General features: G+C 37.1%; 4 protein-coding genes across 4 annotated transcripts; 2 read left to right on the top strand and 2 right to left on the bottom strand.

Annotated features, from left to right (window-relative positions):
- Nucleotides 1–3,649: 3,649 nt before the first annotated feature.
- On the bottom strand, nucleotides 3,650–4,597 carry LOC105884126 (olfactory receptor 4A5-like). Its single transcript, XM_012787838.2, has one exon. It carries the CDS (start codon nucleotides 4,595–4,597, stop codon nucleotides 3,650–3,652), a length of 948 nt encoding a protein of 315 aa, XP_012643292.2.
- A 17,796-nt stretch (nucleotides 4,598–22,393) lies between these two features.
- Nucleotides 22,394–23,422, top strand: LOC105884125 (olfactory receptor 4C46). Its single transcript, XM_012787837.2, has one exon. The coding sequence runs from the start codon at nucleotides 22,417–22,419 to the stop codon at nucleotides 23,353–23,355; it is 939 nt and encodes a 312-aa protein (XP_012643291.1). The 5' UTR covers nucleotides 22,394–22,416; the 3' UTR covers nucleotides 23,356–23,422.
- A 5,341-nt stretch (nucleotides 23,423–28,763) lies between these two features.
- On the bottom strand, nucleotides 28,764–29,830 carry OR4C12 (olfactory receptor family 4 subfamily C member 12). Its single transcript, XM_012787836.2, has one exon. It carries the CDS (start codon nucleotides 29,794–29,796, stop codon nucleotides 28,867–28,869), a length of 930 nt encoding a protein of 309 aa, XP_012643290.1. The 5' UTR covers nucleotides 29,797–29,830; the 3' UTR covers nucleotides 28,764–28,866.
- A 14,046-nt stretch (nucleotides 29,831–43,876) lies between these two features.
- LOC105884083 (olfactory receptor 4C5-like) lies at nucleotides 43,877–44,868 on the top strand. The gene has a single exon (XM_012787801.3). It carries the CDS (start codon nucleotides 43,930–43,932, stop codon nucleotides 44,866–44,868), a length of 939 nt encoding a protein of 312 aa, XP_012643255.1. The 5' UTR covers nucleotides 43,877–43,929.
- The last annotated feature ends 9,882 nt before the right edge of the window (nucleotides 44,869–54,750 follow it).

The raw sequence follows: 54,750 nt of genomic DNA on the forward strand, positions 1-54,750 counted from the left end.
AGAACTTAGTTAATAATACCATATTGGGGAGATATATATATATATATATATATATATATATATATATATATATATATATCTGTATATATACATATATATGTGCATATATATACATACATATATATTTTAAAACCATATTAGGAGAGATATATGTATAATATGCCATATTGGACATATATGTTTGTATGTGTGTGTTACATATATATATATATATGTCATATTGCCTTTATCCATTCATTGATGACAGGTTGATAGACATTTAAGATATATCTGTATCTTAGTTATTGTGAATAATGCTGCAGTATACATGGAAGTGCAGATATCTCCTCAAGATACTGATTTCATTGCCTTTGGATGTATACCAACAAATGGGATTGTTGGATCATATGGTACTTCTGTTTTTCACTGTAATTTTTTAAGGAACCTCCATAGTGTTTTTCCAGAATGGCTGTACCAATTTACATTCCCACCAACAGAGTACAAAGGTTCCCTTTTCTCCACACTGAAAGACAATACCACATGATTTCACTCATATGTGGAATCTAAAAATGATGAACTCCAAGCAGTACAGAATAGAATGGTCATTGCCAGGAGCCAGGGGGTGGGGCATAGTTAGGAGATTTTGATCAAAGAATACAAAATTTGAGCTAAATATAAGGAATAAATTCAAGATATCTATTGTCCAACCTGGTGACTATAGTTAATGACCATGTCTTTTATTCTTGAAAATTGCTAAAAGAGTAGATTTGAAGTGTTCTCATCACAAAAACTAAGTATGTGAGGAATACACATATTAAATAGGTCAATTTAGCCATCTCTCAATATGTATGTATTTTTAAAACAAATTGTTGTGCATGATATATCCATAAAATTCTATTTGTAAATTTAAAAAGTTAATGAATTAAAAACATGAAAATTACGTTTTTATTTTTTTTTCTTTCTTTGTTTTTATTTATTTTTTTTTATTTCGGCATATTATGGGGGTACAGATTTTAAGGTTTCAATAAATGCCTATTTCTCCCTCCCCCCCCAAAAGTCTGAGTCTCCATCATGACCATCCCCCAGATGGTGCACATCTCACTCAAAGTTTTTATTTTTTTATTTTCTTTAACTTATTCAAGAATCTTACCAAAACAAACAAAAAAACTCAAAAGCAAAAACCACAACAAAAACTAAATACGGTTTATTACGCTTCATGGATGATCATTTTTACTTGCAAGAGTAAACCTTCCCAAATGCAACCAATACAATTTATTGCATGAGACCATTTTTTTAAATTACATATAAAAATGGCCAGAACAATCAATGTTGGACAATTGGACCTGTATTCCCATGAAGGCTGAAGTAAGCAGTGCACTATCATTAGAACAGTGCATACCCTTCACACACAGATAGACACTCCAAAAGAGAGTACCAATATAAAAAAGGAGATTTTGAAAAAGCAGAATAAAATGAAAACAAACCAAGAGTTTACATCCATCTTTCCTTCAAATTATCTTTGGATTCCACCAGGTCTTGTTCTTCCAAGATGCACCATGTCAGATCACTAAAGAAGGAAGATCTATGCCTACATATAAAACTATCCTTTACTCAGAGGAGGTAGAACCTTGCAAAAGTTTTATTGCAGCGATAACATGTACCTCTTTCCACCTTTCATGGTTCATGATAGAAACAAGTGGTTATAAGAAAATAATATCAGGAGTGTGAGAATAGTTTCAGCATAAACCATGAATAGGATGACTTCTTTCTGGTAGCAGTGAGATGCAACGTGCTATGTAGGAAAAAAGCTCTCTCTGCCCATTCATCAAATGAAATGATACAATTATAAAAATCATAAATCACAAACTGAGAAAATACAATACATATAAAAAAAGATTTAGTACACAGGATTGCTAAATAAATCCAATAAATTAATAATAATGGAAAAGAACCAGCAAAAAAATGGCAAAAGACATAAATACGCATTTCATAGACAATTGGGAAAAATGGAGATCCAATAAACATATAAGGATATGCTCAACTTCAATAGCAATAAAGATTGCAAATGAAAACCACAAGGAACTCAAAGTCTTAAAGCCATTACATTAACAAAAATATCAAACATTTCACAATATCAAGTATTGGTAAGGACATAGAGCAATGGAACTTTTATGTCCCACTGGTAGGAATGTCACTTATAACACAGCATGGGGGAAAACTGCAGCCATATGTAAAAGTGAACATAAAAACATTCCACTAAGTTCAAAAGAATTGCTTTCAGGATGTCCATAGCAGTACTATGTGCAATACACAAAACTGCTAACAATGCAAACAGTCCCTGATTGGTTATATAACCTGTAGTATGTTCACACATGCAATAACACACAGCAGGGGAGACTAAGACAACAGGCAGCAATGTGATCACATTTTAGAAAATTAACATTGTGGATAACAGTAAAATTCAGAAAATTGCGTATCACATAATATAGTTTTAATAAAGGTAAAAATAATAAAATCTCAATAATATATTTTAATGATAAGTTTAGTATTGGGGTTACATCTGGGGAGAGACAGACAAACAGCATCAGGGAGATACAAAGAGGTGGTTTCAATGACATTGATAATATTCTAACTAAGAGGTCATAAAATTTACAAATAAATTACATATATGACTGAGCAGGCATAAAAATTTTAAAATAATGAGTTCTAAAATACTTTTTCTCATTTAGAAAAGTAAACTTGTTGTACACTAGCTCTCTACATTCATTCATCCTCATATCTGCTCCTGCTCCTTTGTATCCTCTAATATTGAAAAATTCTATTTATGCCAGAACAAATCATTTTTAAGTCGATAAGTGAAGTGTTAAAATTTAATATAACATTTAGGAAGCACATTGCTTATGCAAACCAAGACATTTCTCTATCAATATCTTCACCGTCTTGAAGACATAATAAGAAGCTTTGCCTGTTCTTCAAAGAATGGCAAAAGTGCACATGATAACTAGTGAGGAAAATCACAAAATAAACCAAAGTGAAGTATCCATCACATAATCAAGAACTATAATCTGTTTTTGTCACCATCTACATTTCAACCAACAAAATTGTCCACTGGTAGTGTCTTTAACTAAACATAATATCATCTGTCAACCAAATACCCTGAACTAGAAATGCATAGACAATGACCTGAAGAACAGACATAATCTTTAAAAAAAAAAAATGTATAGTAGAGCTAAAGAGAGCTTCTTTGCTGATAAATTAATGAACATTAAAACATAAAAACTAATCTTTGGGCCTCAGAAATTTGTTCTAAGTATTAGCCAAATGGCTTTCTCATGAATGTGAGTGATAGCGTATTTTCAAAAGCAACCTGTTTTTCTCCTTTGAAAACAATAAACCACTTTCTTCTAAGTCCCATTCCCATATAAACTAAGAAAAATAAAGTTACAAGAGCTTAGTTTTATTATTACTTATAATAGGATACCAATGCCTTTTATTCACCCTGCAGAACTTCTCGATTAGATTGATTCTAATCTCAAAAGATAATTTGTTCCACTTTATTGGTGACTTTGAATAAAGAGAAGCATTTGTAGAGAATCCATTGAATGGACTACATAATCCATCGTTAGAATTTACTGTCTGTTTGTTGCCTTAGAACTGGAAATAAACATGTTCAGTGTGTGGAAGACATTCTTATTCTATCTACAGTTAACATTTTACACCAGAGTTTTCCCATAGCATTTTTCATCTCTGAATTTCTCAAGGTATATATTAAAGGATTCAACATGGGAGTCACAACTGTGTAAACCACTGTCACGGATTTATCAATGGGAAAGTTGGAGACAGGTCTAACATACATGAAAATACAGGGAACAAAAAAGAGGACAACCACGGTTATGTGGGAGCTGCAGGTAGACAGGGCTTTCACCCTCCCTTCCTGACTGTAACTTTTAAGGGAGTTTAGAATGACTCCGTAGGAGATGAGTAGAAGGACAAAGACGACCGTGCAGATGGCTCCACCATTGGCAACCACAGTGAGACCTATAAAGTAGGTGTCAGTGCATGCAAGTTCCAATAACGGGTACATATCACAGAAGAAGTGGTCGATGACATAAGGGCCACAGAAGGGGAGACTGTGCACAACGACAATTTGGACCATAGAGTGCATCAAACCACCAACCCAGGACACCACCAACAGAAGGACGCAAACCCATCGATTCATGATGGTCAAATAGTGTAGAGGTTTACAGATGGCCACGTAGCGGTCATAGGCCATCGCCACCAGAAGGAAGACCTCAGCTCCACCAAACAAGTGTTCTATAAAGAGCTGGCCCATGCATGCTAGAAGGGAAATCCTCTTTTTATCACAGAGTAGGTCTACAAGCAATTTGGGTGAAATGGTAGTAGAATAAGCAGCATCTATGAATGACAGGGCGGCGAGGAAAAAGTACATTGGGGAGCCCAAGGAAGGGCTGCTGATAATAGTCACCATGATAAGCAGGTTGCCCACCATTGTCACAATGTATATAAGTAAAAACATCACAAATAAAGCTTTTTGCCCATCAGGATCCTGAGTGAGGCCCAGGAGGACAAATTCTGTCACATTGTTACTCCCTCCCATTTACTCTTCTGTAAGCCTTGTATCAGAGCTAAGAGCTCAGCAGAATAGCACCTGTAATGAAATTGGGAACAAGATATGAACACTCCCACGATGTCATGGAGCATATCTTCATCATCAGACCTTCAACAGTGGTTTACACAAAATGTATATTTAGTAACTATCTATTGAGTTCCTCTTCTAAAGATCAATAGACCTGCCGTTAATAATTTTATTTTTCCTCAGATGATTTTGTTTTGGTCCTACAGATAAAAGGTTCTATCTCTAAGTCTTAGTGGATATTTGATAAAATAGAATAAGGGCCCAACAGTCATTTATACATTTAATAACTCCTTATGTGCAATCACCTATGAACAGAGAAAGGGTTACGGCTCTCAGGAAATTTACTCTCCAATGGTAGCAATAAACTCTAAATAAATAAAGGGCATAGAGTAAGTCCTTTGAATTTATAGCAGTCATGTTATCTTTACAATATGATCTGCATAGCAGCAAACATACTAATAGAAAACTCTTCCAAAATCTCTCACATGGTGCTATATCATACCACTGTGTGGAATGAGGAGAAAACAGGCACCGAAAAGAGAGGTGGAGAGCAGTGGGACATGGGTTTATTTATAATTCTGTTTAGGTACCGAGAGTGCTCAAAAATAGAACTTCAGTGTCAAGATTCCAAAAAGAAGCAGACTCAAAGGAAAATTCCAAGCTCAATATAAGAAGACATGAGATTGAGTAATTTTCTAAAAGTAATTGCAAGTCCATCTCACTTTGCTCATTGGAAAATAGTGGGATTGAACTAGACAATCTCAGAACATTTTTTAGTCAAACTATCTATGATACTATTAGGGCAGCCCTACTTTACTGTATTCTGTGGGGGTTTTTTCATTTTTCAGATTTTTATATTTAAATAACAATATCTCAAATTATCACCATTACTAGAATACAAACCGGTCACAAATGGTATTTGATTATTACAGTGATCAAATAATGACTGTAAGTTTCTCATTCAGAGTGTACATATTTAAGATCCAAGACATCCTTGCAGAGAGGGGGCACAGCACAGCCGTGAATAATGTGGACTCTGGAGCCACACTGCCTCTCCCAATTTCATCACTTACTATCTGACGTAAAGCCCCCTAATAAAACTCTGTGCCTCAGTTTCATCATTTGTATAATGGGGCTACCCATAGTGCTTACCTCTTAGGGTTGTTGTTTATTACAACAGAGAAAGTAACTAGAACAGTGCCTGACACCTGGTAAACCCTCAATAATTGAGAGCTGTTCTTAATGTTCCTAAATGCTTCACTGTGAACATTTGGGTCACAACAAATCATCTGGATGTTAGTCAACTTGAAAAGAATTATGGAAATAGTCCAAGATAAAATGAAATAAAACTTATAATTCATTAACTTCATTTTGGGAACACAATAAAATCGTATATCTTAGGAATTACCAATATAACTATATGTAAGAAGTAATTATACCTGTGCTGGGATGGACTTTGATGAGAAGCATGCAGAATAATAGGGGGGGAATTCGACCCTTCACTGGAAGGAGAGCTATATAGTAGAAAATGAAAGAAAAGAAGGATCAAATCAGGAAAGGGATATTATAGTTAATAAATGAATGTCCACAAGTAATAAGAATATTAATATGATAATTAAGTGAATGTTCTTCAGAAAAATTTCTTTTAGGGAGGAAGCACTGGGAGCCCTGCCTCCTGAGGGTCCCTGGGAATACACAGGAGGATTCATGGGGTGTCCACAATAAATAAACTCAGACCAGATCCTAGTAAAGAAAACTTCCAAAAATTCACAAAGACAAAAGCATTGATTTCTTAAAGTTCCTAGATCTGATGGTTAAGGACAAACTTAAAGAACAGAGAAGAATGGAACAAGTACAATAGATACAAACCTAGACTTTCCGGTTATTCACTGCTGAGGAAAATTAATAAACCTCAAATCATAGACAAGATAATTCCATTTACATAGATTTGGCAGTGGGGGAGGTCATCTTCAGGGAGAATTTGAGCTCTCACTAGAATCCAACTGTGATTGCTACATGTCTCATTCACATAATCCAGGAGTTCTGTGATTGTTGAAGTTATAGACCAATAAAAGCATAACTGTTGAAGAACATAAGACTACAAAGTAGTCTTTACCCAGTTGTCTTTTATTATCCACACCTTACTTTCTATAAAGTAAGCAGAATACAATAAAATAGGGCTGCCCTAATAGTATCATAGATAGTTTGACTGAAAAATGTTCTGAGATTTTCTAGTTCAATCCCATTATTTTCCAATGAGCAAACTGAGATAGACTTGTAATTACATTTAGAATATTACTCAATCTCATGTCTTCTTACATTGAGCGTGGAATTTTCCCTTGAGTCTGCTTCTTTTTGGAATCTGGACACTGAAGTTCTATCTTTGAGGTGAGGACCTCTTCTCTCTTTAACCATCAATGATAGCTCTCACCTGGATAAATCTTCTGTTGAGCAATTTAAATATTTACTTGTCAATCAGGGTGCATTAACTATCCTCTATAGTGTAAGCCATGAAAATTTAATATTCTAAAGTAGTATTACTAGGCTTTCAACATAAAACATTATTTTAACACTTTTCAAGTAGAAAAATTATTTCATGCAGAATCTTAAGAAAATGACGTTTTTAAAAGAAAAATTCCCATAGTAACAAAATTAACCTCTTTGCTATTTGACAATTACACTCTTATAAATCATTCTAAATGACAGTACACAGGTAATTTCCAAGTGTCATTTTTGCTGGGATAAGGCAACTAATATGTTTCCTGAGATGATTTTTAGATTCATACATAAAAGCCCATATCATGTTTCCAGAACAAATATACACATTCGTTCCTTTACACTCTAACATGCTTGGTATGACACATGATTATAAATTCTCTAATTCAATATATCTAAAAGGAAATCTACAAGTTTATTAACATATCATGTAAAATATAATATCCCAAGACTGAGATTATATATCCATCATTTTATTTGTTATATGTGTAATATGCAACATGTTTCTCCTGTTATTTGGCAAAATGAAAAATAAATGCCTACCTAGCAGGACTATAATCAAATGTACTTGGTATATGCCGATTAATTTCTGTGTTTTCCTACATTAATATTTGCAATTTTGATTTCTCCAATGAAAGCATATGATATTCAAGACATTAGCTATATTTCAACATATCACAGGAAATTTCAATGAGTAGCCCTTGTCAATTGTGTCAAGAACTCACATCTTGGGTCTTGTCCTTGGTCCAGAAAAGTCAATGCTTCTTTCACTTAAGATAACTGTAGATACCTCAAGCATCTATGTGTGATCATAAAACACATGTTAATATGTGGATGGTCAGTAAATATAGAAATAGATTCGTGTGGCAACAGTTTCCATATTTCCACACAGGTTTCCCATTATCTCAGTCCTTCAGATAGGTTTAAAGTTACCAAGGCACATTCCTAAAATATAAACACAAGATGCTTAAACATGTCAATATTTACTGTATAAAGGTAGTTGAATATTCTCACCTGCTGGAAAAATTTCTTCCTAGAAAAACAGAAGCACTATCTTTGCATGACTATGTAAAATTGACCTAACTAGTGTAAATTAACAAGGCTAAGCCCATTATTTGGTGGCACAAATAAACAAAACATTTAACAACATTAAATTTACTTACTTGAATTTTTCTCTTCTCAGTCATTTATGATGAAGCAACCAAAAATTATTTTACAATGATTTACAATTTGTAACTTTCATATCTTTAAGCTCTGTACCTAGCAAGGCAAATGCTGAAATTTAACTTCATAGAAAAGCCAATGACAGAGATTTCTCAGAGGTAGAAGAAAAACTCTTCAGTTTTCAGTCATTCAAATAGCATACCCCTATGACCACTGCTTTACTAATTAAAAGCACCTCCCTATATCTTCCAATCTCATCCCAGGAAATTTAGAACTTCTACAAATTTCTCCAAGTAATGATGGATATAATAAAAAAAAAAATCACACCTAGAGGACTAGATACCAGCTGAATACATACTCCAGGATGGGCAGAAAACTGAGTTTTCAAAAATCTCCTGGGTTAATTTTTCAGGAAAATAATTCTTCCATTTATATGTACAGACACATTTTTACGGAATTTTAAATCATCACTATTTTAAATGAAAGAGACTGTAGGTCATTATAGATTAGTTCATTAGAATATTTGGCACAAATTCAGATAAAGTAATCTCTCTGAACAGTTTTCTTCCCTAGAACAATCCCTAGAGGAAAAAGACTTGGGTCTTGCCAAGAAAAAGTAGTTGAATGCCAAGGAATGTGAAAAGCCTGTAACATGAAAAGAAAAATTCTCTAGTAAATTGAATAATAAATTATGAGTTTCATATTATGAAATATTTAGGTAAGGCAAGTAATATTTAAACCAGAATGAAGGAGGATGCATTCCCAGGTTCCCCCACCCAACCATATCCCCAGCAAAGGAGGGTTTTACTCAGGCTGTTAGGAAGTCTCTGCCCCTGAAGCCCTGAAGCTCAAAGACAGAGAGCCCTAGAGCTGAAGTTGGCATTCTTATTCTCTGAGAGATGAGCAATCATAGTTCTGCAGATTTGGTTGGAATCGAGGGTATGTTAATCAAGGCCTGCATCTGTGTCAGATGTAAGCATAAGGATCTTTAGTCTGTCAATTCAATCCCTTAATGTTAGTCCAATATGAATTCAGTGACTGTATGTACAAGAAAAAAAAATTGTTCTTTCCCAACACAGCGACAGCACCTAAAGCCTTCACTGTCATTTCCTTGACTTGGCTTGTCATTGGCTCCATTGAGCATCTTTATCTTTACCTTATGTTTAGTTAAACATTGGATCTTCTATGCCATAAGGGACTTAAAGAGTCACATAAATACCTATCTCAACCAGCCAAAATCTTTATCGTGTAACAGGCTCCACTAAAAGTTAGCAGTTTCAATTTACCCAGTAAATTGATTGAATCCAGGAAACTCAATGTCCTACCAATTATTTCTAAGAGTTAAAGAGAGTTAAAAGAGTTAAAGAGAGTAAAAGAGTTAAAGAGAGTTAAAGAAAGTTAAAACCACTTACCAATAAGTGGTTACCACTTACCACTTATTGGTAAGTGGTAAAAGATGCACAAACGTATTTTAATTCTGAAGAACTATGTAATGTGATCAAAGTTACTGGGGATTAAATTATGACTCTTAGATGAAAAATTACTATACACATAAGCCATAATTCTCTATGTCCCTTTCAGCTGAATTCAAAGAACTACTAATGCTTTCTGCTTATCTGAATAAGGCAAAAGGGTTTGCTAGATCCTGTGATGATGCCTACAACAGCCCAGAATCTGAATTTGCAGGCAGGCTGCGGACAGATTAGCTACTTCTCCCTGTGAAAACCAGGTCCCTTAACAAGCCGTAGCCACAGAGAATAAGAAATTAATAGGAAATAGAGAGAATAAAAGAATATCCAGAGACGAAGGTATAGTTTTATAAGTTTATATTTAAAAATTAGGATAAAGCGAGAGTACTCAGGATTCTACAATGCCCACCCCCCATCAGTAGTGCAGCCTTGAGGTTATATTCACATACATTGTTATGGTCATAGATATCAATTATCAGTTGCCAGAGTAACAGACTTACATAGTAACAGGTAGTGCGGTTGCTATGGGTAACAGCTTTACATACCAACAAGTAGTTTCAGTTTGAGTTAAACGTTTTTCAAAGGCCTTCTAACATATTCTAATCTATTGTATCTAAGTATACAAACAGTTACAAAATCTTTCAAGTACTAACTTTTAAATTCTAACAGATAGGTATCAATTAACAGAGGAGTAAAAAGAGATACAGTGGCTCTATATTTCTTTTATCTAGTTATTGTGGATTTGAGGCAGACAGTCAGGAGAAAGCAGGAAGCCCATCTCTACATTCTAACTTGCTCATAACCACAGGGGTGCGTCTCTGGGTTAAGGATTTCATTGTTCCAGCTTCCATCCTGTGAGCCATGCAAGATCAGGGAGTCGTCACAGACCTGAGATAACTTAGAAGCCTCATGGAACACATCCACATGAGAGCTTTGAGAGCCCTCCAAAAGCGAGGCAGCCCTTGATATGCAAACTAACGAGTTCACATGTTCCCTCAGGGCAAAATCCTGCAAACTCCTGTTTCTGTCTTTAATATAGCAATACTGAGCGATACAATAAAATAATGATCTTATGAACCACATCTCACTAATTTCTCAATCATCTACGCTTAACATGAATTTATGTACTCCAATAAAAAAATACATTGCAAATATTAACTGATAACTATGTTGCCTCAAAATATGCCACAGTAATTCTCTATAACCGACATATATTGCCAAACTAGAAAGTTAAAGATAGATCTAGCAAAAATGGCTTATTTACCCCAAATCTCCATACAAGAACACCCACAGAAGCTAGAAACATGTAATATGCATGGCTTTAAAGCATTTTAAAAACTACCTAGAACAAAGGATCTGTGGGACTCATATTTTGAAGAAAAGCCAGAGACCTAAACTCTGCATTTGGGGTCTCTTTTCTCTAAAGGTATGGATAATCCTAAAAGCCACAGATGAAAGCCTGAAAAGCTGAAAGCATCTCTCTTCAGATGCTTTACTCTGAGGGACAAGTGAAATTCAATGTCTATCAAGGAGAAGAGTCCTTTTTCTTAAACAGCCAGGCTTTCATCTGAGACCATTTGAGGACTTTACTCTTGGAGTAGGGGGGAATAGACAATAGAGTAGTCTTCAAAGGAAATCAAGCCCAGCTTGAGTCATCTAAGTTCTTGATTATATTAGTATTATATCGTATCTTTACCTCTCCAGTTCTATCTGCCACCCAAAACCATAGGAAATCCTCTCTTAAGGCAGAAAACATTGTAAAAAGTCTTGAATTTTTTAATATGTTTTCTGGCCAAAATGCTCAACATCGCTAATCATTAGAGAAATACAAATAAAAACCACAATGAGATGTCATTTAACCCCAGTGAGATTGGCCTGTATCAAGAAATCCCAAAACAACAAATGCTGGCGACAATGTAGAGAGACAGGGACACTCTTACACTGCTGGTGGGACTGCAAATTAGTGCAACCTTTGTGGAAAAGAATTTGGAAATATCTCAAAGAGCTAATAATAGAAATACCATTAGACCCAGCAATAGCATTGTTAGGCATCTACCCAAAAGAGCATAAGACATTCTATTATAAAGACATCTGTACCCAAATGTTTATGGCAGCACAATTCACTATTGCAAGGATGTGGAAACAACCCAAGTGTCTTTCAATTCATAACTCAGTTATTAAAATTTGGTATATGTTTGCAATTGACTATTACTCAATTCTAAGAAATCACAGTGAGCTAGCACCACTTATATTATCCTGGATTGAGCTTAAACCCATTATCCAAAATGAGGTGACACAAGATCAGAATAATGGGCTCCACATACACTTGCCATCAAATTGGTATTGAGTGATTAACACTATGGTGCTCAAAGGGTGGTGATGTTCACCAGGGATTCGGGGGTCGGAGGGGTAGTTCCACATCTGAGGGATGTGGTGAACATTGTGGAGGGGAAGGGCATACTTCTAACCCTTGCTAGGGAGAGGCAAAGATATAAAATATAACCAAAATGTTAAGAAAAAAATAAAAACAAGCATTTGTTGGGTGTGGGGCAGGTCGGAGGGGACAGGAGGGGATGGGTATATACATACACAGTGACTGTGATACACACTGTCTGGGAGATGGACACACTTGAAGCTCTGACTTGAGAGGAGAGGGGAGACAAGGGCAACGTATGTAACCTTAACATTTATATCCCACAATATGTTGAAATACAAAAAAAGAAAAGAAAAAAAATCTTGAACTCTCTGACAACTTCTTATATACAAAATCTAGACTAAGTGAAGTATCTCAAGAATGGAAAAACAAGCACTACATGTACTCACCAGCAAATTGGTATTAATAGATCAACACCTCAGTGGACACATAGGAATAACATTTATTGGGTGTCAGGCAAGTAGGAAGGGGGAGGAGGCGACGCGTATATACAAACATAATGAATGAGATGTGCAACGTTTGGGGGATGTTCATGCTTGAGGCTCTGACTCAAGGGGGGAGGGGAGCATTGGCAATATACGTAACCTTAACACTTGTACCCCCATAATACGCTAAAATAAAAAAATTTTTAAATAGAAAAATAAAGCAAAAAAAAATACTAATGTATAAGAGAAGACAAGGCCTTATTGAAAGACAAGAGGACTAAAAGTCAACATAGATGATTCAAATAATGAAAAGCAACCATTCTAAAGTAAGCTTAGGAAGTACAAATAATTAAAGCATGAGATGGCTGGGTGTGGTGGCTCATGCCTGTAATCCTAGCACTCTGGGAGACCAAGGCAGGTGGATCGTTTGAGCTCAGGAATTCAAGACCAGCCTGAGCAAGAGCAAGACCTCATCTGTACTAAAAATAGAAACAAATTAAAAATTATATAGAAAAAGTTAGCCAGGTATGGTGGCACATGCCTATAGTCCCAGCTACTTGGGAGGCTGAGGCAGTAGGATTGCTTGAGCCTAGGAGTTTGAGGTTGCTGTGACCTACTCTGATGCCATGGCACTCTACCCTGGGCAACAGAGTGAGACTCTGTCTCAAAAAATAAATAAATAAAGCACGAGATGGATAATACATTTGAAAACTAAAATATATAACCTAAATTAAGAAAATTCATTTAAGGAAGTATAATACACCATAGAAAGCCTCAAGAATAGGCTATATTAGGCAGAAGAAAGAATTTCAGAGCTTGAAGATGACAACTTTAAGTTTAAAAAGTCAGTCAAAGAGAAACAACTGAGAAATAAGAGAAACAAACAAAACCTCCAAGAAATATGGGATTATGTAAAGATGCCTAACATTAGATTCATAGGCATCCCTGAAGGCTGAAGAAGAAAATACAGAAGGGTTGGAAAACCTATTTGAGGGAACAATTGAGGACAATTTCCCTGGCCTTGCTAGAAATCAAGATATCCAGGTACAAGAAGGTCAAAGGACCACTGGAAGATTCATTGCAAGGAGGCAATCACCATAACACAGTCATACGACTGGACAAAGAAAACACAATAGGGGCACTCCTATGAGTGACAAGGCAAAAGCATCAAGTAACCTAAAAGGAAAACCTACCAGAATAACTGCAGATTTCTCAACAGAGACCTTACAATTTAAAAGGGAATGGGGCCTCATTATCAGTCTTCTCAAACAGAATAATGGGCAACCTAGAATTTTGTATCCTGCAAAACTAAGTTTCTTATATGAGGGAGAAATAAAGATTTTCCAAGGAAAGGAAACCTGAAGGAAATTGTCAAGATCCAACTTGCTGTCCAGGAAGTACTCACAACTGCATTATACACAAATCAGAACAATAGACAGCCACCAGTATAAAATCACCCAAAAGCTAAAAGTCAGAGCCCAGATACCACAATGGCTCAAAAGGTAAAACAAAGGTATGAAGTTCTGCTCACCAAAATAAACAGAAATACACCCACCTATCAATTTTTTAAATAAATGTGAAGAGCTTGAACTTCCCACTCAAGGGACATTGGCTGAATGAATGGATGAAAAAGAATACAAGCCACATATATGTTGTATCCAGGAAACACATCTAACCCACAAGGACTTATTCAGACTCAAGGTGAAGGGATGGAAAACAGTATTCAGTGCAAATGGAAACCAAAAGAAAGCTGATGTAGCTGACCTCATATCAGATAACATTGACTTCAAATTAACAAAAATAAAGAAAAAGATGGTAATTATATAATGGTGAAGAGAACAATTCAATAATAAGACATAACAATTCTAAATATTTATGTACCTAACACAGATGTACCCAAATTCATGAAGAAAATCCAACTTGATCTAAACAAAGTAATAGACAGCAGCATTGTGATAACTGGGGACTTCAACATCCCACTGACAGAACTGGACAGATCCTCTAAGCAGAATATAAGCAAAGAAATGATAGACTTAATCAGAACTCTAGAACAAATGGCCCTAACAGACATTTACAGAACATTCTACCCCAAAACCATTGAATATACATTCTTCCCATCAGCTCATGGAATATTCTCTAAGATTGATCACATCCAGGGCCATAAAATATGCCCCAGAAAATTTTTAAATATAGAAATTATGCCATGTTTCTTCTCAGACCACAGTGCAATAAAATTAGAAATCATTTCCAATAGAAATACTGAACTCTACACAAAGTCATGGAAATTAAACAACCTACTGCTGAATGATTATTGAGTCAAGGAGGAAATTAAGATGGAAATCAAAAGATTCTTTGAACTAAATGACTAAGGGAACACAAGTTATTAAAATCTGTGGGATTCAGCAAAAGCAGACAGAGGAAAGTGTATAGCCTTATATGCCTACACCCAAGGACAGAAAGATCACAAATCAACAATCTAGAGCTGGACTTGGTGGTTCAAACCTGTAATCCTATTACTCTAGGAGGCTGAGGCAGGAGGATTGCTTGAGGTCAGGAGTTCAAGACCAGCCTGAGCAAGAAAAAGAGCCCGTCCCCACTAAAAATAGAAAAAAATAGCCAGGCACTAAAAAATTACTCAGGCATGGTGGCACGTGCCTGTAGTCCCAGATACTCAGGAGACTGAGGCAAGAATATCACTTGAGACCAGCAGTTGGAGGTTGCTGTGAATGAGGCTAATGCCAAGGCACTCTAGCCCAGCAACAGAGTCTCAAAAAAAAAAAAAAAATCTAATGAATCATCTCTAGGAATTAGAAAAAGAAAAGCAAACTAATCCCAAGCCCAGCAGAATAAATGAAATAACTAAGGTCAGAGCAGAACTAAATGTAATTGATAACAAAAGAATTATACAGAAGATTAATGAAACAAAAAGTTGGTTCTTTGAAAAGGTAAACAAAATTGACTGGCCTCTTGCTAGACTAACCAGAAACAGAAAAGAAAGGATCCTAATAAGCTCAATTAAAAAGGAGACAGTACGACTGATACAATGGAAATACAAAATATCATCTCTGAATATTAGAAAAATCTCTAGGCTCATAAACTTGAAAACATTGAGGAAATGGACAAATTCCTGGAAATACACAACATCCCTAGGCTCAATCAGGAAGAAACAGAATTCCTGAGCAGACCAATATCAAGTAACAAAATTGAAAAAGCAATAAAAATAACTTCCCCCAAAAAAAATCCCAGACAGTTTCACAGCCAAATTTTACTAGACCTACAAAGAAGAACTGGTACCTATACTGCAGAAATTATTTCACAACATAGAGGAGGAAGGAATCCTCCCCAACTTGTCCTTCAAGGTTAATATCACCTTGATACCAAAGCCAGGAGAGGACACAACAAAATAAGAAAACTGCAGACCAATATCCCCTATGAATATAGATGCAAAATTCTCAATAATATCCTACCAAACCAAATTCAGCTGACATCAAAGAAATAATCCACCATGATCAAGTGGACTTCATCCCAGAGATGCAAATTGGTTGACCATATGCAAATCATATAAATGTGATTCAGCACATCAATAGAAGCACAAACAAAGACCACATGATCTTCTTAATAGATGCGGAAAAGCACTTGACAAAATTCAGTACCTTTTTTTGATAAGAATGCTTAACAAAATAGACATACATGGAACATATCTCCATATAATAAAAACCACATATGACAAATCCACAGCCAACATCATACTGGATGGGGAGAAATTGAAAACATTCCTGCTTAGAACTGGAACCACACAGGATAGCCCACTGTCATAACTTCTGCTCAACATAGTGCTGGAAGTCCTAGCCAGAGCTATCAGGCAAGAGAAGGAAATCAAGTGTATCCAAATGAAGAAAGAAGGGGCCAAACTGTCATTCTTTGCTGATGATATGATCTATCTAGAGAACCCCCAAAGATTCTGCCAAGAGACTATAGGAATTGATAAATAAAGCAAAGTCTCAGCTTACAAAATCAATGTACACAAATTATTAGCCTTCTTATATGCCAATAACAGTCAAGGTGAGAGTTAAATAAACATCTCAATATCTCTCACAATGGCAACTAAGAAAATAAAATACCCAGGAATATATTTAACCAAGTAGGTGAAAGACCACTACAGGGAGAACTGCAAACTCTGAAGAAGGAAATCAGAGAGTATATAAACAAATGGAAAAACATATCATGCTCATGGATCAGCATCAATACAGACAAAATGTCTATACTACCCAAGTGATTTATATATTCAATGCAGTCCCCATTAAAATACCAATGTCATTTTTTTAAATCTAGAAAAAATAATTCTATGCTTTGTATGGAACTAAAAAAGACCCCAAATAGCCAAAGCAATCTTAGGTAATAAGAACAAATCAGGAAATATTTTCTAACCAGACTTCAAGCTATACTACAAGACTATAGTAACCAAAACAGCATAGTAATAGCACAAGAACAGAACCATAGACCTTTGTAACAGGACTGAGAACCCAGATATAAAACCATCCTCATATTGCCATCTGATCTTTGATAAAGCAGCCAAAAACATACACTGGGGAAAAGAACGTCTATTCACTAAATGGTGCCAGGACAATTGGATAGCTACATGTAAAAGACTGAAATAGGATCCACACCTCTCACCACTGACAAAAATTAATTGATGAAGGATAAGAGACTTAAACCTATCACATGAAACTGTAAGAATTCTAGCAGAAAATGTTGGGAAAATTCTTATAGATATCAGCATAGGCAAAGAATTTATGAAGAAGATCCCAAAGGCAATCACAGCAACAACAAAATTTAACAAATGGGTTTCGATTAAACTAAAAATTTTCTGTACAGCCAAGGAAACAACAAATAATAGGGAATAGACAACCTACAGAATGGAAGAAAATCTTTGCATGCTATATACCCAGTAAAGGGCTGATAACCAGAATCTATAAAGAACTCAAAAAATCAGCAAGAAAAAACTCAAACAACTTTATAACAAAGTGGGCAAAAAACAGTAACAAAACTTTTTTAAAGAAGATAGACTAATGGCCAACAAACAAAAGAAAAATGTTCAAAGTCTCTAATCATCAGGGAAATGCACAAAAAACCACAATGAGATTATCATCTAACTCCATTGAGAATGGCTTTTATGAAAAAGTTCCAAAACAACCGATGCTGGCATGGAAGTGAAGAGAAGGAAACACTTCTACAACGTTTGTGAGACTGCAAACTAGTACAACCTTTATGGAAAATAGTATGGAGATACTGCAAAGAACTAAAAATAGACCTACATTTGATCCAGCAATCCTGCTATTGGGTATTTACCCAAAGGAAAAAAAGTCATTTTATTAAAAAGACATGTGCACTCAAATATTTATTGCAGAACAATTCACAATTGCAAAGATGTGGAATCAAACCAAGTGCCCATTAATACATGAGTGGATTAACAAAATTTGCTATATATATACTATTGAGTACATTAAAAAATGGTGAACTAATATTAATATCTTTTGTAACAACCTGGATGGAACTAGAGACCATTCTTCTCAGTGAAGTATTGTAATAATGGAAAAACAGGCACCACATTTACTCACTATTAAATTGGAACTAATCAATCAACTCCCCTGTGCACATATGGTATTAAAACTCAACTGAAAACAATGAGGTTGGAGGGGGCAAGAGGAGATGCATAAATTTACACCTGACAGGTACAATACATCCTTCCTTGGTGATGGGCACACTTATAACTTTGACTCAAACTGCACAAAAGCAAAATACATAACCAAAGTTTATATGCCCATAATATTCTGAAATGTTTTAAAGTGCATTCAGCCATATAAAGTAAATATAAAATAAATACAGTAATAAAGTGATGATCTCTGATGGCTGAGATTCAGAAAAAGATATCTAACACACACATACACACACACAAATATGGAGTATTATTTTGCCCTAAAAAAGGAAGGAAATCTTGCCATTTGCAACAATATGGAAAAACCTGGAGGACATTATGCTAAGTGAAATAAGCCAGACACAGAAAGACAAATACTGTGTGATCTCACTGTATATGGAATCTAATCTACTCAAATGCATAGAGACAGAGAGTACGATGGTGGGTCCGGGGCTTGAGGATGAGGGGAAGGGGGCAAGTTGATCAAAGAGTCTGGGGATCTAACGTACAGCATGAGCAGTGATACATGTGTTAGTTAATTTATTCGTAATAATCATTACATAAGGTATACATCTGTCAAATCATCATGCTGCACACTTTGAATCTATATAATCTTTGTCAGTTAAATATTTTTAAATAAAATATAAAATTTAAAAGTCAAAATTAACTAATTAAATGACTGCCATTAATTTTGTGCCCTCACTGCTCTAGATCTCAATAAATCAATGGTGGGTTTCCAGAAAAGGTTTAATAGTGATACAAAAACAGAAGCTCTTTCTCTAAGATGAGTCAGCAGAGAAACTCCATCACGGGTCCACACCCTGGAGTTATGCCACCTTCACAGTCACACAAGCCTTCTGCTTTCTTAACAGACCTGCTTCAGATGCAGAAAGGGGACTCTCACAGGCTTATCTTCCAAGTGTAAGGAATACAATTCCCCATTCAAAAATGCTGTTTCCCAAGCATGTCTCTCCAGAATACCTTCTTCTAAAACAAGGTCTTTCCATCAAAGGAGATAATGAATTCCTGGGAGAGAAAGCAGCAGCTAAAGAACAAGATCCCTGAACGTTTATGGAAACCCTTTAAATATCCATGCAATGCAAGATGAAAATGATTCTGTTGCCATCCACATCTCCACAGCAAGATTAATCATGGGCAGAGTGGCCCATTTATATCTGTTTCCTCCAAATATTCTTTCTCTTGCACTGCAGGAACAGAGCCAGATATAGACAATCAATTGTTCATAGGGTTTCAAGTAAATCTGTTTTAATTCAAAACCCAAGTTTTCTGTGAACAGTTTTCAGGCTTAGGCTAAGTAAAAAGATTTATACTTGTAAGAATACCTTCCTCTTTTCAAACACCTTTACTGAATCATAAGTGATATACAAAAAAATCTGCCCATTAAATGTATACAGTTTCTTAACAACTATTGATGTGATACTGAATTATCTGAATAGGCTCCTCACAAGTATGAAATATCTTTCACATTGATGCTTACTCCAAAAGATCAGTTTCAGAAAGGATTGTTTCTGGACACTCCACAACATCAGTAAGACCATCTAAATACTCAGACTCTGAGGTAAGCTTTTTAGTAGTACTGCTGCTTATTAAATATTGTTACTTTCCATACATGGTAATCAGTATTTTTAACACTTCAACTATAGCAATAGAGTCTTTCATCCTCATCCTAATTCTTCAAAGAGAATTGGTAAATCTCATTAACCTAATTTCAGTTGAAAAATTTGAAGCTCATGGAGATTAAACAATTTTTAGAACCCAGCTGTCTGATACCACACCATGATTTTGCCTGAGACACTTCCTTAATAATCAAGACTAATCAGGAGGATTTTTTTTTCAGAATATTACAGGAATACAAATCTTTTGGTTACATGGATTGCTGTTGTACTGCTTGAGCCGAAGTCAAAAGTGTGCCCATCACCCAGATAGTGTACATCATACCTGTTAGGTATGATTTCACCCCTCCCCTTCTCCCCTCTTTCACCTGCTTGATTTCCATTAAGTCTCACATCTGTGCACATGAGTGCTATTTGGCTAGTTCCAATTCAATGGTGAGTACATATGGTGTTAGTTTTTTGATTCTTCTGATACACTTCACATATACCAAAGACACAAATATAAATAATAAATGGCATAAATCATCAGCTGTTTAATCCAAGCACAAACATTGAGAACCCTTATGGAATGAACTGGCATGAATAATATAAGTTCCTATTGCTTCCTTGAGAATAATATTGGAGATGCTTCTTCCTGAGCTTGCTGCATGATTAAATGCTTCTCTGGTTATTGCTCTAACTATCAATTCTTACTATCTCGTAGGTATATACACACTCATAAAGATAAATGAAAGTCCTATGTGTATCCACAGCACACTGTACTAGATTTTTTCATATATGTTCCATCAGTCAATTACCATAACAACCTGTGAGGTAGTATATTCTCACTGTATATTAATATATGAGAAAACAAGGGTGTAAGGTGCCAAGAACTGTACCCCAGGTAAAAGAAGTTACAAATGGAAAAACCATGATCCTAATGCAATATATTTCTGATTTTAAATCTAATATGCCTAGCTATTTTCAACAATTTTCCAAGGGGTCTGGGGGCCCATGATTTGAAATGGCTTTGAGAAAAGAACTGAGGCTGAGAGAGAGACTAAGATAAAAGTCCCTTCAATGAATGCAATATCACATTTTTCTTACTACTTGGGAATTCAAAGATGCCATTGTGTGTGTGCATATGTGTCTGTGTGTGTGTGTGTACTGATGAAATTACTCCATACAAATTTGCTTCCTAAATAGTATTAGAGCATTTATCATCATAAAGGTCATATCAAAAGTATATTACTAGTTTAACATTGTGTATTAGAATATAACAATATAGAGCGTGGGTTCAGAATCGAGAGATAAAAAATTAACTGGTATAATCTGACCTAGTCTTGACTATGCCCTTTATTAGCTGTTTGATCTTGAACAGAATCTTTAACTTTCTTATGCTTTTATTTCCTAATATGTAAGATAAGTGCATAAATGATTGCAGTAACCATTTTGGGGGTTTATATTAAGGGCTAAATCAGCAATTGTCTGCAAAAAATATTTAGAACACACTAAATGCTCAGTATGTTTTAGTTAACATTATCATTATTATTACAACTATGAATGTTGTTATTACAACTATGAATGATACTATGAGTAATAATTATACTTATTATTGTGTTAAAGTAACCATTAACATTAGCCACTGATATTGTTGCCTCATCTTCAGAATGGATGAAAGAATACCAACCACACACAGAGATTGTTACTGGTGTTAATTGGAGTCATATATGCATAGCACTTACTACTATACCTTGCACAAGGCAATTAATTATTAAAAGGTATATATTATTAACTATTATAAAATTAATTAGATTTAGAAAAAGCATTATGAATTATTTTACAGTAGCTCTCATATTCTTTTCTGCATTCCTATCACAAAGCACAGCTACTCCTCATGTCAACTACTCTAAATATTGTGCTCACTGGGGTTTCTTTCTCTGGTTTCCACCCCCGTGTGGAATCTCAGTCCATTTCATTCAAGACTCACAAAGACCTTCATTAGAGGAATATCCAAAGATTTCTACTTCCTGAAATTCCTCTTCATCCTCAGTCATATTCTCAGTAACCTACCAATGTTCCTCATTTTCTAAAGAATAAAGAACAAATTCCTTAGCTTTACAACCATGGCCTGTACATTCAACTTCAACCTCCCTCTTCAGGTTTAGCTGCCACTATGTGTTCAATCTATTACTTCAAATTAGGCTCTTAGTCATCTCAGATGATTAAGTATACACAGATGATCTCTTGACTTGTGTATTCAAAAAAGTTCCTCATGTCTATACTATTAACAGTCTTCACCAAGGAAGTAACTTGAGTAACCTTCAAGAACAGATAATCTTTATTTACATCTCAAGAAAAATCTTATAATAATTCACAGTGCAATAAAATTCAAGCAGTTATTATTTATTAGAATGGAGAAGTGTAATAAATTCAAAATTGCATTAATAAAAATTTTTTCCAGGTGATGTAACTAACCATCACATGAAATACATGGAAAATAGAAACAACGTCACAGAGTTTGTTTTGCTGGGGCTTACAGATAATCCAAAGATGCAGAATATCATATTTGCTGTCTTTTTTGTCATCTACGTCATCACTGTGGTAGGAAATGTGCTCATCGTGGTCACAATCACTGCCAGCCCATCACTGAGGTCCCCCATGTACTTTTTTCTGGCATATCTCTCCTTTATTGATGCCTGCTATTCCTCTGTCAATACCCCTAAGCTGATCACAGATTCACTCCATGAAAAGAAGACCATCCTGTTCAATGACTGTATGACTCAAGTCTTTGGAGAACATTTCTTTGGAGGAGCAGAGGGCATCCTACTTACTGTGATGGCCTATGACCGCTATGTGGCCATCTGCAAGCCCTTGCACTACACCACCATCATGAACCAGCGTGTATGTGGCCTTCTGGTGGGAGTGGTGTGGGTGGGAGGCTTTCTTCATGCAACCATACAGATCCTCTTCATCTTCCAGTTACCCTTCTGTGGCCCTAATGTCATAGATCACTTTATGTGTGATCTGAACCCTTTGCTCAATCTTGCCTGCTCTGATACCCACACTCTGGGGCTCTTCGTTGCTGCCAACAGTGGGTTCATCTGCCTGTTGAACTTCCTCCTCCTGCTGGTCTCCTATGTGGTCATCCTCCGCTCCTTAAGGACCCACAGCTCAGAAGGGAGGCGCAAAGCCCTCTCCACCTGTGTCTCCCACATCACAGTGGTCGTCTTATTCTTTGTGCCCTGCATATTTGTGTACATGAGACCTGCAGCTACTTTACCCATTGATAAAGCGGTTGCTATATTCTACACTATGATAACTCCCTTATTAAACCCCTTAATCTACACCTTGAGGAATGCCCAGATGAAAAATGCCATTAGAAAATTATGTGTTAAGAAAGCTATTTCAGGTGACAAATAAATGTGCTTAAAGCCCAACACTGATTTAAGTGAAGCAGGTGTCAAAAGAATATTTTGGATAATCTCAGGGAGGCATCCTTTTTAGATGGAGAAAAAATTAGCCATGCCATTCATAGATTCTGCACTGATGGAAGTAGAAATGCTTCCAGAAAACTGGAGCAAATCTAATCCAGGACAACCCTGCATATGTAGGAAATTCTATCAAAGTGTAGCTTAGTTTTACTAGCTTCATCTAATATATGGATTCATAGGCTTTCTTTCTCATTAAAAAAAGGAAATAATAAAACATATTAGTATTGAGCAGTAATGTTAACAACACTGCAAAAAGGTAAGCACTATTATTACTTCCATTTCATACGTGAGAAAATGACAGAAAGGGGAAGTTATCAAAACAGATACATTGACAAGCCAAGAACCAAAATATGATTGATGATGACACTTTTAACGGTCATGGTACTCTCCCACAGAACGAAGATTAAAAGATCAGATGATTATATTACTTAACATCTTGGAACCAGGGACTGAGCTGGGAATATTGCATGCATTAGTTAGTTATCTAACCAAAATATAACAATTTTTATTAATAATTGCTTCTTTTATATATTATAATTGATTATTATATGGTGCTTGAAACATTATGGTTACTAATGACTTTAAGGCTACAGATAGCAATGGTCCACTTAACCACTCTAGGGTAGGTAATTAAGTTTATGCCATGTTTCCAGTTGTTCTTGTAGGGTTCAGAGGCATTTTGTATTGCTCATGTCACCCCTGTTATGCTAAAACCCCATCACAAAGAGTGATGACTCAAATAAAAGAACATTTGAATTTCAGGCAGAAATTTCTATTTATTAAATATACAATCATAGACCATAAAATATTGCCTGCTAGATAACAATAGTTACCACAAGGTAGTATAATGTCTGGTACATGGTAAATATTGAATGAATGAATAAAAATACTAAAGAAGATGAATGAATTCAACAAAATGCAGACACAAAACTGGTATAGGAGACGAGAATTCTTCCCTACCCATACCTGATTGAGACTCTAAGGAGAATTCTAGCTGGACCTCTTGAGGAAACGACAGTTTGCTTTTACGCCCCCTTACACTGAAGAATAAGTAGGAAATTGAAACAAATTCTCAGCATATTAGCAAATACTTAACCTTGACATTCTCTCTGCTCTCACTATATTTCATTATCTTATGATTGTGAACTATTTATGTTACATTTCTCTGTTAATCAGTTTGCTTTTTTGTTACATTGAATTATGTTTTTAAAAACATGTAACTGCACATATGCACAAAGCCATTCAGAATAAATATGTCCCATTCATTCCTTCTGTGTCTTATTTGTTTATCAACAACTATTTTAAGCCCAAGGACTCTGTCAGGCGCATTTATAATGTCTGGAGCTTCAGTGGTCAGTAAAGAGAAACCCAGGTTCTGCCTTCCCAGAGGTCAGGCTCCATTCAGAGACTCCCAGAAGAGGACAGAGAATCACAACACAGTGTTATAAATGGTAAGATAGTGGAAGCACAGGCAAGTTGCATGAACACACAACAAGAACCTGAGGGAACAGGAAAGGGGATTCCTTGATGAAAAGATAACAAAAATGGGACCCAAAGGATGAAAAGGAGTCAGCAGAATGAACAGGCCTGAGGCTGAGGCACAAGGGTTCCTAGGAGAAGGGATATAGAACAAGGGCCATGAGGTGAAAGAGAGTAAGCAGGAAACCTAATCAGTGCAATACAGCCATGGTCATTAATTCATTAATTCATCTATTTATTCAACAATTGCTTATGGAACCCCCCACTGAGTGCCAAGTGCCATGTTGTGCAGTGAGCTTGTAAAAGTTTGTAAATAGCAAGACTTGAAGCTGGAGAGACAGGAACAGGGAAGATCAAGAAGGATCCCATAGTTGTGTTAAGGCTTAATGCTAAGGGCCATGGGGGAAAGGTTGAAAGCATCTTGAAGCCACTGAGTGAGACAGTTAGATCTGAATTTTAGAATAATGACTTTAACTACAACCTGGAAAATGAAATGAAGAGTCAAGACTGGAAGCAGAAGAGCAGTTAGGAGGTTATTGTAATGATCTAGGTATGAAAGGCTGGAGGCCTGATCCCTGGGGTTGCCAGTGAGGATGCAGAGTGTGGTGGACACTGTTGTGTCCAGCCAAATCCTCTTTACTGGGCCAGCACACCCATGGCCCAGCTACTGTGAGTCTGGGCCACTAACAGCTCAAAACCCTACCCATCTCTAGATAATTGCACAAGAGAAAATGGGAACTGCTTTACTTAGAGGATTTCGTCCTCTATCCCAGGGCCCACCAGTGATCGATGACTGACTAGAATGGGGTTTAAGAGGTCAGTTCTTTTGTCTCAAGGTGGAACCAGCTCTGTAGTGCAATGTATGCCCCATATCTCCTATGGCTCCAGGCTGAAGGCAAGTCATAAAGGCAGAATAGTGACTGCCAGGGTTAGGGTCTGAGAGTATCAGGGAGATATTGGTCTAAAGGTACTGAGTTTCAGTTAGAAAAGATGAAAAGCTCCAGAAGTCTAATGAACAGCATTCTGACTCTAATTAATAATATCATAACATATACTTGAAACTTGCTAAGTAGATCTTACCAAAATAAAATGGTAACTATGTGAGGCATTGGATATGTTAATTAGCTTGATTGTAGTAATCATTTTACAATGTATATCAGATATCAAAACATTATGTTGCACATTTTAAATATATACAATTTTTATTTGTCAATATTATCTTAATAAAGCTAAAAACTGTGAGAAGTCAAATTGTATGATGTAATTACCTTATAATATGTACTTGGGTTTTTACCATAAAGATACCAATGTTTGTGATTTATATCTTATTAAATACAAACTGCTCATAAAAAGCATAAGTTGATTGATGGCAATTATTAGCTCTAAGCTAAAGTACAAAACCATGCAAGAATGAGCTGAAGGTGGAAGTATGGTGGTCTGAGTAACATGGATACAGGGATACCAAGGGGAGTAGAGAGTGAGATATCTCTGATAACTTAGCAGCTTTTGATCATTTTTCTCATGAGAATTAAAGCTGTACTGTAATATAAGGAAATAGAATTGCATGAAACAAAAGTTCCAGTCTGTAACCTCGGGCTTGGGGACTGCAGTGGCAAGGCAAGGGCAGGGAGGGAGGGACATCTAGTGGTGCTCACTTCCATGACACTGACAACTTCATAGACAATTTCCCATGGAGTTTCAATGGCACATCTGCGGGGAGATTCCAGTGAACCACTCAGACTCTCCAGAAACAAGTTTCCCAAGTCTGCCTATCTGTACTGTTGTGGGGTGTTCTCTAGCAGCCTTGATCTACCTGCTCCTGGGGGGTTGTTTCCTGCTTGCCAGGCTATAGTTCGTCTTTCACCAGCCTCAGCCCACCAGCATCCCAGAGGGAGGTTCCCAGCTTGCCAGTACAGCTACCACGAACTAGTTGTGGCCCAAGACAACCCAGTGAACTTCTCCACCATCCAATGGGCAACAAATATACCTTTTCCAAAATATTAGAATCCCAGCCATAGAGAGAGAGAAAACCTCCTGTGTTCCTCTCTTAGATACTCATCTCTTAGTCCCAGGGCATTCTTTAACTCTTTTTCTCCTTTATATTTAGCCCCTTGATCTATTAATATTATATTAGGTTATTAGTATTAAATATCCCATTTCCTTAAGTACTAAGTTTGACAGTTGATATCTCTGACATTTCACTTTGACACTTCTTGGGTTTTTTATTTTTTTATTATGAAGGTACATCCTTATTCTTTCAAACACACAGTTTGGCTTGTGATTATCTTTCAAAGTGTTTTATAGAAAATTTTTATGAAATCAAAGATAAGTCAAAAATTCATGTTATTTGCAAAGATGAGTTCTGTCATAGAACCAATGCTGTACAGAGAGCTCAAAATATCAATGATGTGTTTGGAAAGGATGTGGCTAATGAACACACAGTATGTCAATGGTTTGAGAAGTTCTGTTGTGATGAATTTAATCTTGAAAATGAGCCACATGGGTTTCCTGAAACCAAGGTGGATAATGAGGTGAAAGCTGTAGTTGAATTGAATGCATCTCAACCTATGTATGAATTAGCAGCAAGGTTTGACATTACTATTCCACCAATGTTAGACCATTTGAAACAAATCAGCAAGGTAAGGAAGCTGGATTCCAAATGAATTAAATGAGTGTCAAAAGAGAAATCCTCTTGAAGCTTGCCTTTCTTTGTTGTCATGACACAAAGATGAACCATTTCTACATTGTATTGTTACGTGTTATGAAAAATGGATTCTTTTTGACAATCAAGAGCATTCGGCAAAATGGTTGGGTAAAGATTAAGTGCAAAACCAGATATTCATAAAAAAAAAGCTAATGGTGTCTGTTTGGTGGTCCTGCACTGATATTATACACTACAGCTTCATGAAACCTGGTCAATTGATTATAGCGGATGTCTACTGCACCAAAGTACTGGACAAAGTAATGAGGATGCATGTGATTAAGCAGCTGAGATTGGTCAATAGAGATAGGCTAATCATCTTGCAAGACCACATGTCACAAGAAACAATGCTGCTCAAACTACAGAGTCTGAATTTGGAAATTCTGTCTTCCACTGTATTCACCAGACCATCCACCAACTGAATGCCACTTCTTCCAGGCTTTGTACCACTTCTTGCAAGGAAAAATATTCAATTCTCAACAAGCTATGGGAAATGCCTTTTGCAATTTCATCACCACTCATTCTCCAGGCTTCTTCGCTGCTGGCACAAGCAGGCTACAGTTAAGATGGCAAAACTATGTCGATGGTTTAGGCACATACTTTGATTAATTGTACCATTTCTTTTTTGAGATATAATAAACTAAACTTTTGATTCTAAATCAGGCAATCCATATTAAATCACCTCATAATTAATATTGTATGTAAACTTTCACTGTTCAAATCAAGGGAGTTATGTAGTGTCCTGATTGGACCATAACTGATACATTATGGAAAATACCTAATAGAAGGCCAGTCTTATAAACATTAGATAAAAATATCTCTTTTTACTATACAACCAATATTTAATGAACAATAAATTCACAAAGGAAAGCATTTATATTCAGGCCAGAGTCCAAAGTAAAGGAATATCATTAAATGTGTTATTTTCAATAATCAATAGTAACCAACATCTCAATGTTACACAGTAAGATTATTTTAATATTAATCTAATATTTTGATTCATACTTTTTAGCATCTAGAGATGTTTCATATTTCCAGGTACTTTATAAGTATTTATTGATGAAGAAGCAATATTGATGATGACAACAGGCTGGGATGAGAGACAGTAAGTCTGGATTATAGTACAAGATTTAGCTTTATGCTTTAGTGACTATCTGCAAGTATTATCCAAACCCTTGTTAGAGTTGATATCTTCATCTACAGATCAAAAAGCTCAGACATCTATTAGCTCTATGTGTAACGAATGCTCAGTGATCTTATTTAATCATTATCTGAGGTCACTTTTTTCCTCCAGAGCTTCCTTATTGCATTTTTTACCTCAGCATTTCTGAGGGTGTAGATCAAAGGATTTAACATAGGGACCACCATAGTATAAAAGACAGCAACTGCTTTATCAATGGGCAGGGTGGTCACAGGGCGCAGATACACAAATATGCAGGGCACGAAGAATATGACAACTACTGTGATGTGAGAGACACAGGTGGAGAGGGCTTTGCGCCTCCCCTCCAAGCTATAGTTCCTTAGAGATCGCAAGATGATCACATAGGATACCACCAAGAGGAAGAAGCTTAACAGGCAGATGAACCCGCTGTTAGCAGCAACAAAGAGACCAAGGGTATGAGTGTCCATGCAGACAAGGTCCAGCAAAGGGTACAAGTCACACATGAAGTGGTCTATGACATTGGGGCCACAGAAGGGCAGCCAGACTGTGAAAAGGATCTGGATGGTTGCGTGGAGAAATCCTCCGGTCCAGGCCACTCCCACGAGCAGCATGCACAGCCTGTGGCACATGACAGTTGTATAGTGCAGAGGCTTGCAGATGGCCACATAGCGATCATAGGCCATTACTATCAGCAGGATGATCTCAGTAGCACCAAAAATGTGTTCTGCATAGACTTGAGCCATACACCCATTAAAGGAGATGATTTTCTTCTCATGAAGGGAGTCCACAATCAGCTTAGGAGCTGAAGAAGAAGAATAAATCGTGTCTATCAAGGAAAGGTGGATCAGGAAGAAGTACATGGGGGAGCTCAGAGCCCGGCTGGTGATAATGGTAACCACGATGAGCAGGTTGCCTGAGAGTGTTGTTATGTACAAAACCAAAAATACCACAAACGTGAATTTCTGCATCTTGGGGTTCTGTGTGAGACCTATTAAAATGAATTCAGTCACATTCCTTTTCATCTCCATCTATGTCGTGTGGGTGATAAAAACTCCAGGAAGGAATATTTTACCTTGAGAAAAAAGAACAACAACAAAAAAAGAACCATAAAAGAATCAAATAATCTAAAACTCTGCTTTTTCAGTACTCTGCCATCTCAAAGATGATTCCTTCTCTTCCCCAAACTCTCTAGGAATAGGTACCTCAAAACTTCTCTAGCTGTCTCTCTTAATTCTTTGTTATCTTGACCTCACAAATCTTCTAAGATACAGGACACCCAGAAGAAAGGGTGTCCATTTCCTAGGGTCAGAGTAGTCATTGCAAAACTTCACTTGAACATCAATATGATGCAATAATATAGTCATTAGAAGTAATAATTTTGAACTCTAATAAGACTTTAAAATGTATATGTAAAATAACATTAATTAAAAACCAAAAAATAGTCTGTATGCCCTAATTATAATTACATAAATATACTATAAGTACAAAGATAGTGATAATAGTTATGGAGTTACTATTTGAAGATTATAAATTTTATATATGTATTTTAAGAATAAAATTTAAATTCAAAACTTTCACTTATAAAATTTTATACAGGTTTTATTCCACCTATGTTAAGCATATATATTTAAAAAGTTGATAAGGAAATAAATTAATATATTTAGGACATTTACCTCTGGATGTGAAATTCTGAGTGGTTTTTTATTTCTTAAGATTTTTAGTATTATCCAAATTTCTACTGTTTGCATTGCTAATTATATGGTCATAAATAAATACAATTTCCATATTTTTTTTCTTGGAGGCCTGAAGTTGAAACCATCAATCTTTAAATTGAGTGGAATATATGGGGAAACAAACATAGGGAATTGTACATTGATACATCATGGAAACTCAGAGAATATTATCTGAATGTAATTGAAGTAACTGCTGTAATGTGCTCATGAAATTATTGTCACCAAGGCACCAAATGCACATAGGGTAAGGTCCCAACAGGGCACTAACTGCTTTGAGAAGATCAGGAAAGGGGAAGAGGCTGCCATGATTGCCTCCATGGATAACTTAAAATTTTCCTAAATATCATCTTTAGTCTACCAGCCAAAGATCACTGATCACTGGTTTTCACTTGTAACATTGATACTGATAGTCAATAAGGCAAATCTGAATAATCAACCAGAATCAGTTTAATAGATAGTCTCTTTTCATTTACTTGATGAAGAATGCACATATCACTCAATTAAACTTCAAGATAGTATTTAGAACTAAGTTTTGCCATAATTAATTCTTTTTCCTGGACCTCAGATTCCTTTTTTTTTTTTTTTTTTTTTTTTTGAGACAGAGTCTCACTTTGTTGCCCAGGCTAGAGTGAGTGCTGTGGCATCAGCTTTGCTCACAGCAACCATAATCTCCTGGGCTCAAGTGATCCTCCTGCCTCAGCCTCCTGAGTAGCTGGGACTACAGGCATGCGCCACCATGCCTGGCCAATGTTTTGCATATATATTTTCAGTTGGCCAATTAATTTCTTTCTATTTATAGTAGAGACGGGGTCTCGCTCTTGCTCAGGCTGGTTTTGAACTCCTGACCTCGAGCAATTCACCTGCCTCGGCCTCCCAGAGTGCTAGGATTACAGGTGTGAGCCACCACGCCCGGCCACATATTCCTTTTTATTTTACTTTATGTGTTCTTAAAGCAAGGAGGTAGTGAGGGGTAAGATGAATCGTCCTTGTTACGTGTGGTACACGAGGTACATGGAAAGGAAAACTCTTCCCGATGATCCCACAAATGCTTCATTGAGGAGCTGGCCTAGGGACACCCAGCCCAGCACCATGGTCTCCCTCCTGGATAACCCCATATGTCAGAGAACCCTTGCAGGGACAAGAACGCTTGAGAATACAGTGGAGTGCACTTCTAATTGCCAACTCTTCCCTAGAGGAGAAGGCCTTTGGGAAAACCAACTATAACTTCCTGAAGGTCTATGCCAAAGGTTACATTACATGATCAAAACCAGACAAAAAACCCCAAACTCAACTCTTCCATCTTTATGATTTCACTTATTTGTTTGGTTTCTTACAGATCTTTAAATAATAGGAATATATTTAAAACACAGTTCTCTTTTACGATTTTCATCTGCTTTCTAAGTCCCCACAGACACAAACATACAAACAAAACAACTCAGTGTCATGTCGACATTGATGTCTTCGATGTCCATTGTTAATTGGCAGACCCAAACCCAGGGTCCATTTCTTTTTCTTTCCTAGACCAATAGTGTACCTATTAACACTTAACTCCTCTAATACCCATATTTTTGCAGAAATGAGAAATAGACAAACATGGTATTCTAGCAGGAAGACCCTGATCTTCCATAAAAGACCCAAGACTGCAATGAGAGGTAAGGACCTAAACAGAGTAACTTCTTCTCAAACAGAGAAACTTTTGTTACTTGTTCAAATTCCATATACTCAAACATTTTGATATGCGAACTTTTACTACAACTCTGCTTCTCTCTATTCTTAATAACATGCAGAGATTTATTTTTACGCCATGTACTCCCTATAATATTTGTTCATTTTTATTGTTTGCCACATGCTCAGCACTATACTAAACGTTTTACATGCATTCTTTCACTAAATCCTCACAACAATGTTACGAGGTTGGTACACTATTATCCACATTTTAAAGAAAAGGAAACTATAGGAAACTACGGTTAGGAGAAAAACAACTTATCCAAAGTTATAATGATAGGGGGAAAAAGGAGAGAAAGCTATATTTAAATCTAGGATGTCTGTCTCTAGCTCTTTAGCACTTATTTCATGCCTCTCCAGTATAGACCCAGTTTACTTCTTGGAATCAGGAGTGCCCGAGTTTGTACAAGTGGACTAGTACCTAAAGCTACCACCTATGACCACAGTTCTTTTGCTAACAGAATCAGATGTTAATGAGTTCAAGGATTCACTGGACAAGACCCTAGAATTATACATTAGAAATTCTCAGGTACCTTGCATTTTATCAATGTATATGTGTTTTAAAGATGAGGAAACTGAGGACCAGAGAAGTAAAATCCAAGGAAAAACAGATAATTGATTTGTGGCAGAGAATAAGAACAATAAGAATTTGGTCTACTAATGCCCAATACAGTAATATGTTTTCACCACTATATCTTGCCTTTCTTAAAATGCCTTAATATGAGTGTATACCAGGAAAATTTACTGGTATACAATTTTACAACTGTAAAACCAATTAACCAAATTTACTTTCCTCTCCTACTTTAGCAATACCTGTCTTGACTCTCTAAGTAAGAGGGCTGGGTCTGAGTTCAGGAATGCAAAAATTCAGCCATATTGCTGGGGATACATCCATTGTAGCATAAACAAGGTCTCACCTGGTGAGAACAATATTTGAGAATTTGAATAGAGTCAAAACAAAAAGTGCCTCTAAGCATGTACTTTGATATAGATTCCAAACTACAGAAGAGGGTATACTCTTTCCTTGAAAATTCTGTGTTTTAATGCATTTGCCTTTGGATCTGTTTGAGAGCTAAAAGTTTCCTTTGAAAAACAGAATCCAAATGCTGTCCTCCTCCTCCCTCCCATGCTGAGCTGTCTTGACCTCAGTGGTGGTCACACATCCTGTCTCAGCTCCACCTCCAAATGTGTCTTTTTTAATTCTCAGTCGCCTCTCATAACTCTTTGTATTAGTACAAGGTGAGATTTTCCCTCTCTTTCATCCCTGGAAATTTTCAAAGTCAGGGCATTGTTTTAACGAAATGAGTAACTGTGCATAAACCGATCTCTGACCATCCAATTCATAATCTTGTATACCCTGCCCCTGAGGAAACCCTCACAGACCCATCCAGCTACTGTACTCTCTCCACACTCAAAAGCCTAGAAATTGACCCAGGAATCCATAAAACGTAAACTTTTCCTGATAGGTTGTAAACATATCCATATACAGTGAGAAGAAAAGTATTTTTAAAAGATATCTATTAATAGAAATGATCCACCATCAAATATCAGAACTAATGCTTTAATGTTTTTATCAATAATTATAAATGCCATGGGAGAAAGTGGCAATGTAAGAACCTCTATTAAATATCAACAATTCTAGATAACTTACCGTGGTTGCCTCTGTAGTTGAGGAGAATACCCAAAGTGTTCATAAATAAGCATTAACCATTATATGTAGTTGTTCAAAGAGCATGTATATAATGTATATTTCCCAAGTCTTGATGGGACAATATTACAAAAATCAGAGAATGTTAAAATGGTACAAATTTCTCCAAATGGATTCAGCAAGCATTTTCAAAGCTCCAGTGCCTTTGAAATTCAAGTTAAAGGGGAAAAAAATACTCTACTGAATTTGAAATCCAAAGTCTTTAGACACTACAGACAATCTTTGGATCTTCTCCAGCACCTAGATCTATGTTACAGAACAAGAGACACAAATATTCTAACATTTAATGCCCCTTTCTTATTCTGCCCTTAAAATAGAAAAACAGATGCTTCTCAAATCATAGTGTTTAGAGAGGATACTGATAACATTAAAGGACCTATCCTTTTATCTAAGGCTTTGTCCTCCCAGGAATTAATTATCTCTGTTTATTAAAGACTTTTTTTCTTAGAAACAGTTTACTTGGGAATATTCATCTATAAACAATACAACTTCACCTGATTAGGTTTGTCTTTGCACTTTAAACTGGTCTATTAATATCCTACATTCCTAGTCTGGAATATTATGTAATAAAGCACTCTTTTATAAGCCTTAGGTATCATGAACTGGAACACGAAGGACTGTACATGCTACATGAATAGCAATATGAGGTTTAGTTCAGGTTGTGTATTCCTGAGGAATTTTCCTCACTGTTTGAGGTCACAGAGGAGGTTGAGATACTGAATCAATCTCTCAACTGTCCTATAAACACATCAGGTCATATTCCGTCCATAGGAATTAACCTTGGAACTTGATATACTTTCAGTCAGAGTGATACCTAAAGATGGAAGCTAAGTGGAGGCTAAAATCCTAATGTCAACTTTTCCACTGTAGAAATTTTAAAATATAGATTTTTATGCCTTCCTGTTGACATTTTTTAGAAGTCTAAAAACTGCACTGGCCATTCAGTAGAAGCCTCACCTAGGCAAACAGACTTCTTCAAATTTTCTTTACACATAATCTCCAGAACAGTGGAGACATGCAAGCCAATTACATATATTGCAGCAGTTACTCTCCATCTTGGAGGACAGGGTGTTGTTTAAATCACATAGAGTTGAAACGGTTTCTGTATTTAAGGTATGGCTAGCAGTGAATGAAGAACCAGGAAAAATAGTAATAATAGCAGCTGTCATTACTGAGCACTATGTCCTTTAATATATTACTAGGGTATATTACATCAATTGATTTTCATATATTAAAACAACTTTGCATTCCTGGGATAAATCCCACTTAGCCATTATGTATAACAGCAACAACCCCCAATATTTTTGGCACCAAGGACTGGTTTCATGGAAGACAATCTTTCCATAGACCATGGCAGGGGAGGATGGTTTCAGGATGATTCAAGTGCATTACATTTATTGTGCACTTTATTTCTATTATTATTACATTGTAGTATATAATGAAATAATTATACAAGTCACCAAAATGCAGAATCAGTGGGAGCCCTGTGCTTGTTTTCCTGCAACTAGATGGTCCCATCTAGGGATGATGCAAGACAGTGACACCCGACGTGTGTTGCTTATGTCCAGTCTACTCTGTAATCTCATTTTGATTGCTGTCACTGAAGAAAACCCTGCTTCACAAAGAGGATGTTGGAAATGGAAGCAGGTTTTTCAGTGCTTCTGTGGTGATCTCAAGATATTCTCCCTTGACTTCAGTCCAGAATGTATGGAGATTTGAAGTTGTCGCAAACATCCTTTTAAGGCCACCATCATTTATGATCTCAAGCAGTTGATCCTCTTCTTGCACAGACAAGGTTGATTCACCTGGCTTAATCACAAATGGGTCACGGATCCATTCCTTCCCAGTTGAGAAGTAATGCTCAACTCTTTTGAAAGCTGAGATAGGTGATCATGCACCAGCTGGGAGAAGGAAGACCCCAGCTCAGTCTCTTTCAAAATCTCCGCTAACGTTTGAAACATGTCGAAAAATCCCAATGTTCATTCACGTATTGCCCCTGTAATTCCAGTTTTGGCTTTGAATGCAGCCACTTTATCTGCTGACTTGAACACAGTTGTCATTCTCCCCTGAAGTGACAGATTGAGTTCATTGAGCAGGTTGAATATGTCATACAAGTAAGCAAGTCTTGTGACCCATTCTGTGTCACTGAAATATGCCACCAGTGGTGACTGTTTGTCTAAAAGAAATCTCTGGAGTATCTCTCACAACTCAAAAATCCATCTCACTTATGTGTATAAGAGAAGACATGTGTGCTCGGCATCCATCTCCTCACAGAGCTGCCCAAACAGATGTGAGTTAAGGGCATATACTTTAATTTGGTTGATAATTTTAATCACATCCTGCAAAACATTTAGTTCAGGTGAAACATTTAGTTCATTTTTCAACTAGCCAGCATTTCTCTATGGATGACACAGTGTGTAGACTCATTCAGAAGTGACCTCCTTGACCCAAGTAGTGAAACCAGAAAGCCATCCAGTCATGGCAGCCACTCCATCGAAGCATATACCAACACAAAACGACCAGTTCAGTTTTCCTAACATGTAATCATTCAAAGACTTGTATAATTCCGCAGCTGTGGTGTCGGTTGGCAACAAAAGTGCACATAACATATCCTCGTGCACATCCTCCTGAAGAATATATACCACAAAACAAGCATTGTTGCCTTGTCAACATTAGTAGACTTGTCAACCTGGATTGCATACTGTGGTGACTCATTAATCCTCTCTAACATTTGTGCCTCAATATCCTCTGCTATTTCATCATTCAGCTATGAACTAAGGTATTTCCTTTGCATAAAACAGATGGCTCAAAGCAGAGCACCACTTATTTATGGGTGCAATGAGTTCCCCCTTTCCCCTGTTCTCGAATTTGCATTTCTCTTTAATAAAAGAACTCTTCTGTTTATTTCCCTACCTGCTGGAATGACTATCTGATATAACCCCAGACATATGGGTATTTCATGTCTCAAAATAATGTATGTCCTTCAGTAATAAAAGCAGTTTCAACTCAAGTCCAACAACAAGCTAGCAATCACTTTTCAAATGGTGCACACTTTTAAATTTCAGGTAACTTCCCAGTCCAAAATTCCAATGGTCACGACTGAATAGCAATCCCATAATCCCTTGCAGAAGTCATTGCTCAGAAAATAGACATTTGTCCTTATGACTCTCCTTTTAGGATCATAGAAGCATCACACAGAAGACCTCCAGCAATTTTTCTCTTTTGTCTCATGCGCTAGAATTGTGTCACATGCCTATCCATAAATCAATCACCAGAAAGGGAAGAGTATTACCATAATTGGTTTCAGCTAAATTGAATTCACACCTATGGCCTGGATAAACCCCACTTTGCTCCAAACACATGGCCACCTGACACAAGAACAAAATAGAGTTCTTTTAGAAAGAAAGAAAAGATAGGAAAGACCTGCTCTATGGGCAACCAACAATGTCTACCCACTCAATATACCAGTATTGATTACTCTCCTATCTCTCTCTCTCTTTCTTCTCTCTCTCTCTCTCTCTCTCCTCTCTCTCTCTCTCTCTCTCTCTCTCTCTCTCTCTCTCTCTCTCTCTCCCCTACCATCTTCTCCCCACTAGCATTTAAACATCAAGTTTCTCCCATCTTAAAAAAACCATTCACCCTCATTCCCATTCCTTCCTAGTGACTAAGTTGATTCTCATACAACCCTGTGATAAATAATATTATCTCTATTTTGCATATCTCTATTTTGCAAATAATATTATCTCTATTTTGCATAAGAGAAAACTATGGTGCATAGAAGTTGAGTAACTTGCCCAAGATCACACAGTTTTGTCAGGATTCAATAAAGCTAACCAATAGTACAGCAATAGTAGAAAAATCCAAGCATTTCTTTTTTAAAATTTCAGAATATTACAGGGATACAAACATTTTGGTTACATACATTGCCTTTGTACAGCCCAAGGAAAATGCAAACATTTCTCTCAATTTAATTCAGAAAATATTTTCCAAATGTTTTCCATGCATAATTCACTAGCTGGTTTTCACATGCTATCTTTTGGTGTTCTCCCCAATAATCCTAATTTAAGTCTGTTTTATTGGCTCCAGTATGTTAAGTGACAAGCATTGAACCATATAATAAATAGAAGAATTGAAAATCATACCCAGGTTATGTCTATTGTGTATTATTTCTCTAAGACCCTGACACATCTCATTCACGTAGAGGATGTTTCTTGTCCTATGTCTGAGTTTCTGCTCAGTCATCCTTTCCATTCCACAGGCATCAGGAAATTTCCAGAATCAAAACTTCCAAAATGGACCAAGGCAGTTCCCCAGGATGCAGCCCAAAGGTAGGAAAGGAAGATGAGAGATGTTGTCTTTTCTCCATGCCTCTCCTTTATGGACAATTGCTGCACATGGGGTCTGACTGGGGAATATGTTCTGCTTGCCACTGCAGGTAGAACCAAACTTGCTGAACAACTCACAGCTGGTCTGCATCAGCCCCCCGCTTCCCTCCCATCACACCCAACAGATGAGACGCATCCTGGAATCAGTGTCTTGTCAAGTATAATATCATGGTAGTTAGAGCTCAGGCTTAGAATTAAATCAGCCTGAACTTAAATTCAAGCTCTAAATTCAAGCAATTATTAGCTTTTTTACCTTGAATAAATGGTACTTATGCAGAGTAAGAATCAATTTCCTTATACATAAAATGGAATTAATATTTTCCTCATGGGGACTATGAGTGAATTAGATGAGATTCCACAGTTAGCAAAGTGACTGATAGAAAGTGTTTATTATTTGTTACTTCTCATTGTATCCACATTTCCATCATTTCCATCTGCAACCTTTTCAGGGAATCTTAACTTCACTGAAAGATTTTTTAGTGTAGAGAAAAATATCGAACTCTCAGAAAAATATTTTATAATTATAATGACTTATGAATCAGACACCTCAAAACTTGGCCTTCCTTCTCTCCTAATTTCTGGAACTCCCCTATCTTACCAAACATAAGAATAAAGAAGACAAACTATATATATATATATATACATATATACATATATATATATATATATATATATGTATATATATATATATAATGTTGAGACAGTTCTTACCAGAAACCTGAATCAGTCACACCATGATCTCCAATTTCCTGTACAGAAAATGACAACAGATAACAGTGAGCTTTTACATGTTGCCAAGCACTATTCTAATTGCTTACATGCATTATCTCATGTAACTTTCAAAACAGTCCTAGAAGGTAGGTACAACTATCACCCTCTTTTAACAGATGTGGAAACCCAACTATAAAGAGGCTGAGGAACCAACGTAAGTAGTCAGTAGGAGAGCCAGTGAAGCTCTTACTCAAAAGCATGATTCAGTTATTTACTATTAAAGAGCAGTTTCTCTAGTGTACATGTGTCTATCATCAGGGTGTTAATAACAGAATAGTGGTTTTGCACTGACTTAGACATTTTCACATGTTACCTTGCTCAATCCTCCCTACAATTGGTGTCAGTTAATCTGAATTCACACCTGTGGCCTGCATAGACCCCACATTGCCCCAAACACATGTCTATCTGACATAGGAACAAAATGGAGTTCTATTATAAAGAAAGAAGACAGAAAATAGCTGCTCTGTGGGAAACTAACAATGTCTACCCAACCATGGGTACATACCTATATAATACCTAACTATATTGGACAGGTATCTTAGGGTTGTTTGATAGGCTCTGACTAGCTCATGCATCCATATTCCCATGAATAGGACATTCTGTGCCTGGGGTCTCAGGTTCTGAGAGAACTTCCTAACCTCCTGAGAGAGGCTATTAAGCCAGTCTATGTGGCTGTCTCTCCACTCTTTGGAAACAGATGTCATGGTCACAAGAGAAAGAACAGGATAAATTGGTTTGGCTGCCATCTTGGCTCAAGCTGCTAATTCTAATTCTCTGGGAGCTGAGAGGTCAGAGCATACCTAACTCCTTGCACTTGAATAATATCCATTAAATATGTCCCTGAATCCACATTTGAAAATGTTGACAAGGATGGACTCTGAGGGTTTCTGACCCAGGAAGACCACATAAACATAATCAGGTACAAATCACAGATGCTGTTTGGTTCTAAGTGTCCAACTAATTATCCAAACTTCCAGGGACCAAAGGAGCTATCTCCAGGCTGAGCGCAGGCTTACTAAGAAAAAGGCTTAAAATAGCTGACTTTGGGGACCTGCTACTCCGAGGCAACTTTTATTTGTTGCTGATTTCATGGTGCTTGCAATCCCTAATCTTTGTGCTTTAATATAGTTTGCTATTTTCAGGTCTTTAAATCAGCTTGGATCTCAGTGCTCTCAAGTGACTTTTACAATATATTTCATCTGGTCATCAAGAAAGCCTGGAAAATATGTTATAAGGAAGCTTAGAGAGAGATATCCTTCAATGTTTAAGGGGTTTTTCCATCAATTTCTTTTGAAGCCTAGTGGAAGCCTAAGTAAGCCTTTGGAGGTTAACTAAAGAAATTCATTCTCCAGGCTGGAATGCTTGCACCTCATACTCAATGGATGGTATGACCCTATAGAGCAAAATAAACCCAGCCCATGAACTCAGCTTTATTTCTCTTTTAGCAACCATTTTTAAGTCACTAATTGAGGAAAGATATATAATACTTAAGTTAAAAATATGTGAATCTATAAATCAGCAGTTAGTGATGGGTCAGTGAATGCAAACTCCATGCGAACTGTTCTCTACAAATATGATGCTTTGTTATGGAATGGACCTGTTACTTGTTTTCCTTATTCATAATTTTTTTCTCAAGGTGATACTAGGGTCTTCAATTTACAGGTGAGTTGGATTTAAATGTATTTTTCTACTGTCACATATTTTTATGAATAATAACCAGCATACCAAGTCTACTAAGAAAAAACAGTCACTCAGGATATTATAGACCCAGACCTGATAATAAAATAAAACTTCTTTTATTAAATTATTTTACTAACTATAAGGGTTATATATACCCTTTGTAGAAAACTCAGATCAGGAAGTTTTTAAAAGAACACAAAAATTGTCCTTACTCCCACAATTCAGGTAAGCATGATTAGTCTTTAGCATACATTTTTCAGATATTCTATGGAAATATAGCATTTTAGACTATTTAGATCACAATATATAAGCCATTTTATATATTCCACTCAATATTATATTGAAATAATCTTTCCACATTAATTTTTCTTGTCAATGACTAACATCCACTTGACATATCATAACTATAATTCATTTAAGTATTCCTCTTTATGTAGACATTTGGATTGTCTTTACTTTCTCATTATTATGAAATATTATACAACCTGTATACATAATTTTTATCTATATTTTTATCTAGAGTAGATGTCTAAAAATATTGAATATTAAGAGACATGATCATAAATTTATAATTAAACCCTTATTATATCAGGCCAAACTTCTTTCCAGAATGTTTTATATCAATACACACTCATGGCCGGGCGCGGTGGCTCAAGCCTGTAATCCTAGCACTCTGGGAGGCCGAGGCGGGCGGATTGCTCGAGGTCAGGAGTTCGAAACCAGCCTGAGCAAGAGCAAGACCCCGTCTCTACTATAAATAGAAAGAAATTAATTGGCCAACTAATATATATATATAAAATTAGCCGGGCGTGGTGGCGCATGCCTGTAGTCCCAGCTACTCGGGAGGCTGAGGCAGCAGGATTGCTTGAGCCCAGGAGTTTGAGGTTGCTGTGAGCTAGGCTGATGCCACGGCACTCACTCTAGCCTGTGCAACAAAGCGAGACTCTGTCTCAAAAAAAAAAAAAAAAAAATACACACTCATCAGCACTGAATAATATGACTGTCATAAATCTTTGCCAGTTTACCAATTAGTTTTTTCATTGTTTTTGTTTATTTTTTTTTTATTTCGGCATATTATGGGGGTACAAATTTTAAGGTTTCAATAAATGCCCTTTTCCCCCCCTCCCCCCACAAGTCTGAGTTTCCAGCATGACTTATTTTTTTTTTCGCATTTCTTCAAAAAGTGTCTTATAAAAATTTTTAAATGTCTAATGTTTTTTCTGAGAATAATTTTTATTAGTTTTGCCCCTATTTTATGATCATGTGACTTGAATATTTTAATGTGTTAAAAACTATTTCTATAAGTTTTTATATAGTTTTCTGTAACAATTGGCATAACTTGTTGCAAATATTATCCTAGGGTGTTCTATATATTTATGAAGATGAATTCATCATTTTCTTCTGTATCTTATATCATAGCATATTTGTTTAAAAATCTCCTTCTTTAGCCAGAGATGAGAAGTATATATTACTTGCATTTTTTTTCTATTTTTTAACAGATCTATGTCGTATTTGAAGTCTTTAATACATGCTATTGTTTTTTATCCTTTTTTTTTCCTTATTTGGTTTTTTGGTAATGGCATTAAGTGAAGATTTACTTTTTTTGGAAAATGCCTATTCAGTTATTAGAAGATCTGTTATGAACTACACATAATAACTTTTAAATATTCTTCACAAATAATGTCCTTTTGTGATTTGACTATACTTGCTTCTTATGAGCTTATTTGTATTCATCGATTTTATTTATATTTTTAAAATATCAAAAAACTTTTAAATTTAAGTGTAATATTTTCCTATTTCCTGATGTATTTTTTTTTTTTTTTTTTTTTTTTTTTGAGACGGGGTCTCGCTCTTGCTCAGGCTGGTTTCGAACTCCTGACCTCGAGCAATCCACCCGCCTCGGCCTCCCAGAGAGCTAGGATTACAGGCGTGAGCCACCGCGCCCGGCCCATGATGTATTGATTTCTGTATTCCACCTTTTCTCTGAATATAATTGGTTGTTTTTCACCTCTTGAGTTGTGTACTTAGTTTATTTATTTTCTCTTAATATTGCAATAATCTCTTACTATAACAACAATCAGATATTTCAAGGATAAGAATAATGATATGTGAGTTTTTTCATTTTTGTTCTTTTTATCAAGATTTGGAATGTGTGGTAAGCTATATATTTACCTTTAAGGTATAAATAGTATTGAAGTATACTGATATACTTCAATTCCTCTATGACATTTATTTGTCCCATTTTATATATGAAAAAGCTTAGGTGCAGTAGGACTAATATTTGTACTCAACACTGTGTGGCTGATAATCAGTGAAAACGGAATGTAAAAATAATCTATCTAATTCTAAAGAACACACTCTGTCCAATAAATTATGGTGCTTTTGTTTCCTCACCTTAAAAGTATCTGTTTTCTAAACAGAGCCAGATAAATTTTTATAGTCTTCCTTAAATTGGGTTTTGATGTGCAAAATGCCCCTGAAATCTAAACATGACAGGAGTTCTCCAGACAGTGAATTCTGAAGTATCAAATTTGGTGAATGTTGCATTGCATGATGCTGTTTTATCCTCTTCAAGATATGCTTCTTCTAGAGGTGTTGGGTAGTATTCTTAGACAGTTCTGTCTGGAGGTGGCACGAACTCACAAATCTCTCTGCCAGGGTGTATCTTCCCAGCCTCAAACAGTCACTCAGTTCATTTGATTCTGAAATGTGACTACATCATCCCTAATTTCAAACTGAATTCACCTGATGTTCTATATTCACCCTGAAGCAAGTTAAAAATAATAAGAATAACAAACTCCGTATGGTCCTCTTTTTATTCCTGTTTTTTAATGAGAAAAAATACTATGGCAGTGACTGAGAAAGGTGCCTAACATGTCAACATCATAAAACCATGCTTGTATATATGAATGAATATGTGTATTGGTCTGTGTCTGTGTGTCTCCATGCATGAGAGAGAAGAGGAACGTGTGTCATTATGGACTAATATAATAATATGGCCCAACTTGAAGTCTTGGGTGTATCTGCTTGGGAATTCTATCAGTGGTACAGAAAATAATCTTGACCAAAATTATTTTCTTGTTCAAAACCTGTGTGCCACAATTGCAGTCCTTGTCCTATTCACAGATAAACCGATTATCTGAATGTGAAAGTGGATTCATGGAGCAAATGAATAACGTGACAGAATTCATCTTGCTCGGCCTGACACAGAACCCAGATATGCAGAAACTCTTGTTTGCTGTGTTCACAGTCATCTACTTTCTCACCCTGGCAGGCAACCTACTCATTGTGGTAACAATCACCACCAGCCCAACCCTGGGCTCCCCCATGTATTTTTTTCTGTCTTTCTTGTCCTTCATAGATGGCTGCTGCTCTTCTACCATGGCCCCCAAAATGATATTCGACTTGCTCGCTGAAAAGAAAACTATCTCCTTCAGTGGGTGCATGACTCAGCTCTTTGCAGAACATTTCTTTGGGGGAGTTGAGATCATCCTGCTCGTGGTGATGGCCTATGACCGCTATGTGGCCATCTGCAAACCCCTACACTACATGATCACAATGAACAGACAGGTGTGCAGCCTCCTGGTGGCTATGGCCTGGGCCGGTGGTTTTCTTCATGCTCTGATTCAAATTCTCTGTATGGTCTGGTTGCCTTTCTGTGGCCCCAATGTCATTGACCATTTCATCTGTGACCTTTTCCCTCTGCTAAAACTCTCCTGCACTGACACTCATATCTTTGGACTCTTTGTTGCCGCCAACAGTGGGCTGATGTGTATGCTCATTTTTTCTATTCTTATCACCTCCTATGTCCTCATCCTTTGCTCCCTAAAGACTCACAGCACTGAAGGACAGCGGAAGGCTCTCTCCACCTGTGCCTCCCATATCACTGTAGTCGTCCTATTCTTTGTACCCTGTATATTCGTGTACCTTCGGCCCATGATCACCTTCCCCGTTGATAAAGCTGTGGCCGTATTTTATACGATGGTGACACCTATGCTAAACCCTTTAATCTATACCCTCAGAAACACAGAGGTGAAAAATGCCATGAGGAAGCTCTGGTGCCAAAGTGTAATCTTGGGTAATAATTTGTGTGCATAGAAAATATAAAAACAAAATTGATTCATGTGTTAACAACATGTGTGACTAATGGAAAGGATAATGGTGTTCCAGTCAAATATGTGAGTTTAAGTATATTTTGTTCCCTTTGCTTTCTGGAATCTTCAAAATTTCTCTTTCATAAAAGATCAATATTTAATTAGATAATGACTACAGTATCTTCCAATTAGAAACTTCTTGACATTTACAAACTATTGATAAAAGAGACATTACTAGGCAACATAAAAATGTCACAATTTATGAAAAAAAATCTATGAGTTTATGTATTTGGTAGAACAATTCTCTGCAAAGTTTCAGGTACAGATTCTATAACTAACAGACCACATAATTAAAATATTTAAACCAAAAGGCCTGTTTGCTAAGTATTTTGTTGAAAATACATAGTTTTGATTCCAACTAATGAAATCAAGATGGATCTATTATTATGAGTGATAAAGATCAACCAGAAATGAATGAGTTTTGAGGAATGAGAGTCATTAAGGCAAAACTCATCCAGAAGTGATACTGCTGTGTTGCACAACTCCAGGGGGCACCATTCACATTATAATCTTACTCTTCCCAGAACAAATTATTTTCTCCGCCTAAAGCCAAAGATGGGTATAATATTCTTCCAGGTATAGCCATAAGACAATGTTGGACATGATTTTTCAGGTAGAAGATATTTTGTGGAGCATTTTTTTCTATCAAAAATATCCTATACATCATGTCACCTCCAAAATGGTTTTCATTGGATGGATTTTTGCCTTAGCTAATAGTAACAAAAGTAGCTGATACAAAAGAGAGTCAATATATGAGTAATCAGGGCAGAAATTCTGTACATTCAAATTTGAGTAGAGAATTGCAGCCAAGTACAGACCAATGAGATGGGGATTAATTTGAGATATAGACGCAGTGCAATTCTGAGAAAAAGAACCCACATGAAAAGAGAAGAATCTGGGTCAGGTCAGGGGTCCTGCAAATCTCAGTATCTTCATTTCTACCTTTATAAGGACTGAATTAACCCAAATGACTCCATAGTCATACCTATATCTTAGGTTAAATATATGTATTACATATAGTTTAATATTTAACAGTTTAGTAAACAGTTGATTCCAAATGAGATCAGTTATTCTCCGTTGTGACCAACCCATTTGCTGATCACTAAATATCTATGTGCTACCACCATATTTTCCAGCCCACTTGTTTCAAAGTAGGACCAAGTTTGCAGAAGTAATATGTGTCACATTTAGTCATAACTATTTAGGAGCCAGTGTGCTACTCCCCAGCTTTCTTTTCTCCCTGCTGCAGCAGGCCTGGAAGACACACATTGAGATGGAAGGGCACACAGAGGAAACAATCTGGATTACTGAGGAACTGCACGAAGAACAGCTGCCCCAGAGGATCACCCAACTCTCAGTGGATTTTGTCTAAACAGGAAATAAAATTATGTGTTAAACCACTAACAGTTCAAAATTCATTTGTTACCACAGCAAAATGCAGCTTATCCTAATAACTAACTTTATAAAATATTTATAAGTATTAAGGAAAGAACATGTGAACATAACTTGCAATTTTTTTGAGTTTCAAATAGCATTAAATGGGTACATAGCAATCCTTACAAAACCAAGCTTTTTTTTTTTTTTTTTTTTTTGAGACATAGTCTCACTCTGTTGCTTGGGCTAGAGTGCCGTGGTGTCAGCCTAGCCCACAGCAACCTCAAACTCCTAGGCTCAAGTGATCCTCCTGCCTCATCCCTGCAAGTAGCTGGGAATACAGGTGTACACCACCACACCCGGCTAGTTTTTTCTAATTTTTAGTTTCCTGGCTAATTTTTTTTTTCTAATTTTAGTAGAGATGAGGTCTTACTCTTACTCAGTTCAGTCTTCAATTCCTGACCTCAAGTGATCCTCCCACCTCAGCCTCCCAAAGTGCTAAGATTACAGGCGTGAGCCACCATGCCTGGCCAAAACCAAGTCTCAGTAGAGCCTCCTTCTGCTTTGGTTTAACACTAAACACCAGTACACTAACTGACATATTTAAACCATAAATTTATATACCATTTTCTTTTTCCTTTTAGCTAAGATGTAAGGCAATACTGGGGAAAATTATGCAATTATACACAAAAGGGTGCCAACAAAAACTACTAACTCCAGTGACAACTAGCTCTTCAAAGTTTCCTGAGCAAATTTTTTGTCTGTTAAAAACTATATATTATTCTCACCTACATTGCCATTTCCCACCTATATTTTCTATAACCTATATTCTACAAATTTCCCTTTAATCTCAAAAGATTATGCTTCCTACTTATCAGGAAAATAGAAACTGACACAGATTCAATCTCCCAAGCTTAAGCTTCTTCATCAATAATTGTATCCAGTTTCTCACCAGATGACAGCAAGATGGAGGAATAAGATATCCATGCATGAAAACATCTTCACAAGAGCTAAGGAAACCAGGTGAAATATTATAGTACCTCAGTATGGCACAGAAATAGAAAAAACACATTGAAGTGGGTAGGAGGGACAGTTTTACATTACCTGTATCAGCCCTCCCACCCCCAGGCAGCAGGTTGTGGAGAGATAATCTACATAGGGGAAGGAAAGGAAAGTGAGCACTGTAGTTTGTCTCTGACTTCAACACTGGGCCTGCCTCAGTAAAACCCAGTGCTAGGAAGTCCAACCATGGTCTCAGGCTCCAGGACTGCACAGCTGGCCTGGTCTCTGGGCCCACAGCACTGCCAGGCAGCCCCCAGCAGCTCCAGACTTTAGGCATGTCCCAATGTGAAACAGGCTCCTGCAGCCCTAGTCATAAGGCCAATGGACCCAGAGTCCAAGTCAAGCCCTCAGGCTGAGTAAGGCTCATGGCCTGCCCAGCGACAGACCTGTCCCTCTAGCCTCAGGTTCCAGGCCTGCCCCATGTTCTAGACCAGCCCAGAGCCAGGTTGGCCCACATAGCCCCAGGCTTCAGGTCCAACCCAGCGTCAAGTCAGCATGCCTAGCCTCAGACACCAGGCCAGCACTCACATGTGTACCCAGGCTTCAGGCTTATCCATTGCCAGACCATTACTTGTGGCCCCATCCTCCATGTTGACCCCTGCAATCCCATGTTTTAGCAGACCTAGGGCAAAGGCCTGCTCTAACAGACCCAGGGTCCAGGAATATCCATGTAGACTCCAGCACTGGGCCACCCCCAATGAATCCAGACTCCAGAACTGCCCCTATGGGCCCAGGTTCCAGGTCAGCACCTGAGACCATAGAACCCACCTAGTCCTCATGGACCTACCCTCCAGACCAGCACCACTACACTGAGTCTCTGGGCTGGCACCCACAGACTTAAGCTCTAATCAGATTCCCACAGCTCCAGACTTTAGGACAACTCTGTGACTCTAGGTACCAGGCCAGCACCTACAATCTTAGGCTCCAGACTAACCCCACAAATCCAGACTCCATGCCTGCCATGGCAGCAGGCTAGCCTCAGGGTCTAGGCCCCAAGATCCAGTATACCCAGGGTCTAGGCCAACTCCAGTAAACCCTGATTCCAGGTCAGCCCCATGGACTGAGGCTCCAGGACCACTCCTACAGACCCAGACTCCAGACAAAATGCTGTAGACCCAGAATCCAGGCCCATCCCCATAGACTCAGGCTTCAGGAATTCCCCAGCATCAGGCCAGCCCCATGTAACCTGGCACCAGGCCCATCCAAGGGTAAGGCTGGTCCCTGCAGACTCAGGCTCAATGTCCATCCCAGCACCAATTCAGCCCTAAGGAAATAGGATTCAAGCTGTCCCCCATGAATATAGGCTTCCAGCATACCTTCAGAAATCAAGGCTCTAGGCCTACTCTTATAGATTCAATCAATAAGTCCACCCAGTGGATCCAGACTCCAGGTGAAACCTGACAGACCCAGGTGCCAGACCCATCTACCTGTTGACACAGACACCAGGCTAAGCTGCCCAAAAACTCTGGTACCAAGCCTATCTGTGAACCATAACAGATGGTATGCACAGACTCTCTGGATGGACTTAATGTTGAAGGGCTTTCCCAGACAAAGACAGTCTGAAAAGATTGAAATAAGTCCCTACTTTTTCAAATATGCAGAAACTCATGCATAACTACAAAGATCAGGAATGATCAGGGAAACATGACACCACCAAAGGATCAAAATAAAGCACCAGAAATCAACTCCAAAAAAATGGAGATTCATGAACTCCTTGACAAAGAACTAAAAATTATTGTTTAAGAAAGCTCAGTAAACTTCAGAAAATACAGAGAAAAAATTAAATTTAATGAGACAAAATAACTGACAAAAATTAGAAATTTAATACAGAGATTGAAATTATATAAACAAATCAAACAGAAATTCTAGAGCTAAAAAGTACAGTGAATGGAATAAACAATATAATAGAGTATCAATAACAGAATTGATCAAGCCAAATTTATACATATTTGTTATCAGTATAAAATAGTCTATTATAACTATAAGATGTTTTATGTAAGTCTCACAGTAACCACAAAGCAAAATCCTATAGCAGAAAAACAAATAACAAAGAGAAAAGAATCAAAAGCTAGCACTATAGATAATCACTAAAACACAAAGATAAACCAAAAAAAGGAAGAAAGAACCAAAGAAACAAAACAACAGAAAACAATAAACAAAATGCCAGTGGTAAATTCTTGCCTATTAATAATTACTTTGATGTAAATTGATTAAATGTTCCAATCCAAAGACATAGAGTGGTTGAATGGATTTTTAAAAAAAGGAAATCCAACTATACTCTGCCTACAAACATTCACTTTGGTTTTAAGGACACACATAAGCCAAAACTAAAGAGATAGAAGATACATCAAATGGTAACCAAAAGACAGCAGGCCTCACTATCTTTAGATAAAATAGATTCCAAGTGAAAAACTGTCAGACAATACAAAGAAGGTCATTATTTAATGACAAAAGCCTTAATTCATAAAGAAGATGTATTATTGTAAATATATTGCGTGAATCTCATGGTAACCACAACGAAAATATCTATGTAAGATAGACAAAAGAAAAAGAGAAAGGAATAAATTTATATCAATAAAAAAAGTCAATCAAACCACAAAGGAAGGATCACATTTTGAGGAGATCGGCAAGATGGTAGATGAGAAACACCTCCAGCCAGATCATCTCTGCAAGAAGGAGAAATTTTAGATGAAAGTGGAAAAAAATAAACAGGCAGACAAACATAGATCAGATGAAGGTCGGAAGGAAGGGTACCTGAAACTACAGGACACTCCACAGAAAAGTTTGCAGAGCAGAACTGGAAGGAGAAAGGCATTGGCAGGGTCTAAACCCCCAGAGGCTTGGAGACCAGTGAGAAGGGTAGGTGGAACAGTTAAATTTCCCCTCCTTGCATCTCGGACTGCTGGTGGGCTCCTAAGCTGCTTGTGAGACCTGCCGACACCAGCCCAAGACTGCTGCCGCCAGTGAGTGGAGAGCCTCTTGCGGACAGGGCAACAGGCTCCCAGCTACCTTGGGACACCTCGCACCCCACAGACCTAAGCCGATAGGCAGGCACCATATTGCTTCAGTCTCCCCTTCCCTCACCCTACCTGCAGCTGCCAAGAGAGCCAATTGAGACACCACCCAGAGGTATCCACAAGGAATGGAATCTTTCCTTTTGGGGGCCCTAGAGTGGACTGAGGGGTGCTTGGACTGTGAGCTCCCTACCCACCAGCCCTCCCTAGTGCTGCTTGCCTGGTGAATCCATCAGAGCAGGGCAAACCCCAAGGCAGAGAGACATTGATCCAGCTTGAGCCCCCTGTGGGTGACTTGGGACCAGAATTCTTCTCCCTGGCATGGTCAGGGATTGATCTCTGGGTCTGGGGGACAGGCTTGCAGGCCAGATCCCATAAACCCAGGTCTCAATCGCATTGCCCAGGAGCACAGAAGGGATATTTGTGAACCAGTCCACTGGGGTGTGTGAGCCTTCAGGGGAAGATCAGTGTGGGTCTTAGCTGCAGCATGCTCGAGGAGCACCTTTCTTCCCATGGGAAGGTCACACTCCCAGATAATGCCATGATCCTGGGCAAGGAACCTCCTGGCCTGCATCACAGTCGAGGGAGAGCTCTACTGAACTGAGGTCCTGCCTGCAGGCAGAGGCCTGGGAAAAACCATGGAATAGAAGAGGGTGGAAAGAAATGAGACAAGCTCCAGACTGCCAGACTGTGAGTATCAGACAGCAATTCCTCTCCAGCTTAGAGGACAGTGTGTTGTTTAAATCACATAGAGTTGTGGATGCAGAGATAGGAACACTCACACTTCTAGTGGGACTGCAAACCAGTTACAACCTCTGTGGAAAATAATATGGAGATACCTCAAAGAGCTACAAGTAGAACTACCATTTGATCCAGCAATCCCATTACTGGGCATCTACCCAAAGGAGAAAAAAACATTCTATAAAAAGGACATCTGTGCTAGAATGTTTATAGCAGCACAATTCACAATTGCAAAGATGTGGAAAATACCCAAGTGCCCATCAATACCTGAGTGGATTAAAAAATATGGTATACGTATGTACACCATGGAGTTCTACTCAGCCACAAAAATCAACAGTGATCTAGCACCTCTTGTATTTTCCTGGATAGAGCTGGAACCCACTCTATGGGAAGTATCACAAGAATGGATAAACAAGCACCACATGTACTTACCATCAAATTGGTTTTAACCGATCAACACTTAAGTGCACATTTAGTAATATCATTCATCAGGTGTCAGGCAGGAGGGGGGAGGAGAGGATGGGTATATACATACCTAATGGGTGTGGTGAGCATTCTCTGGGTGATGGACATGCTTGAAGCTCTGACTTGGGTGGGGCAAGGACAATAGACATAAGCTAAACATTTGTGCCCCCATAACATGCCCAAATTAAAAAGAGAAAAAAAGAACCAGAAAACAACATAGATAAAACTTGAGGGCATTATGCTAAGTGAAATAAGCCACTCAAGGACAAATACTACATTATTCCATTGATATGACATGTCAAAAATATTCAAACTCATAGAAGTAGAGACTACAGTGGTGATTGCCACGGGCTGGAGGGAAGTGGCAGTTTGTAGTATCTATTCAATAGGGATAAAGTTTCAGTTATTCAAGATAAGTTCTAGAGATCTGCTGTATAACATTCCATCTATAGTTAATAGAACTGGACTGTATACTTAAAGAGGATAGATATACTTAAGAGGATAGATCTCAAGTTAAACGTTCCTACTATAATAAAAAAATCAAGGAATGATGGATGAACAAAATGTGGTTTACTCACACAATGAAATATTATTCAACCTTAAAAATGAGAATTCTGACACATGCTAATACATGAATGAACCATGAATACATTACATTAAATGAAATATACCAGATAGTAAGGGATGAATATTGTGTTAATATGATTCCATTTATAGTAGGTACTTCTATTTTCTGTTAAACTATTTGGACAGACAATAGAATGGCTGTTGCCAGGGGCTTGGAGAAAAGAGGAATAGGGAGTAACTGTTTAGCAGTTAGGGAGTATCCATTTGGGAAGATGAAAATTTTTTGTAGATGGATGGTGGGGATGGGCACACAACAATGTGAATGTATTTAACACCACTGAACTGTGCACCTAAAATGGTTAAATGGCAATTTTATATATATATATATATATATATATATATATATATATAACCACAATTTAAAAATTAAATAGCAAGGGAGAGAGTATCAAACAAAGGAGCAAAACAGTTGACTATTGAGAATAGAGCTAAAGGCTTTGCTTTGCTTTTCTGATCTGGGACTTCAGGAATGTGATAGTTTGTTTTAAAGGTAAAAGTTAATAGCAAAAAAGGTGATTCCATGTGAGGCTTAAACCAGTTCTTCATCACCTCAGAAGCTAAAGGGACAATATAGTAGTGGAGCCTCCTTTCTAAAGCACCTCTATTCTGCACCTCTGGATGTCAGTATACATGAGTGATTGGCACAGTGTGATAGTCTCAATGGCTGGTTGGTAAAGTGTGGTGCCTAACTCTAAGTCCACTAGCCATTCTCTCTTTGTGGGATACAGAGAAAAGATACATACTCCTGAATTAATCATGAGAATGCGTCATCTAGGTAATCATCCCATGGGAAGTTAAAATTTCTATAAGTTTTAAATTACTCAATCTCTGGTAGCTGGGGATCCTGCCATCTAAGTTCCCTCAGTCAGTTACTAATAAAAATATCACAATCTTCCAGAGTAATTCAGGCCCCCGACCTTGAAGACTGGCATTTTTGTTCTTCAGAGCAACTATAACATTTCACTCAGTCATGTTTTCAGAGACAAACAAATCCATTCTCTGAACTCTGACCTTTGCCTAAAACCAGGCCAGGCTCAACAATGTCACAGTTAGAAAAATAGCCCTATAATGAAAGTTTCCAAATTATGTTACCCAAGTCTTATCCTAAACTATAGCGACAGACATATCTTTAATCCAGGCTCAATTGCATTTCTAAAACTAGGCACTAGTGATGCTTGTGGGTGCCAAACAGGAGTAAGTGAATGACCTTGACTGTTGCTTTGGTAAAGATTCCAAAAGGGCCAATTACTAATCCTCTGGGTACTAGAGAGGTCAATGCATTGCCAAATCCTGCAGTCTGTGAAAGTCTATTTAAACACTTCTCTAGAGTCAATGAAGAAAGAATTACAAAGAAGGGCCAGTGAGACAATGACAGCAGCAGAGCCATGTACCAACCAAGATCAAGATTTGTTTGAGAGACACTACTCTTGAGTTTAGTGGGTGTCTAGGGAAACAGAGTCAAAAGGAAGACATGAATGAGGAATAAAAGAAATCTCTCTCCACATTGTTCATTGACTCTTAAGGAAACAAAAATTCAGCAAAAACAATGTCTGCAATGTTTGCAAAAATAATGTCTAATTAAGTGGATTTGATTCACTTAATTCATATTATAATTGCATATACTGATTTTCCAGATTTGAAGAACTTTGAATTATTCCCCTTGTTTTTAATTTGGATTGAACATAGTTCTAAGAGATCTGAAAATATATATATGATATATATATATACATATCATATATATATATAATTGGCTTATACTTTCATAGGAAACCAAGAAAGTGAGTGGAAATTAAATCCTAGAAATACTGAAGTCTTCTAAATGAAACAGCTCATTTTCTGAGTAAATCCAGACTGACACTGGAAACCAAAATAAACTAAAATGTTCAAATTGGGAAAGCTGTCCAGAGACAGAGGAATTTCAGTGTCCCATGTGTCGGCTCACAGTCTCTTTGTGGCTATGCTCCATATGCCTGCAGAAGAAGAACATAATCACTAGAAATGGAAGATCCACCATCTAGTAGACCCAGGTCAGTGAAAACCCAATCTTTTTTCCCAAATTTTAAGCAGATTAACTTGATTTGGCCAATTTATTTTCACTAAAGTAGCTTTTATAGTTCCATATTTGACTTGAAGTTTAGTATTTTGCTCTGAAAATGAATTTGGACACAAAGACATAAAAATACAAAAAACACTATCTGTAATGTTGCTAGACCAGATGCTGTTAAGAGCTACTGAAGTCATTTTTAAGACATGATGGTTAACATTTATGTCTCACTAAACACACTGATTCTATAGGTTTCTGTTTGTAGTGGCTTTAAATTTCTTTCTTCTTTTCATGACTTAGTGCCACATTGATGTTAGAATTTGTGAATTAAATCCATTAAAATTGATAACCTCATAGTCACCATCTACGGGACCCATGGATAGAGAGGAAATAGCAACACAGCTTTCCTTAAAATCAAAGATATCTTTCCTCACCTTTACTAAAGCCTAGAGCTCATGATGCTGAATTCTGTGCAGAAATGTTTGAGGAAAAAATATGT

Source organism: Microcebus murinus, chromosome 4, assembly GCF_040939455.1.
Source record: "Microcebus murinus isolate Inina chromosome 4, M.murinus_Inina_mat1.0, whole genome shotgun sequence".
Lineage (NCBI taxonomy): Eukaryota > Metazoa > Chordata > Mammalia > Primates > Cheirogaleidae > Microcebus > Microcebus murinus.

What these genes read in the sequence shown, in the direction of transcription:
- LOC105884126 (XM_012787838.2), bottom strand. Translation starts at nt 4,597, where the DNA reads ATGGGAGGGAGTAACAATGTGACAGAATTTGTCCTCCTGGGCCTCACT.
- OR4C12 (XM_012787836.2), bottom strand. Translation starts at nt 29,796, where the DNA reads ATGGAGATGAAAAGGAATGTGACTGAATTCATTTTAATAGGTCTCACA.
- LOC105884125 (XM_012787837.2), top strand. Translation starts at nt 22,417, where the DNA reads ATGAAATACATGGAAAATAGAAACAACGTCACAGAGTTTGTTTTGCTG.
- LOC105884083 (XM_012787801.3), top strand. Translation starts at nt 43,930, where the DNA reads ATGGAGCAAATGAATAACGTGACAGAATTCATCTTGCTCGGCCTGACA.